The sequence below is a fragment of the Vanessa atalanta genome, chromosome Z (genome assembly GCF_905147765.1).
Source record: "Vanessa atalanta chromosome Z, ilVanAtal1.2, whole genome shotgun sequence".
NCBI lineage: Eukaryota > Metazoa > Arthropoda > Insecta > Lepidoptera > Nymphalidae > Vanessa > Vanessa atalanta.
In genome coordinates this window covers 8,436,754-8,508,842 of record NC_061902.1, presented here as the reverse complement: position 1 = coordinate 8,508,842, position 72,089 = coordinate 8,436,754, and the positions used below count along the sequence as shown (strand labels likewise).

General features: G+C 31.2%; 2 protein-coding genes and 1 long non-coding RNA gene across 3 annotated transcripts; 1 reads left to right on the top strand and 2 right to left on the bottom strand.

Moving 5' to 3' along the window:
* Positions 1–22,121: 22,121 nt before the first annotated feature.
* On the top strand, positions 22,122–44,598 carry LOC125075914 (probable cytochrome P450 303a1). The gene is made up of 4 exons (XM_047687761.1): positions 22,122–22,211; positions 41,927–42,981; positions 43,248–43,365; positions 43,650–44,598. The coding sequence occupies exons 2-4, from the start codon at positions 41,927–41,929 to the stop codon at positions 43,974–43,976; spliced, it is 1,500 nt and encodes a 499-aa protein (XP_047543717.1). The 5' UTR covers positions 22,122–22,211; the 3' UTR covers positions 43,977–44,598.
* Positions 44,599–52,748: 8,150 nt separating this feature from the next.
* On the bottom strand, positions 52,749–54,407 carry LOC125076133. The gene is made up of 4 exons (XR_007120289.1): positions 54,288–54,407; positions 54,057–54,204; positions 53,713–53,796; positions 52,749–52,928 (listed from the first exon to the last, which is right to left on the bottom strand). It is a non-coding gene; the product is annotated as an uncharacterized LOC125076133 (long non-coding RNA).
* Positions 54,408–56,438: 2,031 nt separating this feature from the next.
* On the bottom strand, positions 56,439–69,290 carry LOC125076312 (alpha-1,3-mannosyl-glycoprotein 4-beta-N-acetylglucosaminyltransferase A-like). The gene is given in 11 exon segments (XM_047688410.1): positions 56,439–56,638; positions 60,026–60,242; positions 60,584–60,780; positions 61,287–61,394; positions 61,523–61,735; positions 63,001–63,229; positions 66,464–66,576; positions 67,432–67,640; positions 68,489–68,594; positions 68,669–68,781; positions 69,155–69,290. Coding segments are annotated over 11 exon segments (1,764 nt in total). The 3' UTR covers positions 56,439–56,515.
* Between the last annotated feature and the right edge of the window lie 2,799 nt (positions 69,291–72,089).

Below are 72,089 nucleotides of genomic sequence, written 5' to 3'. Positions count from 1 at the left end.
CTTTGAGCGTATCTCACCCTACGTCGACGATAGTCTTTTCTGCGACCGTGTACACCATTTAAACATGTCCTAGACTCGTATGTGAATAATATGAAGCCCATTGCTCTTCAGTCCAATTAAGATGTTCACGCGCAAATCTTAAACCAGCTTGTCTGTGAGCTGCAGTCCGCTTTGGACCATTTGCTGGCCTAAAGGTGATTGCCGCTTCCTTATTGTTTGTACACTCACGTTGTGCTCCACACACTTAATTAAGCTCTGTTTTGATGTTTACTGACGTGAGGAAGCAATTTCGTAGGGAAGTTGAAACAATAAGTCGGTCAGTTCGGAAGTTCAAACAATAAGCTACAACGGGTGGATGCACGCATTCTGCCGGTACCGGGTCTCCTTTTGTAACAACCTGTTTCTACAAACCTTTTGGTATTATCTAGAAACCGTACACCGGTGTAAATTTGAATTTCTAGCAATCGTCTGTTGTTCCAAACCATCCCGCACCAGTGCCACAATTTGAGTGGATTGTTCAGACGAATTATTCATATTTATGGTTACGAAACTATTTTGAGTTTAAAAGACTAAGACTATTTAAAATACTAAGCGACCAATAATATAATATTACTAATAATAACAATTTAAATCGCAAATGAAAAAAAAAAAAACAATAAGAATTACATTTAAACTTTACTCAAATAACAGACGAATTTGAGCCTATGCATAAATTCACTGCTATAATTTTATTTTTTACTGCAGTTCTATTATTTTTTTTTTACTATCTATGGTCAGTCTCCGACATTTTAATTTTGTTTAATCTAAAATCTTGCATACTTATCAAAAATATGAATTTGAAAGTAATTCTAAGCTGTGATGCAGCATTACATTGCGGTTATTTTAATATGTATACATATATTTTTATATAATAATAGCAAGGCCTTTTATAAGGATTTAAAATTATTCCTATTTACCCCTCCAATTAAGCTCATAGCTTGTGTTAGGACCTACGCCATTTCACAACCCTAGGCGACCCTTAAACCATTGCGCTATTAACGCATTGGTTAAAGGGTCACTACATAAGTATGGTATATGATTTTACATGTATTTTGTTATGTTTAAAAAGACTAACTACTGACTTTCTCTCGGTGGTATATATCCGAACCACTAATGGAAAAAAAACATTTTGATCTTATTTTTGATTTTGAAAGAATTTTCTGAAGTACTCGAGATTTTGCATCCTTATAACTGTTATACAGAAATCTGGTTGAATTATTTTTATAATTCAAACAAATAGTTAATTGTTCTAATAAACCAAAAAAGATTAAAGATATTTAATGTCCATTATATTTTGAGATTAGGAAGGTAAAAATTGTTTTAAATGGTTCACGTAGAATTTGAACTTACTCACGTTTGTGTTTCTTAATAATTAATAGATGTAGTTGAGAGGGAGTTGCGTCTTCCTGGAATCTCTCTCCCCTGTTCTGATACTAAAATAAATACCCGTAGTAGTAAAATCCTTCTTCAATGATGGTTAGTAAAAAAACCGCAATATTTCCGCTTCCAATGACAAAGCTTTGAGGCACTCATAATAGATTTTAAGGGCTTAGTATTATACTAATGGCATCGGTATTAATATTTTCAATTAGTGCTAATTAATAAGCTTCAACGAACTGAAAACAATTTTTCAAAGATAGTTTTTTTTTAAACCAGGTATTTAACGAGAAACTGGTTTATCGCAACGTACGTTTTCATTTTAATTTCAATATGATTTCTTAGAATAGTTTTCAAAGTATTTATTTTGTGCAATAGATTAAGAGATCTGTCTATGAAATAACCGTTTTAGAAGCTCTACCACTCATCTATCAAAGGAATAGATTTTCTTCGTGAATAACACATTCCTGCAGCTTTCTCATTCCATTTAAGTGCCCTGCAAAATCTACACTGTTTATTTATGCTCTCAATTTTTATAACCCTGTGACTCGTGTAGTCTAAAATTGAATCATACTCAAAGGCTTCTTAATCAAATACGGACCAAATTCTTGCACACGTTTCCCGTCGCTGTACCGTCCGCTCAGCAATGTCTCGTCACCGATTTTCTATCTCTTCAAAGGATGCATTAGCGATGCGATGCAAAATATTTTGCATTCTGCAGCCGTCTCATTAATGGTTGCTCGGGACTTTCAGCAACACGTTGAGATACCAAATATTTGTGTTGTTGTCTTCGTTGTTAAAGTTTTCCTCTGGGAAATCTTTGTGGTTTTTGTTTAAGCAGCACATTGAGTTACCGAATATTCAGTGTACTGGATTCACCTGATTCCTGAGTGCTCGTTCCAGATAATATAGAAACAGCCTGTCACTCCACTTGATCAATTCATCTATGCTCTGCTTGATTAACCGCCTCTTGACGCCCAGCTACTGTCCTAGCCCACTTTATTAGTTCGCTGCGAAAGATTACATTTGCGTTCTTTTGGAAATTAGAAAATTTATCAAAATATAACAAATCACACAAATTATGACTTATTTCAGAAAAATATATTTAAACCTAAAGCCAAACAAAAATATAACTAAACTAACTAAAATTTAATTAAAACGATATTTTAAGAATTTGAACATACAATAACAACTAAAATAAAATAACACGAATCAAAGTCTTACAGTTTTTATCGATCGAGGTTGATATTTAAAAAAAATGAGCGAAGCAAAGGGTCACAAATTGGTTCTTAAATGTTATTTGTTCATATGTACAAAAATTGCTGGCAATTCTTGGCAAGAAAACCTTAATTTCACAATTAATATGTTTTTGAAACTATTTTGTGAAATTTTTATTTTTTTATTTATTTATTTAATCCATTAACAGCCTTACTTAGTGCTAATATTTACAATAAATAAATATAACAATTATTTTACACAGAAAATGTAACTCTAAGTTATAAAAAATATAATGTAATTTAACTAAAGCAATGCTAAGCAACTCAAGTTCGATGGATATTACCCTCCGTACTAGGTGAACTGTATGACGGTAGGAGCACATTTCTCGATCGCGAGTCAATAGCTGCATAGTATATGCAAAAGTTACATGCTACTTCCATAATTGTTCTAATAATACAGGACACTTATTTTAATTTTATATTAATTTGAATATAATATTATATTGATAGTGCAATGTTGTATGTATATGTGTAAGCATTTATGTAAGTGCGTGAATTTTATGTCCGCGCGTGCGTGTGTGTGTGTATGTGTTTGTGTCTGTCTTTGTATGTAAGAAGAATTTTCTATTTTTTGATGAGTTTAGTAGTCAGGTTTATTCAATTTTTCAGTATCATCATATGATAACGTTTTAAGAAATTTATGAAGTGATATCTTGAGATTATATTTAGTAAGGTCCTTTATAACAATTTTCATAGATATTTTATTATTATTTGCTGCATAAGCCAAAGTAATGAGTAGAACATAAAATAATAAATCAGATTCTGATTGTTGTTCCTAGAATCGTTGGCATTTAATTATTTATTTATAGAGTTTGAAAATGGAAAATAGAATTAATTTACTTCTATTTTATATTAATACAAGTACAAAGTATTTATTCTCCGGCTCATGTTGACTTACTAGCCAAGCTGTACTGTGACCTGCCTTCACCTTATTTGTACAAATTGAAGATTCAATTCAATTCAGTTCAAGCAATGTCGAGAATGTATTGGATTTAAGATTATGAAAATGGCAGCAAACTCACGCAGGATAAATATTGAAAGAGTTAAAAAAATACCTTTATTACTTCCTAGTCCATTTTAAACTTGATTGATTATCCCGTTTAATATTTTAAGTACATTACGATAAACAAATATTATCACATATGTTTAAAAAAAAGTGACTTGTACTAGTGACAGAGCATTTAGTTAAGCATATTTTCATGTAATATTTCTTTAAGAACAAAAAAAAAGTATTGACATAAATTTAGGTGATTTTTTTGAACGTGAAAATATTAGTGTCCGGAGCAAAATCCTATACCTATGCTATCAGTCTCGTGAACAAGACATTCCAAATAAAAATAAAAAACATGGTCAATATCCCGTTTTAAATACTAATACTAATTAAAATAACCATGTTAATTTAAAATCTTAACTATACCTATTGTTAAAACGTCCTTTAATTTCGCGTAAGTATGAAACACTATAAATGAGTAATTTCGCTTAGTTATGCAAATACTAGTCGTCTAACCCAGTGAGAGCCGAGATGGCCCAGTGGCTAGAACGCGTGCATCTTAACCAATGATTTCGGGTTCAAGCCCAGGCAGGCACCACTGAAATTTCATGTGTTTAATTTGTGTTTATAATTCATCTCGTGCTCGGCGGTGAAGGAAAACATCGTGAGGAAACCTGCATGTGTCTAATTTCAACGAAATTCTGCCACATGTGTATTCCGCCAACCCGCATTGGAGCAGCGTGGTGGAATATGCTCCAAACCTTCTCCTCAAAGGGAGAGGAGGCCTTTATCCCAGCAGTGGGACATTTACGGGCTGCTAATGCTAACCCAGTGAAGGTTTAGCATTTTGTTTTGGCCTCTTTTTATGCACACTGTTCATGAGATGTATTGCTTAAGCTCGCTGATAATAGGGAGGGATTTTGCGAAAGAGACGCTACTGCCCATTGACTCAGACCCATAGTCACCCACGACACCCAAGGGAAGAGATATGAAAGTGATATCTTAACTCGGTACTCCACTCCAAATAACTTAGAAGAGTTTTTTTTTTTAAATATTCACAAGTACGTCCCGTGATAATACGGAGTTCTCGATGTCTGCCTCGTAGATGTTCATTGTTTCCAAGGTGATACTGACGAACAGCCTCAGCAGATTTTAAATTTTTAACAAATATGAAATGGATTCGCTGTGATCCAAGCTTTAATAATAACGCTCCCTAGTAAAGTATCTTTTATCAAAATTATAAACAAGTGGCACTATGCCACAAAATATGATGTCTATCATAGTTGCCTGTCGCTGATTTAACCTATTAAAATGTTTACGATAGTTATTTGAAATTTCATCAATGTAAACGACGGAGGTGAATAAAAAAAAACATAAATGTAACTACATTTAATTTCAATGTAAACATATATCTGATGATGATAAACAAAACTATTACTCCAATAGCATTCAATTCATAGCGAAACTGAATGCATTGAAAGTTCTAAATTAACTAACAATTTAATGTTATTTACTCGGTATTGCAACGTTCGTATACGAGTAAATAGAACTAACGAAGTATTCAATAATGTTGTCGATAATTGTTCTCTTCGTTTTCAAGAAGCATTTTTTTATACTACCCATGCTCCGCAAGCTTTATGACGAGAATTTGTTATATCTCTTGTGCCTTTAATGATACTCAATACTCCCTCTCTAACACTACAGCAACACTAGAAGAAGAGTCGGTGGTTAGTGGCAATCTTCGCAGTGGTACCTTCTTAGAATAAGTGGTAACTGTGGAAGACGAAGACCGATAATAAATATTATCTCCACAAATTATGACTCCCTTTTATATTTTCACATATAATTGTAATAAATTCCGTAAATATACGTAACTGTTGAACGTTTTACTACAGAATACAAACTTTAAATCGATTTTAAACAATTTGAGGTTACAAGCGAAACTTTCAACGAAATGTAGTTCTCGACTCGACGTTGCGGCTTACCTTATATAGAAATATTTTCGACTGTTATTTTTTAGTTCAGCACACCGTAGTATAAAACAATTATTTATTCTGTAAATTAAATACGTGTATATTTTTTGGTTCAAATTACATTCAGAGCGATAATTTTCAGGATTTTATCTTTATTATAATAAATCCATTTACGTAAAAGCACTATGTCGATTAATATGATATTATATTTTACTTTAATAATTAATTTCATGATGAACGAGAACTACAAGTATATGTTAACAATATATATATATTATTTTTTGAGACATAACTTAATATGCAGGTATAGTCGGAGAGGATATTGTCTGATCAGGCATTTTGGAAGCGAATGCTGCCACTACAACAGATACTTACGTACAACTTTCTACGAATGAATTGCATCTTTCCAAAATGTCTACAAAAAAAACACTGCAATAGATTTGCACCTTTCTTTTATAAAAGTCCATAACATTTTTTTTTATTATTAAAATAAAGTACATTATAATTAGTTTAAATGGAACTGATCTTTATAAATAATATTTAAATCAAGCAATTCTAACTAGTGATATTACTAAAACTACCGGTTTCTCCTACTAGATTAATGTACGAGATAAATTAAATAAACGCATGAAAAAATACACGGCCGTGTAGCACACTACGGATGAATAGGTCTGGTGCCGATTATTCGTTTCACATTTGTTAAAAAAATAGCGCTTGGCATAAATCCTTATTTTGCAGCCGCCTCTTTTATATATAGGTAGATATATTTATAAGTAGTTTTCGTCCGCTTCTTAGCAGAAGGCGATCGTAGGTTTTTGTTATTAAAAGTTGTCTATTTCATGTATCAAACCGATAGACAAAGTCACTATCATCAGTCACTAAATAATAATCTACACCAATAATATAAATGTGACTATATTTTTTGTGTAGATTATTATTTTACATTTTTAATATATTGGATGTATTAAGGGATCACATTATTCATTATCACGGGATGTTTTCTAATAATTATACATTATTAAGTATTTACGACTAGGATTGGCAGCCTAAATATTAATTAATTCCTGTTAAGTAGGTATTTTGCACAGCTTCGATATTATCCGCACGAAACATTCCATTTAATTCGTAATTAAATCCGTAATCAATAGTAGCATTAAAGACATTAGATAAAAACATAACCGTTAGTTTGTATGAGCATAACGTTAAAACTGCTGGACTGAATTTGATGGAACTCTTTGTTCCAAAGCTTGTAAAGTCGTAAAGATTGTTGTATATTTTATCGCAATATGATATCGGAAACCGTAGATATGAGGATTAAGATGCTTATGAAAAGGTACGTAATGTATTGCAATAAACCCCCCTGTATTTATATGTATAATAGGAAATTATGCGAGAGATTTTTGGTATATGCTAGTAAAATACATAAACACTGAGACTACAGACCATTTCATCCTTTTTCTTCTATGTATTTAAAAAAAATGGTAAATAACATATTGCGTAAAAGTGATTAGAACAACCATATGTTTGTTTGCGATGCGTACGTTAGCAAACATTATAATTAGATTATATTTTACATTATGAGTTATCCGTTTAAAACAGGTTTCAGGTTTATATCATAGGTAGCATATATCAATAGATTGTTGAGATATATATTGATCGAGGTTATTAAAATTGGAGATCGTTTTATTTGATTAATTTGCTTAAACAATTTATGTAGTTAATGTAAAACGTCTGAAGCAAGATAAGACATTTAGGAAGAATTCCTGAGACGTGTATAAATTCCAACTTGTAACGAAGGCGACAACTCTGCAGCAGGGTCACATTAAACTACGTTTGTCTTGCTCACACAAAGGAAAAGGAAATGAAATTCAGCGAGAAAAAAAGGAAAAAAAAACCTGCGGTGTAGCATGTCGATTTTTTAAGGACAGTTGTGCCGTTTTACCCTATTGATATTGTGACGTCAATACGACAAGATAATGGACGAATTCATGGCATTGAAAGTTTTGTATACATTTTTCTAGACCCCTTATTCTCGTAACGATCAATTTGTACTATGAAAACTAAACAAGAAACAGTTGCGTAATATATTTTTTTATAGTAATAAAAATCTAAAGATCTTTGCTCTGGATTTAACGATAGGAACATCACTAGTTTGCATGATTTATATAATACTATTAAGTAATTCCGGACATATGGACAAAAAATAAACAGACGTGTTATCGTACGGCAAAGATTTATTTAATACTGTGTGGGAGAAAGAATCCCAGTACCATAAGATTCATCATAATAAGATTGACGAATTAGGCTTAAGCTTAAGATACACGGATATTTTTTGTACCGTGATTGTACAAATATTAGTCAATTAGTGCAAAATACACATAAATTATTATAAATGTTTCATCTTTGTGCGATTAGTGCCAATACACAAACGTACACTAACGCATGTTACAGACAAACGTAACGCGCCAACTTAATTTTTAATGCTATGTGATTATTGGGTACAAATTTTCTTTGATATACTTTTTAAATAAATACTAGTGGGTCGCACGCGAAACTTCTTGTTTATTCAACAGTTTTTTTTTTAATTTAATTTCATTGTAAATTGACGACGTATATTCGCACGATTTACATTGGTTTTTTTTAAATAGCGATAGCGCCGCGCTCTCTACGTGGCCGGTAATTTTTTTTCCGATTTGGCCTCCAAAATAATTATTTGTTAAGTCATAACAATTTAATAAATTGCAATTAAGAATCCTTTTTATTTTTCTGCACATCTATGGCTGGAGCTCTTCAAAATGAGACTATAAATGATTTTTGTGTGCAGCTATTGTCCCATAATCACTGGGACAAAAATCGGCTTACGCTATTAATATATAAGATTTTCATCAAATAACCTTTATTGCACCCGTTCGATTATTATAAGTCAATGACTCGCGGGAAGACTTAAAATTGACCGACAAAAAACTTGTACAAAGTTTAAATTTAAAAGTTCGTTATTTTGACAAAAACCAAGGCCTTGGGAAACCGGTCGCGGTACCTATATTCATATTGTAATATCTACTCTTGCTGACATAAGGCAAACTATCGGCGGTTTCGACCGGAAAATATTTAAGGAGATTTTTGTGTTTGTTGATTTCGTAACGTTAAAATTTGTTTTAAGATAATTAATAAATAAAACAAACAATTGATCTAGTTAGTAAACACTAGATGAAAATGTATTAAATGGTTAATATAGTTTGTTTTTTTATATTATATATTATATCGGTATATTTTAATTATGCGAAAATAAAATTTTATAAAAATAATTTTATTTAGTATTTTTTATTCTTATTATTTTAGCTATTTTGACTAAATAAGTAAAATATAAATTTAGTTAATCGGTCTTGATCCCCAACAGTAAATCTAATAAGGCGAACCTTGCTAAGCCGAATATAAAATATTATTAAAAGTAAGAATATAATTTTCTTATACTTATTTGATAAAATATTTATTTATTTTATAAGATATATATTTCGTAATATATACAATAAATTATAGCACATTCAAAATTAAGTTAAGAATCCTGTTCATTTTGGTGTGGTATTAGTCATCGTTATGTTACATTCCAGAACATTCTATTTTTCGAAATTAAAAAGAACGTTACAAATAAAAAACTAATCATTGCTTCTCTATCAATCCAATAAATATTGTTTTCATTCATATATGCAAACGTATTTTTTGAATAGCCTCATATATATAACAAAGAGTTTTTATATCAATGTTAAATAATCGTCGAGTTACATTTACTCGTAAACTCAGTTCGTTCAAGTCTGAATATTTTATATAACTACCTTTATAGGTCAGAATCGGTCACAGTCCGTAATCAATACCCGGGAACATATAACTAGAAATATAAACTTTGTAGTTTATCTTATCGATCCATGAAACGATAGCGGTTACTATTCAAGTATTGAGGTTGCAAATACATTAAGCTTATTCCTTTAAGATTTATTAAACCTAACGATTATATTTTGATATATCCATTAATATAATATAGTTTTTATAATTGGTTCTATAATATATACAAATATGACAAATGCGAAAATAGCTTCACGTTTTAACCACTGAATCAATTTAGATGAAATTTGGTATTGACATAGTTTGATTCTTTAATTAAACCCGTCTAGGACATAAAAAGGGGGGGGGGGGTTAACGGTTTGTGTGCGATAGGTAATGTTTCATAAATTTCATAAGTTTCATAGTTTTCGGGTAAAGCGACAGGATCAGCTACTTATACACATATCTCTATTATGTACCTGTATTATTTAATGTGACAAACAGCATCACAATCTTAAAAATTACATTAAAACTACGCGTGTCTAATTACATTTCAGCACATAAGATAAACATGACCGTTGATACAGGATAGTAAATGTTTTCTCATAAATATATATAAATATATATGTAACCGTGTTATTACATAACCTGACAAATATATATATACCGACGTGTCGCGCCGCCCGTCGAGACAAATATGAAAAACAATAGCATACATTATACAATGCCAAGCAATGCCTTTAGTAAAACGATTACAATTACTTCATACAATTCGATCAAGTAACTTTGCATACAATGCCAAATAATTTAGGCAAATTTTTGTATCTGTACTTTATGTCGGTATACATAAAAAAAATAACATTATCTAATCCGATAAATTCAGTATAAAAGAAACAGAATACTTGTCATCAAAATTATGAAAAATAACGGACTGTATGTATTATATATATATCGTATACCTAGCTTTGCAAAGACCCGAACGCAAAATCATTCACGATTCGCGTGTTGTAACCACTGGATACGTAGTATTTTTTATAGGATAGATCAACGTTTATCTACGTAGTCAAATATAAAAATATTCCAGGACAACTTTATTTCATATAAAAAATTAAACGGGCTTGTAAAATTACATAATATTGTATTTCATATAATTTATCTTTATATTGTCTTTATTATTATTGACCATTAAATAGAAAAAGTGAAATTAATTGGCAGATATAAAAAGATTTGTATATATTTATAAACCGGTTATTTTTTACTAGCGGGATAGTAATAGGTATGATAAGTGAATGGAATAGAGGCAAGTTACTATGATGTCATACTATCGATAGCTAATATATGATATTATCAATGCTATATCGTTTCAAATATTAAGTACAAAAATTCAAAGAAAATAAAGATGAACCTCTCAACATATACGTAGAAGATTGAATTCGGACAACTCAGACGATCCTTTATCGCATTTTAGTAACGGTCCCGCCTCCGTCGATAGTCTTAAGCCTGAAAAAATATGAAGGAACATTTCTTATGTTTTAATAGTATAAAATAAACTTGTCTGTGCTTTTCAGTACTGTATTTTAAACTACATATTGAATTTTTGTCGGTATACATTCAAGTTTAGTTTGAGTACAGTAAAGGTTTTTATTTACGTATGAATTTATCTGTGATTTAAGGGTGTTTACATAGCTTACGCTGACTAAAAAATTTAAGCGATACATCAAATTTATATCATTCTAAATTGTACATATACATACGTTATGATTAAAATAAAATGAGATCTAATTTTATAATTCGGTGTTTAAGATATATTGTATGATATTTGAATAAACGTTAGAAAGCAGTCTTGATGCATGCGGTAAGATGTATGCACAAGTAGATCGCTTGGATCGATATCGAATTTATGATAATACTTGCCAGTATGCATTTATTTAAAGATTTAAAAGATAACCAGGTGAATTGTTTTCCTCTTTAAAACGAAGTCGCACAGCGAATGAAATAAATCCTGAAACAAAATCGAAAGCCGAATATTTACAAATAAAAAAACACAGCTGCCGGCTTATCTATTCTACTATATTTATAAATGCTTGTGGACACAAACTTAAAGATACTTTAGAAACACTCTAGCTTCTATTTAACGCGCATGCCTCACATTTTTTTGTCGACGATTACATATATGCGGATGCATATTAGTCGATCACTACTGACGTATATTTATACTCGTTTTAAATATAGACTATAAACTACAATATCATTGTACAAATATAAACTATTTACTGATTGTTAAATTGAACGTAAATCATGTTAATTAAGTATCTGGGTTATACTGAGACAACGTGAGCGTAATGTTATTGTTCAACCAAACGGTGGACATAGATGAGCTAGGGTTAGTACTCCATTGATTTACACATCCGACAACATTGGAGCGTAATATAGATACAAAATATACAACAAGTACATATAGACTATACTGAAGAGTATTGTTTCGTTTTTTAATCTTTAATCTATCGAAATAATTTACGCACATATTTTTCAGATGCGATTAACGTATTAGCTTAAAGGCAAGTTTTTTATATTTGTACGTATGTATAAGCTGCAAAAAAAAACTGTTAAGCAAATTAAATTCTCAGGTAAAAAGGTCAAGTTGAAAGTTGAGTTCTATAATATGAAACGATGACTTCAAAGATTTATATAACCCTTATGCTAACAGGCTACATTAATTGAACTAATTAACGGTAATAATATCTGATGACAATACATTTAAAACAAATTATTTGACATTAAATGGACGACGCATAAATTACTTAGCAACCTTTTTGTATATATTGCCCATGCTTGCACACATACTGAACTTATCGATTAACAAATTTATTAGAAAAAACAATTATATCGTAGGTACACGTGCTTTTCCATTTTATTACAAAATACGCCAGAAAAAAAAATGTTTATTGTGTTACATATAAAAGGATTAATATAACTGGTAAGGAACCAGTAATTAGTAAATTACAAGTAAGGACTAGATATAAAAAAAATATGTACAATCTATTCTAAGTTTAAAAATAGTACATATAAATTAGATTAAAACTAAGAGTATATAATGACTGTGTGTAGGAGTGCAATCAGTTTTATTACAAGACTTCCCTTGGTTCTAAATGTATCTACAGTATATTTATAGGAAGCAACTGACCAAATGAATTAGCATGATTACAATGTGCAGTATTGATTGGTGTTTGATTCAGAGTGGCAATCAGATCTTGCGGGGTGAAATACCTGAGATTAACCATTAGAGTAACCATTTAGTCAGCGAACAATCCAATGTTAATGGTGTATAATTAGTTAGAATGTCGGCTAATGGTATCTAATGGTAGTTTTTATCTAACTTGCACTTAAAATAATTTTAATCAACTTCACTTTACCATCATTCTCCTGCCCTTATCCTAATTTTACTTGGGGTCGGCGCAGCAAGTCCTCTTCTTCCATACTTCTCTGTCGGACGTCATCTCACTAGTAACATTATTTCTAACCATATCGTCCTTCACACAATCCATCCATCGTTTCTTTGGTCGACTTCACTCTGTATTTAATAAAAAAAGCATGCGTCCGATTGTAAAGAAACTTTCCTGAGTTATTCTGTAAACACTTACCCGCAAGGGTCCCTGGCTCAAATTTAGCCAGCCCCACATATTACTCGACCGTGTGAAACCGCGTCAGGTAGCTAGTGAATAATAGAAATGACTACAAAAATGTATCCGCATTTACAATTAAAAAATACAAAGAGCTGTTTTGGCTGAAGGAAAACAGATATTTTTTCTATCATTTCCTTACGATGCAATATCTCCCAACCCATATATGATCAGCGTCAATAAAACAATTTTTTTTAAACGATAAATAAATGTAATAAATTGTATATTATTGAATATGAATTCGCCTTTCTAAGCGTACTGTTTATTTCTTAATATTGCCGTTTAGACAAACAAGTAATGGTTCCTTGGTTATGTACACTTCCATTTACCTTTATCCTAAAAAAAATTAAAAATAAAACAAAATTTACAAATATATATTAAGAATAGTTACCGTACAAATGCTGACCGCGTGGAATGGTGACAAAAATGCTAGCAGCATTTCCCCGTTGAATCGTAATTCCGATCCTCTGGGCAAAAAACAAACCAGCCCTCCTATCACCAGTAGAGGCAAAAGGCGAGGTGTTATACTTTTAGTGAAGCTTTTTGCACCACTACTCCAAGGGCCAAGTGTTTCGACAAGAAGAGGACAAAAAAGTAATATGACATAAGACACGAATATTTAGATCGTTTTTTTGCTTCAGCTTTTTCCGCAGCGGCACCGGCTCTCACCGGTCAACGCATGTAGTGTCCCACACAAAGGCCCGTCCTCCTTCCCAGGGAACCAATGTCAGTCCATCAGGTCTCTTACCATCATCACGACTAATTCCACGAGGCTCAGTAAGTGGCAAGAGCCCTTTTTATTGTGTCATTAAGAGAACCGGGGCGAAAAAGCCTACCTGAACTCCTTGGACAAGAGAATAAGTAGACCGAAGGAGTCCACCTCCTTTCAACTCAGGCATCTGTGCTCAAAGCACAGCGGTGTTCCCAATCGAAGACCAATTGATATGCGGAAACATTCATTATCTAAAAGTGTCCCAAGATTATTAATGAATTCAAACAGTGGCTTGACTCTTTAGTTGATAACGCTAGAAGCCTGGCATGGTTTTGGGCACTTGTTAAATTTTGTGTCAAGCTGTGTAGTGTAACGTGGACCAATGGCGAATCCCAAATGTTTGTTTTGTAACTTCCTTAGGGATATCATCATTTGGGCACTTTACCTTTCAGGTCTCTATCGCCTTACTAACAATTGTGATTTTGACTGATTTTGAATTTAAAATTTGTGAACAAAGGCCTGAAACGCTATTTACAGAAGAAAGAAAGGCCGGAAGGGCAATACTTGAAATTTTCCTCACGCCGATGCCACCAAAAGAAGCATTGTGAGAATTTAAAAAGCCCAAAAGCTAAAAAGATCGGTTCTCCTTGCTGAACGTCTACATTAGAATTAATTGTATCTTCAGCAAAAAATATTTCGAAGGTGAACTATAAACATTGCCAAACGTAAGGGTAAATTTCAAGGCAGATCAGAGAAGGCTTCGTTGAGCAAGGTTGTCCTATCTAAGGAATTAAATTCTTCTCTACATCAACTTTTAGAAGCACATCGACCTCGTTTTTTTTTTAATTTAAATAGATTTAATCGGCGAAAATATCAAGTTAATATAAAACAAGTGTGCCAATTCCAGTGATTTTCCATTTTTATAACAATCTTAATTCTTGCACATATTCTTTAAATGTTAATAGGACCGTCTGCGAGGTAAATATAAACCATTCCAACAAAATAATAAACTTCGAAATCAGGTCATAGTCGATGACATCGTGTACCAAACACCCACAGAGACTTTTTTTCTAATTTATAGGATAGTGTATATAATAAGAATTTACAACAGAATATTACATGAAGTAAATACTCCCTCTGTGGTATAAAAAAATTCGTAAAGAAAACTTTGCGTGCAAAAGATAATTATTTAAAGATGAGAGTACCTTAGGAAAACTGTACTGCCTCCAGGCTATTTCTTAGATGAAAAGAACTAGACAACCTTGCCTTGCCTTCGCACTGTTAAACTGAATGAACCATTTTATATATTTTTAATAATAAGATATAAAAATGCATAATACATAATCACTCGATCGATTAGCGATATAATATCATAGCTCTGTCATAATAAATACAAAACTTTAAAATTTGCCGTCATACAACTGTATGCAATACTGTTACGCCTTGAATATTTTAGTACTTTGTTTCCATAGTTTGATTGAAAACGATTCACAGTAATCATGTTATGTTAACTCGAATGTTACGTAATTTCAGATATTACTGTTACCATTAAGATACGAACGACTCGATTCGGACACGACACGAAACGACAAGACACGATACGAGACGAGTTATACGCCGTAATTACGATAAGTAAACGAATGAATGTTCATTTGCCGTCACGTTTTCATTATTGTAGAGCTATTCTGTAACAAGAAACTGTAATCTCACAGCAGAAAACGAGCGGGAAGTGCCGGAATGTTATATAATATGACATTATTTATAACAATTATAGTAAAATATATATGCGAAGGTTCGTTATCCCATATACTGTTTTCTTACCCCCAACTCCTCCATCCCATATACGACGTTCTCACGCCTAAAGTTCCTCGCCCTAATAATGTTGAATGTTTGTGTTTAGTCCACTTTGTAAATTTTTAGGTAAATACATTGAACAAAATTAAATTAAATTGTTAGTATTTTTGTGATGGTTCTTATATATATCTTAATAATAATAATTTATGTTTATCTAATTATTGTGTTGTTTTAGGTTATGGCTTAACAAAGAGTGTACTACTTACTGTTCCTTCAAAATTAAATTAAGCCTGTAATCTCGACCGTACCGTTCAATTTCCATCGTGTTTTCTCCATCGCACGTGACATCGGCACAAATAAAAGCCAAAAAATATATATAGGGTACACATATCAAAATGGTGTATCGCCGTAAGTTGGATGTCAATTTCACCGAGTGAGATACGAAGTGAAATCTTACAAAATCGCACGGCTGATCTATGAAATTGATGGTTTTATGGAGATATAATATGTGTATACGGTTTCAGTGTGTCACTCTTAACGTTATTTTTTACTTATTACATAATGCAGATCGCATTGCATAAACTACAACTACAATACTCTCTTTATTAAATAAAAACTAGTAGGTCTCCCGCGAAACTTCGCTTTTATTCAACAGAATTTTAAAAGTTTTAAAACCTATGACAGGTTTTGTTTTGATTTAATTTCATTGAAAGCTGACAACGTCTGTTCGTTTTACATTAATTGTTTTTTTTATATACACCCATAGCGCCGCTCCCTACCCGGCCAATAAATTTCATCCTCTCTAAAGTAAATTATTTGTTAAATTGTAACAATTTAGTAAATTGCAATCAAGAATATTCATTATTTTTCTGCATATTCAGGCTGGAGCTTATCAAAACAAGACCATAACCGATCTTCTACGTGCAGCTATCGTATAGGCCATTAATATATAAGATGCTCAGGTCTAGAAAGTTAATGCAAAAGGAAATGAAAAATGTACAGAATGAGTTAAAACCAATATGGATTAAATTGACTGATTCGTTGTATCATCATTATCATTAAGCCTAATATTTATGGAATTATCAGCACTCCATTCCAAATTCGCGTTTACAAATTGAAGGTTTTATAATAAGTCATGATAATTAAAAACAAAATAGTTAAAAAATAAATAAATATAATTATGTTGTCTATCTATTTGTTGTGTTAAATGCTAATACACCTTAACGCATTCCGTATATAAGTTCGTCCCATTTGTTTTCATTTAAAATATCTTGTAAAACATAAGAACGTAACGCTCCGGATATCAAAATTCTAACGATATTTTATTATGTAATAAAATATTTTGTTATTTATATATTTAAATCAGAAACTAATACTCTGACATAAATAAAATAAAAGATAATTTAAATATATAATAATTTGTTGATTTGTAGTTCAAGTTGAATGTTTCTATGTGTGATGTATCCATTAGTAGAACGTATAAAATGATGACATCATTCATGTTAAACACCAATACTAACATTATTATTAATCTCCAAAATGATTATTGGATTAAACGTTATGTAACAGATGTTTATTGTTTAGTTAAGCAAAGATTTATCTCTTTCTCTCATCATCGATTTAACATATAAAAGATAAAGACGGAATTGTTTATTTGGTCTTACGTGTACAACCCGCACAGTCATACATAAGCTTACTTCGGGAATAACGGAACCAGTAAAACACTTCACTATTCACACTGTTATTTTATTCTTCACGTATACGTTACTATTTTTGAACTGCATATACAAAAAAATCTTGATCATTATACTTACAAGAATACCAAATGATAGCGCGTTTTCTTTTTCAATAATTAAACATATTAGAAATGACTTTTAACTAAATATTTTTTGCTCAGCTCAAAAACTCACACCTAATGACACTGATTGCACTATACCGATTATACAGTACGGTTTTGTGAAAGGCTGTCTGGGTAGGAACCACCCACTCATCGGTAGTATGTATTCTTCCGCCGAACAGAAATATTTAGTTTTGTTATGATACGGTTTGAAGGGTGAGTGAACCCGTGTAACTATGGGCAAAATCTTGGTTCTCCGGGCTGGTGGTGCATTGGTGATATGAGAAATGGTCGGTGTTTATATTAATTTCAACGCATATACATCTTTTTTTTAATTCAATAATGTGTATATTTCTCCTATATTTAATATTTTCATTTATTAAACTTACTTAACTTCAAAAGCTTGATATTTACTTGGCTTTTTTATAAGGTGAAATAAAATTATAATAAAATAAATACCTAAATATATTAACGTTACAAGCTTTTTCACTCTCGGGATTTAAAATTGCATGTATGGGATTTACCGCGGAATATCCACCATTTATGTCGAAGTCTGATGGATATATCAATATACCTAACTTAGCTGCACCGCCTACATCTATTCACATCGCCCATTCATAGGGGATGTTTATACTTTATAATGCAAAGCATGTGGAAATTTATTAAACTAAATAAATTTTACTCCTAGCATTTCACTAGGTTTCCATTAAACCCTTATTACAAGTTTTTTTTTTTTTTTATATATTTAATTTGAACATATATTGACTGTGAAGTATTATGGATTAAAACCTCGGTGATGGTTTATCTGAGATTCATTTAGAAGTTTAGAATATATAGAAGAAGAAGAAGGCACGGCGCCTTGTCAATTCTGCCTTATGTATAATTAAGTACCTACTAGATTTTTTTACACGAATGTTTCGTAAACCTACGTAGATTTAATATTTGTTCAAATCACTATTTGAATTAAAGACTGTGATACCTTAAGAAATATGTCCGTACTCGCTGACGTTCGCGACGTAATAGTGGTCGGTCTTTGGTGAGAATCATTTGGATATGATAAACCCACGGGGATATGCGAGATATGTGTAGCCTTAGATTAAATTTCCTTGAAAATGAATTTACATGTTATCGGAACGAACAAACGAACCTGTGTTTACGCTCACGATCACGTTTGTGCACTAACTCGGCTGCAAGACCAAAATCGTTCAAACGGACTTCATCCACATCAACGACAACGACATTACGTTAAGTCAGGGTTTATCGGAAGGAAAAGATGAATCATGTTATCTCAATATTTCTCAGAAACATCGATAACATGAATGCGAACTTTTATTATACGTGTTCGATTAAAAGCCTTAAGCAAATATTACTGAATAAAGTCAGGAAAATATTTTTTGTAATTCTATTCATACTTTTGGAATAAAACCTGTAAATCAAAATAAAATCAAGTCTCGCGTTTATTGGTATTAAGACTCAGGCTCTTAGCTCAGTAAAGAATTACTCTTACGGTAAAGGAAGAGATTGCAGACGAAATGATTAAATCTATTATTGACTTCAGAACTGTCCTGCCAGCGTCAGCATTTATTCCATAAAGTCTTTGGAACAGTGACAGTCATCCAAATCGCTGGTAAAATGGTTTCTACAAACCATAGCCTCAAGCAAGTTGACAGCAGTAGGTCGAAAAAAGTAATCAGAACTTTAAGGAGATCCGGAAAGCAAATGTTTTTATTAGGGGGGAATGTTTCGCTTTAAGTCTGTTCAAAGTCTCTGGAACGTCAGGGGCTGTTTATTGTTGGACTTTAGAATTTACTCACTTCGAAATCCTTCTAGTTTCAATTGCAATTTAAATTAAGTTGAATATGGTGATGAAGATCTCCATTCTTGATTTAAATTATATATTATAATGATAAATAACTATATATATATAGACTTACTATTTTTTGCAAAATAGTTACTAATATATGTATTTGTGACGACGGTAAGATGCTCGTAAATTGTGAGTATGTAATATAATATAATACAATATAAAAGAAACGCCGGGAAAAACACTTTTTTAAAGAAATCTTTACTATTCTTTATATAATGCATAAATCACGCAATCGACATAAAAGATTCATTTTATTGGATTATAAAGGGTTGCGAAGTGACAATCAATAAACCCGCTTTTCCATGTCATTGCAAACGAGGCCAGTGTATTGTGGAAAAAATATTATAATGGCCTATTGTTTAGAAGAAATAAATATAATATCGAATGTTTAAGTAATTAAACGTTATACAGTGTATTTAATATCATCAATCATCTATAATGTGATTTTTTCTTTTGTTTTTAATTTTACAACATCTACGGGCTCACAGTTGCCTGTGCCTTTTTTACATTTTACTTTAATACATTTTGGCGTTTTAAAGTTTTATTTTATTGCTGAACGTCAGCAGATCTTTGCTGGACTTCGAGTTAGTCGTCTCCTTGGAAGATTTGGCTCTGACTTTAATTTGTTATAAATTCTATATGATATAAATTACGACAAGTGTTTTATATATATGCATTTGGTCGCACATTTTAAAAACTTTACTACAATCCAGCGGGCCCTGCTTCGCGCTCTATCAGAGGAAAAACAGCCTCGGCGACTCTGTTGTCGCGTTTGTGTATATGTAGATGTCTTGAGGCTGTGCTCTAGGAAGGTTCTTTCTTAGTCATCTATAGTGTGTTAATTCTCCACCGACGTGACTCAGTGTCAACAACGCGTGAATCTTATCCGAAGATTGTGGGTTCCAAATTTGGCAATTAGATTTGAGTTCTATGTGCTTAATTGGTGTTTATAATTCTTTTCTGCCGTGATGAAAAACATCATATGATCATGTCTGACAAAATTTTGTTGTCATACATATAGGAAAAAAACGAAAGACGTTGTAGGTTGTAGAGTCTATAGTTGCATGTCTATACTAATATTTGAAATGCGAAAGTAACTCTGTCTGTTTGTCGGTTTGTTGCTCTTTCACAGCCAAACCACTGAAACGATTATGTTGAAATTTTGTAAGTAGCATAGCTTTAACTACAAGGAAAGACATACGATACTTTTTTACCACCTACCGACCAACCGAAATAGAAACCCCGCCAACATATGTTACAATACCAATAATACGTTCTAAATACGAAACTATTAAGTTCATTTTCGGTGTATATTTTGTATACTTCCTAATACTCTCTCAACTAGATGAGTTGACATTCCGACATTATTAATCCTGAAAGGAAATTCCTGTTTATTATAGAATATTTGGATGTAGACTTCAATGCTTTCATAACGTTATTTAATAGCTGTATTCCAAATGTTACAAACATAGTATTCGTATACAAAGCAAAAATAGCGTTGATATTACATGAATGCTCCGTGCAGTTCTCGTTACTCAAAATTGATAATAAATATTGATGTAACGTAGAAATTGTATTCATTTATTTTGTAAAATTTCACTGTTATTAATAATAAATCATATTTTCATTAAAAAGCTAAATCGATGTACGATATTAAATATTTATTTTAATTAAAATAATACCTTGACAATATTTGACTTTGCATTAATATATCGAAGGAAAGTTTACCTTACATAATATATTATAAATTATAATGATATATAATATTACTATATACTACGAATATTCTCACTGTTTGAGTACTTTCCTAAAGTAAAAATATTGTTATGTTGGTATTTTGTTTATACAAAACAGAAGCCTAACTAACACTGATTTCTATCTTTTTAACTTTAAAAAACTTTATTTTAGACTTTATCCCCAATTTAACTCACTGGGTGATGAATTTTCAACACTGTAACAGCTTTTTTTAACTCATAAACATAAGCCTAAAATAACGATTTTCAACGTAAAACAGGATGTATTTAATACAAACTTACATCCCATTTAGCCCCATTTGGTGAATTTCGAAAAATCCTCTCTTACTGTTCATTTTCGTTCCATAGCAAATTTACGTGCAATTTCATTCATTCATCTTGTTAGACTTAGTGGTCCAGGTTTCGCGTCGTGTGTCAGTCAGTCATTTTAACTTTTTATTAAGTATATACCAAAGCTCCTGCAAGAAATAGCATAGCAAAAACTATTTAAAACAAATTGCCATAAGAAAGTGTTAAGTAAATAATGTTGAAAAGATGCCATAAAAATCACAGAGCTAGATTATGATTTCAGTTTCTAGGTACTAGATTTCATTATTGTTTTTGTAAAAATGGTAGTTAATATTCTAACCAGGTTTAGAATTTGATAGTTAATTTAATTAAAAATGAAAATAAAATATTATTTAAAATAGGATATAGGATGACATATTTAGGCAATAAAAATTTAATCCAATAATAAATTTTCTTCTCAAGTTTTTTTAAGCGTATCACTGAGTAGTTTAACTTTTACATATTATTATAATTTATTCAAATTAAGAATGAGTATACTCCTTCCTAATTGTCCCCACCATCGTTGTTGCGTGATCTTTCACATGGGGTTCCAATCCAGTGCACGCTTACCTTTGGTGTAGAAGGCAAGTCAAAGCAAGGCTGTGTAAAAAACATAAATAAAAGCGATCAAACACTTGACTTGTTTTAGGCTAACTTCACCGTTCATTCAACTAATATATTTGCGCTGTATTGGTTCTTACGTCGTTTACATTCCGAGAGCAGTTAGTCAGTGAAAGCTTGTTCACCATTTCTGACGTACGTTTAAGGTAAATCTTTTAAATTACTTTTAATTTTATGTTGGATATTTAGAAGTGATTATATTGTATTAAGTATTATTTTTAATTTATTAATATTATTTAATCCCCTTATCTAAATCGTAATATTGAAGGTATATTTTTGTGGTCGATGTTGATATAATATTATTTTTTTGCGCCTGCTTTGCGAAATTTAATATAAAGAACACTTTCTCCAAAAAAATGTTACGAAAATATTTCCTAATTCCTATTTTGCTGTGTATTATATAAGTGTGTATTAAATAACAATATTGTTATTGCTTAAATTAACTTTAAGTCATAATGGCACCGTGTTTGTTTGTTTTTAAATATGTTTGATAATTCTAATATACTTTTTTAAGACTGGCTCACTCTCTGTGCAATTTTTATGCGAAAACACTGAACAAATAAGTATGACACTCAATTTACAATTAAAGTTTCTATGAAAACATGTAATATACGACCGAATTTTGTTTTTCTAATTTTGCAAGCACGTTAGCTTAAATTTAATTTAATATTATAAAGATAAGCGACATAACAGCCCTTAAGTGAGATCTCTAAACAAAATTGCTTTAATAAAATCAAATTGTATTCCTGGTATATGAGTGCGTGGTGTCCCTAAACGTAGACGAGACAAGTGTTCTTGTGAGGAGATTTTTTTTTTTAAAAAGCAATACGCCTTATGAAAGAAAATTAAAAAAAAAAAATATTATCTATAATTGCAATTTTAATCTTTTCGTTACACTCAATTATCTGTTTCAATTGTTGCTTTGATCAAAAATTTTGATAATAGTTGCAAATAAATGGAAAAAATCATTAAAGAACCTTTTGAGATAATAGAAAAAAAAAAGTCCAAATGTCACCTTATGCTCGCTCTCTCGAAACCTCTAAGGAGTTCCTACTTCCCTGTATGTTATGGTTAAGACACATTCGAATTGGATAACCGTTCATTAGAATTTTTGTAGTTCATATATGTTTTGTAACGGATAGAACGAGAATGTCAGTATATATACAATAACATATAAATGATACGCTTTAAAAATATTTTATAAGCTACTCTCTGTACATTAATTATATAGTGTCATTGCATGGATTTTAACGAGTTCGGCAATAAGTGAAAAGCAATTAAATTAACTTCACGCGATCAAAGGAGAATCGCAAACGTTAATATTCGATAATGTTTTGCGAAAGATAAATTTATGTACACTCATATAATCTGCCTTTGTCTATATAAATGAGCAACACGGCTATACTAGCGAGTGAAGAGAAACTCTGAGGTTTGATTTTGACCCCTCGGGTATTGTCATCCCCACTTCGTTTTCTAAAATAGGTATTGCTATGATAACATACTTTTAAGAAACAAAAATCTATATTTATTGACTTATAAACACGCAACTTATGAAAATAAAATCAAACGCGTTATATAGATAACTCCCTAAATATCTATCATTATTTTACAACTAATGATAAATGTTTAATATGTTAATAGAAGTTGAAGTGCAAAATATAAAATTATTCGATATTTTTAAATTTTATTTTATTAATATGCATATGTAAATATGCAACGTAGAAATTTGTAGAAAAAGGTGCGTTTTGTCAGAGTCACTCGGGTGTCGCTCGCTTTAAAAATATATGTACTTACGCCTTTTTGAATCGTCCAGAAAAGCCAGACAACAGAAACAGACACATGTCTGTGTTTCTGGACAATTCCTGCCACCTTCGGCCATTCTCAAGGGACAATGCCAACTACACAGGACCTATCACACAGGAGCGCTCTCTATAGCTTCACTGTTATTATCCAATGTGACAATGACAGTCAATGGCCTTTGGGCTGCTATTTAGAACTTTTAAATTGGGTAGCCACTAGACCAACCAAACGGTTATGAAATACATACAGACTGTTAATTATTTCACCGTCACGTAGTCTGGTTCGAATCTTAAGTACAAGATAATATCATCGTTCAGTAATTTCAATTCGGTTATCAATACACACAATAATCAATACGCAATCGAAAAGAAAACTAGGCATACGTTATTGTCAGAAATCGTACTAAAATTTACTAATTTTGAAAAGTGAATTGCTTTAAAATTTATATCAATACAAACATACATTCAGGTCTTAATCTAAATATTTATATACATATGTATATACATATGTTACTTAAACACTTAATAAAAACTTTAAATTTGTTCCAATAGATATATATTTTTCAATATTTGGCGACAGATATCTTTTTAATTTTAGCGCGTGCATGCTCCGTTATTGAGTTTTAATGGACGAGCAAACATTTGGGTCTGTTACGGATGGATATACGAGATGTTCGCGTAAATCCGATCACACTTAGATACTCAGTGTTCGGAAATGTTGTCAACTTTGTCGATTTTCGGTGAATATATTTGTATACAAGATGATAGTCCTGTTTTTGACACAAATTCGAAACCAAACGAATTCGTCATTATTTCAAAAACAGAAATTTTTGAAATCGTCTATACATATATTATTTGTTTTATGTTAGAATTTAATTTTTTTTTAATGAAAATATTAATGATTCGTTTTGCAGTCGATTCAGTATTTAACTTCTTTGTCCATTTAAAATTCATTGGTAAAGTAAAAATATGATATTTAAAATTATAAGCGTACATTAAAACAATTAATTTGTAATCTGATTGTCTTAGAAAAATATATTTCACGTATCTTCTGAGTGATCTTTTAAACGATATAATAATTGCTTTAAATCTTTTTCTAAAATAAAGATATATATAAAATAAAATAGCCTTTATTTTAATCCCAATTTGAAAACTACATATTGTTTGCCTTTCTTCGTTGAATAATATAATACTAATAAAATTAAATTTATTAGATTAATCAAGAGTCAATATATTTAATGTCAGATATTCTAAAAATAAACACAAATTAAGCAAATGAAAATTCAGTGGTGCTTGCCTGAGTTTGAACCCGCAATCATCGGGTCATCTCAGCTACACATTATAAACAGTTAGCTTAGTAGATATATTTTACAAAATATTAGACAACATTAAAGCAATGTGTATGTTTTACACATTCTAGTAGTTGTTATTAGCATAAAATGTCCAGCGGGTATTGCTTTGAGTTATGAAACTCCATTTAAATTTTAACCAAACTTTGTATCCAAACACAAACGGAAATCCTTACTAAAATATAAATAAATCTTTTACGGGAAATAACTCGATCATTATTCGTTTCTCAATTAAATATTGGCTTGAATTTTAATTTCCTCGCTTGTTAACTGTCGCGGCTTTGCGAATTTCATTGAAAAATCTTTTAACAGTAATATAATTTATCTTCTTTTTCAGTGAACAATAATGACATTATGTATTTAAATCATCCTTCCTTGTTAATATAAAATAGTCAATAATAATTTGTATAAATTATTAATAGTTTATAGTATTATATATTTTAAGAGTTAAGAGCTAAAGAGTTCGATGACAATTATTAATGTTAATAATCATTTAATTAGCTTTCACATTTATTATATTTATTGTCATAAATCAATGTTGAGTATCAATAGAAAAAAGAAATTTATATATACATATATCTTTCACTTAAGTAGAGTTAGAGTCAAGAGACGAGATGGCCCAGTGGTTAGAACGCGTGCATCTTAACCGATGATTTCGGGTTCAAATCCAGGCAGGCACCACTGAAATTTCATGTGCTTAATTTGTGTTTATAATTCATCTCGTGCTCGGCGGTGAAGGAAAACATCGTGAGGAAACCTGCATGTGTCTAATTTCAACGAAATCCTGCCACATGTGTATTCCGCCAACCCGCATTGGAGCAGCGTGGTGGAATATGCTCCAAGCCTTCTCCTCAAAGGGAGAGGAGGCCTTTATCCCAGCAGTGGGACATTTACGGGCTGCTAATGGAAGTAGAGTTTGTCATTAAGCCGGCTCATCCACAAAACACATAATAACGAAACGTCGATGTTGTGTAGGTTGCCCAGAAGGGCCTCCAAATCCACCACCAGAACCAATGTATCTGTATGTAAAATAAATACTTTGCCAATTAAATAATTACTGCAAATTGCACAATTAAATAAACATAATTCCCTTTTCAATATACTGTTGGGTACAGTAATTATATGTTATTAAATATCATTATCTTTGTATTCAATAGACAGAGTAAATATTATTTGGAATTATTAACTAACATGTATAGCTTATTCTGTAACAAAATCGAAACTCGCCGAAGAACACCAACGTAATACGATTGTGTCAATAAGTGATATGCGACTTTGGCTATAACGCTCGACATCGTATCACTGTAAGTCGATTTTCAATATTCCATAAGTGAAAAACGAAATACTTTCTTACAGAATAGCACGACTGTGGCCTAACTAAGCCAAACAGCAACAGCCAATGCTTGCTATTATTGTGTTCTGATTTAAAGGGTGAGCCAGTGTATGTACACACATAAGGGACATAACATGTTAATTTTCAAGATTGGTAATATGAGGAAAGATTAATATTTCTTACCGTATCAATCTGGGCAGTGGTGACCACTAGCCATCAAGTGCCCTATTTGTCAGATTACGTAAAATACACAAGAAACATAAAAAAATCTCAATAATCGGTTTCTTCTGCTATATGACAAATCCAATAGTATTTGCTTCATAACCACAATAGTGACGTCAGCAACACTATTCATTCGACAGTCTCTAATAACCTTGTCGTCTGTGTCGGCTGTGGTTCCTTTGGAAGTTCATTTTCGGTCTTCGATCTCGATTAAGAAAACTGATTAGGATACAGCCGGTAATAACCTGGACGTTCCTTAGATAAATCTCACTTTACATAGCCCTGCTTACTGGATAATTTATTCTAAAGGGTATTTTATTGTAGAGACTAAAATATAAAATGCGCAGTTACCGTCAATTAGACATGTACTCAAATCAGGTAAAATAGAAAAAAAATCCTTTGTATTGTTTCTTTCCTCGGGCTTATTCTAATCACTATTCTGTACTGAATTCACTACACTATTATTTAAGTAATATTATTTTGCTATATAAATATTTAATTTATGTTTCGTTAAATACTCTACATGAGATATTGTTTTCAAACTTTTTGTGGTATTAAAATGCGCTCTACATTATAGTTATTAAATTTATTTTATTTAAAAAACGAAAACAATTTCTGAATATTAGTTATTAAATAATATATCTAAACGGACACCATGTATATAATTTGAAGGTCATCCGGATTATATTTTCTCGTATCAGATTTGCGAAAAAATATTTAATATATTTTTTCTTTTCTTTATTTATTATATTATTTATTATATCGTAAGTATATTATTATAATTTATGGTATCTATATTTTAATTATTATTTAGTAGTTAGTAGACTGGACGAGATACGCGGATAAGTTGAATTATAAAATAAGTTCTTAAAAAAAAAATCTAAATAAAAAAATATATATTATTACTTAATAATAAGATTTTCTTTTATTCAATTAAATGATTTTAAAAATATAGTTAACGGATGTTTTATATTGGATGTTTATTAAACAATCTATCTATTTGTTCGTCGATTAAAAAAAGAATAAGATAATGTATGATTATGATACTTATAGAATGTACTGTGATGTAGTCTTTATTGTGGAGAATTCTTGGTGGTAGGCTTTGTGTCTGGGTAGGTACCACCCACTCATCAGATATTATACCGGCAAATAGCAGTCGTTTATTCACCCGTCAACCAGAACACAACAATGTTGTGTTCCTGTTTCAAGGATGAGTGAGCCATTGGTTTAGCGATTTAAGGAATGGTTCATATTTCTTACAGTAACATTGTCAAGGGGCGGTGGTAACCACCTACCATCAAGTGGCCCATTTGTTGCTTTATATTACATACATTAATTTAAAGAAGTGGTGTGGTTTGCAATCCGAGTAATAGGTATATGTCATAGACATATAAGTTACCGTTAAAGTAAGAACTATTTAGAGAAATTGTAAACTGACGAAAAATTGTGATCAGACCATACAATTTTATGAAACACGTATAACATTACTATGTTTTACTTTTTAGACGTTTAAACGTCAGTTATAATAAAAAGATCAATCATTATGATATATCTCTATTAAAGATATTAAAACATTTTATGACGATCATTACATCTAGAGGAGTTTTGACGAAATTTTTGCCAGTACATAATACATGTGGTATGGATGACTGTGAATTCAATGACGCTCGTGGCAGACTTAAAGTAATGAAATTTGTCACAGCATCGGTTATTATGGAATACGACATTGAAAAAATAATTTAAGTTTAAAGTATCTTTGCTTCAAACATACTTGTATATAAAATAAATAAACCAAGTATATTCATTTTAATTTATTTATGGATAGACCAAAATTTTTTTGTCGAGCACGTGAAAATCCAATATTTGATTCAAATTTAAAAAAGTAATTGATATAAGTTTCACATTTTTTAACATATTCTGTGACGCTTACGGCTTTCCCGATGAAACCGGTTTCGGACCGTAACCATGTCTGAGTGCGAATTCTTGCATTATACAATATACTCAATATTTATATAATCAACGAGTTTGTCCGTGTTGCGCAAAGAACTCTACCTGACCGGCGTGTATTCAAGCGTGGCTGAAACTGTGCTAAAACTAAAAAAGCCTATGTGCACTAAATAACAGTATAAGATACTCTCAGTGACGACCTCTATGATACTAGTAACACACTTGCAGTCTTATGTTACGATATTGCGCTTACATTTTAATATATTTACGCTTGTATACTTTTATCGGACATGCTAATCTAACAATATCACAACCGGTTTCTGAAAGGCTTTTCAATACAAACGCGTTGAACTATAAATCGTTAATTAAAATCAAATTGTTTCCAAATCAGTTCGTTCATTGGTTAAAATATTTAAAATTATTTTCGGTTTCTAATAATTTTGGTAGGTATGTCAAGTGTTGTCAAACACTTTGTCAATTTGTGTTAAACTAATTTTCTGTAATGAAAATTGCACTAATCTATGTATTATGCAATATGTACATGAAAAGCGGTTTTCATTGGGTTTACTGGTTTGCGTATTCAATAGTTAATACAATTGACAATTCATTGATACTCTTTATTGCACAGGTATAAAACATTTCGTGAACTAGGGTGTTAAAATTAGTAACAAATTATTTGTTATCAGGAAGCAAAAAAAGTTATAAATATTTTTTTAAAATTCACAGTATTAGTCGATGAAATCTTATCAAAAATGTAATATTATATTTTAGGTGTGAAGGATCGATTACCGCGTCTTGGGACCGACGGTATGACGCTCTCTAATGCCGTCATGCCCGTGCGTAGTTCTCCGCAGTTGGTTTATAATTTATTGATTTTAGTAGCCATCAATTACGAAAGGCAGACGAGCAAATGGTCCACCTATACGTGACCTGTGGTAAGTGGACACCACCGCCCATAGACAATGAAGCTGTAAGAAATATTAACTATTCCTTACATCGCCAATGCGCCACCAACCTTGGGAATTAAGACGTTACTTCCCTTCTCCATCCTTCGGACCGGAACACAACAATACTGAGCGCTGTTCGACAGTAGAATATTTGACGAGTGGTTGATACCTACGCAGACGGGTTTGCACAAAGTCATACCAAGAAAAACACCTGCTTGCAAGCACTTTTAGCTTTTATTAATAACCTAGGTTAGGGTACAATATTACGAGAGTTGTCAGAACTATTTTAATCACGATCACTATTACCTCGTATATAAGTCCTGCCATACTCACTACACTCGTTTGACTGTTTCGCTTTACTCGTTTTATAACGGTTATTTTTATTCAGCTGGTTAAACATTTTTATGAAGCTTTACTTTGGACGTTTTCAATTTATTTGTCGCAAAAAAATGCTGCCCTTTTATTTTATGAAATACCGCCATTAGTCGCCGTTTTAGTTTTCAGTCGCTCGCACACTAATTTCCCAATGAAAATTGACAAAAAAGACACACAAAAGCAGGCAACTCGAGCGACGGTCCTATCGATTAGTTGTGATTTTAATAACATTAAACCTCTCTATGGTATGGATTGTTGAAATTATTTATAGCTTCGGATGTATGTAATGTTGTTACTGATAGCATGTGTCTTATTGACAGTGTGCCAATGGCTGTACTTTGTATAGTCTTGTTTGTTCTTCACATGCATCATCCTCATCCTCATGCCCTTACTTTGCCCTTATTCACTTGGGGTCGGCGCAGCGTGTCTTCTTCTTCCATACTTCTCTATCTGACGTCATCATTATTGTTCTCCACAGTATTCAATAGAAAAAAAAACATGTGTAAACTTATTCTCAAATGTTACTGACTCAAACTTTCAGTTAACGAGCTCAAGGTCATTTAAACTATAGATACTTTATGATTTTCATGAAACACATTCACGCAATAATAATCTGTTTTTATAATAGACATTACATTTTATAATATTAAATAATATATAGTATTTCTAAGCTGTGAGGTATTTCGAGCAACTTTTATGTTATAAATGTAACTTTGATTTATATTAATAGTAGTATTAGATAATCGGCTTTCTAAGAGGTTTCTCGTTCATTTAGCTTAATATACCGGAATGATATAAAATGAAAACTATGATTATTATATTTATTATGTAACTTGTGTTTATAATTGATCTCGTGCTCGGCTGTGAAGGAAAACATCGTTAGGATACCTGCATGTGTCTAATTTTAACGAAATTCTGCAACATTTCTATCCCCCAACCCGTTTTGGAGCAGCGTGGTGGAGTATGCTCCAAGTGCTCACCTTTCAGGGAAAAGGCGCCTTAGCCAATCAGTGGGAAATTTACAGGCAGTTAAGGTTATGTATTACTCAGTCAAAAAGTGTAAATTAATTGATGTAAGAGAGGGTTTGTTTCGAGCCAAAACTTTCGAAAAATCTCATTTCTGTTCCAGCACAAAGTTATATATTCCATTGATCAGATGTGGATGCCTAGTCTCATTATTAGTTGTTAGGAAGGAAAAAAGGAAGTTCACCGCTGTTCGCTGTGAGCACCAGATAACATTTCTGAAGACCCGATATCTATAATCAGTTTTTAAACCCTTGGTTAGTCAGTCCCATTAATCTATCTAAGAATTATTTGAAAACCGCTTATCATATTATGCATCAAAGCAAGCTATCTATAAAGCTATTTACGAAGTTACGTAAGAAAGATCAACTAACGGTCCGAATTTCAGAAGCGTCATGTTCCCAAGCCTTTAAGAAACCTGGAAATGTTGCTTAGAAGATAATTGGTTAAACAACGTTGTGTCCTCTTCTTTCCTATATCAAATAAAAGATGATAGAAAGAGAGAAATGTTTGCTATTTTTTCCTATGAGGTAAACCCATTTATCATCTACGACATATACCACACATTCTATAAAAAATAACTTATTTTCGTTGGTACTGAAAACACTGATAGTTCGTTTGTATTTTCTTCCTATAAATAAACAAGATCAAACATGTATCGACAAACGAACGGTCAGAGGTAAGGCTTTAAAAATACAAAATAAGCAGCGAGTAAACATTTCAACTGAAAATAGAGAATTAATATCCAGAGCTGAAGCTATATTTGATTAAACATATCCCGGCGCGTGTTTAACTTTTCTTTTCTACTATTTACATTAGTAAATAAACGAACACACGAACCCATAGTGATCATGATGCGGATTTAATCGATTCACCAATTAATATTCTTGAGAACAGTGATCAAGATGATCTTTTCCCGTTTTAGGTGTAGGCATATTGTTATTTCTAATAATAAAAATAAAAAAAACGACTCATTAAAATGGATTAATTTAAGTAAGTAAAATATAGACTTTTCAGAACCTTGATGTAAAAATAATTACTAACAAACTTTTTTATATGTGGTTCAATCTCTGAATGTCAAAGAGGTCATCCAATGGTGAAATGTAAATATTTCTTTAAGTGCTTCTTCACTTACACCGCTGACACTTGTATAATCACTGATAACGATATCATTGATATGGACCGGAATTTTACAATATACAAAAAAACATTAAGACAAATTTTAAATAAATAGCAAATGTGAATGATTACTAATACCCTGTAACTGTCCCATGGGTTAAGGCCTCCTCTCCCTTTCTGAGGAGAAAGTAGCGAGCCTACTTCACCACGCTGCTCCAATGCGGGTTGGTGGATACACATGTGGCACAATTTAATTGAAATTAGACAGCATACGGGTTACCCACGATGCTTTCCTTCACCGCTGAGCACGAGATGAATTATAAACACAAATTAAGCACATGAAAATTCAGCGGTGCTTGCCTGGATTTGAACCCGCATTAATCGCTGGGCCATCTCGGCTCAATGGGAATCATTGAAGTAATATAAATAATAGCTGCTGACAGAATAGTATTCCATTAAAGGAATCTTGTTAAATATATTTAAATTTACATAAAAGATGAAATCACATCATTTCATCAATGATGGTTAATGATGGTTAATCTCCACTAGATAGGATTGTCTATCTAGTCAAGATTAACTAAGATTTATTTTTTGTATGAAAGGATTAGAATTTATTTTTCTTCGTAATTTATAAGATTTTTAAAAAATGTGTTTTAAACGCTAAATGCGAGCAATATTTAAGTCCGAATTTAAAATATTGTGAAGAAACAAGCTTACTGGATTAAATCCAGAGAGTAAATAAATACTTGTTTTATTATTATCGCAAGAATGTTAGCTATTTTTTCATTATATCTAATTTATTCATTGAAATATTTCAATAATATTCATCTGTTATACTTGAAAACAAAAAGGTCGATATTTCCCTTCCATACAATTTGTAGCTGTCTTCGTTCTTACACAGCTCAAAGTCGATTATTATTTCGAGAAAGACTCTCGAGAGTTCTTAATCGCATATTTTATATAAATATTTTTTAGTTACAATTTTAATAATATAAATAGGTATATAATAATATATATATATATATAAAGAGTGTCCTTTTTATTATTTACATATGCCCCAAACTTTCAATTCAATGTGACATTTTATTTGACGTATAATACATTTACTGCTTTTAAATGTAAATAATAAGGTATCAAGTATCACTTGAAATATAAATAATTATTTCGTTATCATTCTTGACCTTTAAATTGACCTTCTAATTGTCTCTAGTGTAAAATCTTTGTTCGTTTAGGTATTATTATTATTATTACTAGGTTCATGGTATATTAGGGGGACAGAAAAATGAACCAACTATTGATGGTTGTCAGCATTGCCTATAAACATTTACGCCGAAAAAAATATAAGCCATCGTACATTACGGTGTGATCCTTGGTATCTAAGATGTGGTAATTACACTAGCTGAGTTAAACATTTACGCTGAAAAATGTACAAGTCATCGTACATCGACATTACGCTGTAATCCTTGGTAACTAAGATGTGGTAATTACACTAGCTGGGTTACCCTACAATTATGAACACAACAGTAGCGAAGGTTAGGTTAGGTTAGATAGAATATATACTAAGTGTTGGTACCAACAGGCTCCTAACAAGAGAATTGCAAGGAATTATAATTTAGCTTGTACATATTATGGCATTTTACTGCGAATCTAAACTAATATTATTTATTAGATTTGAAAGATTTTTGTTATGCATGCCTTGATAAAGCACTGTACCGAATTTGATGAAATTTGGTTCATAAAAAAATCATAATATACTTTATTTAAGTAGGCATTTTTCTTTTCACAAGCATTTTTAAATCGTCATTTAACAAACTATATTAAGTAAAGCTTCCACCGGTTCGGGATGTAGATTCGACCGAGAAGAAATCACATAGGCCACGCGGTCGACGCCGCGGGCGTAAACTAGTAAATAATAAAATTTAAATTAGGATCCGATGCGTATAATGCTGAATACGAGTAGGAATAATCATAGAGTCCAGAAGTACGTTGAATACAATTTGAATAATTACCATACGGCGTACAGTTAGTGTGTGATAATGTCTGAATTTTTGAGTATAATATGACCATATTCTCGGTTTGTTTAAAATTATCACATTTCCCTAGTTTATCGTTTTGCTTTCCTTAGTACTTTTGTTTTGATTCCATACATAATTTTAATGATAAGGTGTGGAAGATACTTGCTTTATAAATTACTGGAATGGAATATTATATAGTTTATCCCCTGTATTATGACTTGAAATCTAGAGAACTTTGTTTTGGCATATATATGTAATAAGAAATAATTTTGCGATGATTTGCATTTCATTTACTTTAACTTCATCCGATTGATCCATTCAAAGCATTGTAAGTACTTTTCAGTGTACTCAACAAAATATTGGATCCACTAACCCGCATTAGAGCAACCTAATGGAATAAACTCCAAGCCTAGGAAGGATGGAAGTGTCCTTTGCTTATCTGTCTAACAGATAGCGTATAAAATTAATACTCTTGACTACAATTTTCAATTTGTACACAAATCATCTACTAACGGTGTTTTATTTAAATTGAAAATAATATTACATTTCTTTTGTCTTATGCTATAGGTTGGTGGAAGAACAAATGGGCCACCTGATGGTGGGTCAGCACCAACAGTAGACTTTGCGCTGAAAAAAATATTAACCATTCCTTACATTGACAAAGCGCCACCAACCTTGGGACTAAGATGTAATCCCATGTGTCTGTAATTACGAACACACATCAGAGGTTACTTTAATAACTAAATATTCATAAGAATGTTACTGTTCTTAGAGAAATCTGACTTAGCGACTAAAGCGACAAAATTTCAATATATATTATTTAACAATAACTGGAATGCAAATATATCTAACAGCAAGAGTCTGTGAATTATGAATACGTTTCGAATACGAGGCCAAAGGAAAATGGCTAGAGTGGAGTTATTGTATCCGTTATCCTTTTATAGATATACGGAATATTTTAGATAACATTGTTAACAAGCAACTCTGCTTTCATAAGAAATACTGTTAGTGCTAAGAAGAAGTGTCAGAATCTGGTTTTCTATATCTTTGGATGTGGGTGTATTTGTGCGAGTGAATATAGGTATTTCATATTTTAAAAATAAAACCATGGTTGACTATAAAAGCATTTTAACCCGTAATTACATAATAAACACTTGATTTAATATAAATTAATTCGAAATTAAGTAACTAACTCGAAGTGTAAAACAACGACCCTATGGCATTGAGGTAACATTCCATTGTAATACATTTTTTACCGAAATAAAAAATAAAAAAACGTATCAACCAAACAAGCGATAACGAAGCGTTTTTTTAATATTCTAATATCCTTTATTATACCCGTACATGAATAATTCGAATAGTGAATCAAATTACATTTTTAATTTAAAAAGAAATTAAATTCGAGTTTCGAATTTTGATAAGGATGGATAACTATTAATATATCGCATAAAAGATAGTAATAAAACACATGTGTTTGGTGTGTACTTTGTCTTTCCATGTATACTCGCCGGTTAATCATAGTAAACGGCTCAACGAAGTTTAACGTAATTGAATTTAAGCTTATTCTATTAATATTGTAACTCCCAAATGGTCCCATTATTTATTTGACGAATACCTAGTGTACCGTTTACTAGAAATCCAAGATTATAATCTATTTATTAAGATTGTGCTTCGGCTTATTTTTGCAGTATATCCTTTTTATATGTTTTTTTACCGACTTTTTTAAGATATCGATGCGCGCAAATCGCTTTGCAACGATCCTGTCTACTTCTGTCTGTCAACTAATAAATCAGTTGAGAACGGATCACTCCTCTCCCCAAATACAGAATAGGGAGTGTGAGGTTTTCGTGCAATATATAAATCGTTGTCGACCGATCGAGTAAGGTCGATGTATATATGTTACAGTCAAAGTAATAAATCCAACCATGACACATAATATCTACTAAATTCAGACAAAATGATAATTGACGCTGAATTTATCACATTAACTAGTTATTCTGTATAATATCTTGGAGGGCTTGAGTGAAGTAATAAAACAACAGGTGAACATTATAAAGTTTTATTACAATTTGCTAAAAGCATAACTACGCATGTAACAATGTTATGTTGCTATTTTAAATACAAATAATTATATATATTTTTAGTTCTATACGAATATTTGGTATCACTCTTGAACGTATAATAATAAAATATTTATAAACAACAGACATGATAAATAATACTAGAAATCTTTCAAGATAACTTATAGGTGCACTTGGGATGGTAGTTTAAAATAAAATAATTCACTAGCTCACATCTTGGTGAGGCTGTCTTAGTTCATTTTTCTAGTAGTAGTTTAAAAATTAATAACGATAACATTGTAAAATCTCAGGTTTCTTTCTTTAAAATATTTTTCTTAATACGCAAATTATATGAATAAACACGAATAACGAATCAAACTTCTACGTGCATTGTCAATGTGTTTTATTTATGAGAAATATATTATATGTTTTTTAGGTTACTTAATATCTGACCATTATTGCAAGAAAATCACATTTATACTCAAACAAGCCAGCCCCATCTAAGTGTGTATTTATTATTGTGACGGACTTAGATATAAATAAAATGCGGATGAAAAGGTTAATTTATCACATTATCTAAACAATTTAGTAATTATATATAATGACCAATCATAACACATAATAGTTTTTAATCACAATGACTGTAAAATAGACACCAATCAGAAGGTAAAATATGTTTCTTAGTGCACACTTTGATTCGTTTCTATGTTGATACAATAATGTTTTATTTTTGAAACACCAACTAGCCGATTTTATGAAAATAAATATTTGCTTGAATTGAAACGCCTAAAACTTGTATTACGTCAAATTAAATACTTTTGTATAATAAAAAAAAAAAAACAATGTGATAAAATTTCATTCCTGGCAAAATACGATACTTGTTAAATAGTCTATCATAGAAATAATATTTTTAAATAAATACTTCAGATAGTTAACGGCCAGTAGATCGTAACTATCTACTAGCCGTTAACTATCTGAAATATTCATTAAAATCGTTAATTGGAATGTATTGAAAATTTGAAACATGTCGGAACTTGTACATTCAATATTTGATATCTACATGTTTTTAGCTAAAAATAATTAATGAAACGAGGATTGTTACGAAATACGAATTAAAACAGTACTTGAATAGTATTTCGAGTGCTTTTCGAATTTTACTCGTAAATTTTGTTCATAATCGAATACTCGTATATCAGTTTTGTTACGTTTGTAGAAATATAGTAAGCCCGACTTAATTAAAATAAATAAAATATAAATATCAATAAAATTGTTTTCTTAATGATTTTGTTATTGTGTAAGTATAAAATATATGGTTACCTTTTTTCTCACTGAGAAGAGAATTACGCGTTTCCCCCACGGGAAGTGGGGGTATGTCGGACTCATCAGTGCCCATGACGCCTATTGCGCCCTAGTACACCGGAATATCCATTAAAAACCAGCGGTACCCTCTTCGTTTTCGCATGCTACCGTGATAAAAATACAGATGCTTACCTAGCCGCTCCCGCGGCGATGCAAAAAGTGATGCCCTAATAATCCTGTCCGATCACATTAATTAAACGTATTGATTACGATCCCTGCCAACCAAATTCCTTTCTTAAATATATATATATATATATATATTAAAAATAGCTCCCGTATCTCTTATGTACACTATGTAGCTATTACATTTAATAATATATATTCCCGAGAAGTAAAGGATATATCATGCATTATTAAAATGGAATATTTGTCAAATATACTCGTTTTAGTTTAATATATACATTATGTTTAAAAATAAAGTACTATTTTGCTAAAAGAAATTCACCGATATTAAAGACTAACACGATACGATGTTAAAGAATAAGAGCCGAGATGGCCTAGTGGTTAGAACGCGTGCATCTTAACCGATGATTTCAGGTTCAAACCCAGGCAGGCACCACTGAATTTTCATGTGCTTAATTTGTGTTTATAATTCATCTCGTGCTCGGCGGTGAAGGAAAACATCGTGAGGAAACCTGCATGTGTCTAATTTCAACGAGATTCTGCCACATGTGTATTCCGCCAACTCGCATTGGAGCAGCGTGGTGGGATATACTCCAAATCTTCTCCTCAAAGGGAGAGGAGGCCTTTAGCTCAGCAGTCGGAAAATTTACAGGCTGCTAATGCCAATGCTAAAAAAAAACTAAAATGGATCTCCAAAACGAGATGATAACTGTCGATGTGAATTCAGCGGGATATTTGTTTAGAAAAATATGATCGAGTACAATTTTCAATTACTCATAGTTATGCCGGCAGTTTTTTTCATGTATACTCGAAAAAATAAGCCGCCGGCAATTGTTAGATTTAGTGGTTTTTGTAAACATTGGCTAGTTCTGTTTATTTGCTTTTAACAAAATCCACGGCGATATGAATTGGAAATATGAATGAATAGGTATTACCTAACACGAGTAAGTTGGTATAAACTGTTAGATACATATTAGGTAAGGAATCTCTATTTACAATGCAATACGTATTGTAAGTAAGAAAGTAAAAAAAAACTAGGCAAAAAGACGAAAATTAACGATGGTTAAATTATGATCTCATTAAAAATATGTATACATATTAAAATTATCACAAAACAAAGCAAATTGAAGGACACGCCGTTTATTTTCCATAAATCGTTGAGATTAATAATTATCATTAAAGCTATGGGACTCGCACACAATGACGAAATTATGATTGATATACTTATGAGCAAAATAGTTATTGCCTCACGATAGCATGTTCCACTCAAACAGGTAATCTTGGAATATCTCGTCACAAAGACAGCTAATTTATTTTGTAGACTCCTATGATGATGCATCCCTCCCCTGTTAACCACGTCAAGTAGACGGACAAGGATGAGACTGTTCCAAAAAAATACGGGATCAGAACACATTGGCATAAGTCCTCTTCAAAAATAATGTAATTGTAATCGCGTGTGTGGTAGGATATTTTTTGCAGACTTTTTAACACTACCGTAAGAAACCTTCGCACATAAGTTTTGAAATAATATAATCTTTTGTGACTTGCTAGACTCAGGCCCTTGAATCGGGCCCCGTGCAACCGCATTGAATTGCATTAACAGAGCGCTCTCATAACATAAAAGTGAACCAATTAAAATATACACTACAATGTTTGGTGAACGGAATGACTGAATGTTGTGACTTTTAATTCCATCTTCTCCAAGCATAAGTATTATTTTTATCAGTGACTACATCGCAATAACTTAAATGAATATTTAAATTATATAATTAGCATTTTTAATACAAACTTAACGAGATCATAAAAAGTCAAATGAACTTTAAATAAACGCAAACGCAAATGGAGAAATAAAAATATTTATAAAATAAACAAAGTTCTTAAGTCTAGTCTAGAAATAAATCCCTGGTACATTTTTTACTCGATATTTCCTTTAATGCTTTGTTCGAAAGATGGACTTAATTTATTTACTATTCGAGAAATTAAATACATAGTTTTTCTCTCACTTTAATTATTTGAATTAAGAAAAATACTCCTATTTTTCTGTTATTCTTTCGCCGTGTTTGAGTGTTTTGAAATATTACTTTCTGGTATTTTTATCGATAATTCGTTCTTTTTTTTAATATGGTAAGCAGCTTACAATATTTACAAAATTTGATTTCACATAATACGGTACATTTTTTATTTCGGGGTAAGTTTTAAAAGCTCTCTAAGCCCGATAATAATTGAATCAGTGTCGGTACTAACAACCCACGTTTTTTCCCCTTTTCAAACAAGCTTTTATAAAAACTTCTTTAGACTCTTTAGATAATGAATAAAAGTAATTAACGCTCGACATAAATATAGGTTTTCACCACTGTACAATGACTTTGGCGCTGTAAGAAATATTGACAATTCCTCAAATCACCAATGCGCCACAAACCTTGGGTAACAAAATGTTATGTCCTTTGTGCCTGATCTCTATTATTCCTCCACTATACTCACCATTTAATAAAAAAAAAAAAAAAAATACGATTTTATATAAATAATCATCACTTTCACTTGGCCACTGCTATTTTTATTCAAACAAACAACATTTGGGACGAGTGGAACGCGTGCAGAATAGAGATTCAGTAGAGATAGAGATATTTAAGACTAGTTTCCGCACGCAGTTTTGCCCCTGTCCGAGGGAGCGTTGTGTATACTTTTCCAGACTATAGTCAGTTAATACAAGAATATACTATACTCGCTTGATTGACTAACATTCATCCATATAAACATTCGCATTTATAATAATAGTAAGATAAGAGTAACTAGTGCTCTCGTGTGACATCCGCATTTTTGTTCTTCGCTTGAAATAAAGCGAAAAGAGAACTATTAACATGTAAAATATATATTTTTACATGGATAAAATAACGGTCTAGAATTCTTGATGTCTTGGGAACTCTTTTGGGAATACGTAAAAGTAAATTTTCATCGTAATCGCATAAATAGATTAGGAACGCAACGCAAGCAATATAAAATGATTATTTATACCATTTAGTTTTTACCGTTAAACCACTATATTTGTATATCATTAAGTAGAAGAAACGAAAAACAGTCAAATGCAAGTCATACTTGCGCGGAGGACGTTTCGTAACATTATGATAAAAAATAAGTACAGAAAAAAATATTGTAATCTTCAGTAACTAATATTACAAATAATTTCAAATAACAATATAAAATGTTTTAATATACCTTCCTTTTACTTCTTCAATTTAACGCTCGACATAAAAGCGTAACTTTTTAAGCGAATTTCATCATTTTTACAAACAAGTTTTATTTGTTCCATGAAGTAAAACTGTACTGGTAAATCAGGTTTCGATTTACATCCCTTTTTTCTTACTGGAAAAACCCATTACGCGTTTCTCCCAGTAAAGTGGGGTATGTGGGACTCGCCGGTGCCCAGGACCAAGCCAAGTACACCGGAATACCCACAAAAAAGCCCAGCGGTACTCTCTCAGTCTTTTCAGCGGGCGCCACAAGACCGCTTTCGCATGCTACTGTGATGAAATTCGATTTACATCCCTGACTAAGGAACGGAAGTGTATTAGAACAGTCTTCTTCCAGTTAATTCTGAAAGATAGACTAAAATAAATAAGTTGATATCCCCTGAGGATATCGGACTTTTATCTGGTGTACGAAAACTTAAAATCCAATTTCATTTCCAAAATCCAAAACTGATATCTTTGAATTTGTCACTTATTTCTATAATTATAATAAAAACAATTCACATAATAATACAATATTATTATACAATATTTATTATAAGAAAAAAAAAAACATGTTGTCTCTAGGGGGACTCCCTACTACTACTTTGTTATTAACTTCATCTACAAGCACCTCATTTCTGCGACTCGGTAGAGCCTTCGATAAACAGTATTGAATGAAAAGTATTATTTAGCTGAACATCTTAATTGATTGTTGTTGGTTGAGTATCGAGAAATAATTTCTCGATACTCAACCAACAATGTTGCACAAACGAAAACAATGTATTTTCTATTCTATACTATTAAGTCCCTTTTTATTAAATTGTTCTATAATTTATTGCTATTACTACGTATCGTGGAAGTACTATTATTACGACATCCTTGCAATTTTCTGTTATGTTAATGTATTTCAAAATCAGTCTTAAGCTCAATTCTGAATTTTAATATTTCGTTATTTTTTTGCAGATGTGGTTAACAGTACTCGTGGTAATATTGATTATCGTTATTTTACTGTACTTGGACACACTAAAGCCTAAAAAATTTCCTCCTGGTCCAAAATGGTTACCGATTGTTGGAAGCGCTCTAGAAGTTAACAAAATTCGAGAAAAGACCAAATATCTTTATAAAAGTTTTAAGGAGCTATCCAAGCTTTACAGTAAAGATGGACACTTGCTTGGTCTGAAAATTGGAAAAGATCGTATAGTAATGGTAAACACCGTGGAAGCTAATAAAGAAATGCTTTATAATGAAGACATTGATGGACGGCCAAAAGGGATATTCTATCAAACCAGAACGTGGGGTGAAAGAAAAGGCGTTCTATTGACCGATGGTGAACTTTGGAAAGAACAAAGAAAATTTCTTATTAAGCATCTCAAGGAATTTGGCTTTGGAAGAAAAGGTATGAGTGAAATAGCATTTTCTGAAGCTGGTCATATGGTTAACGATATTTTGGAAATTTTGGACAATAAAGACAGTGCCATACTTCCAATGCACAATTTCTTTAGCACTTATATTTTGAACACCTTATGGACAATGATGGCTGGCATTAGGTACAAGCCAAGTGATCCTCGGATGGTACTGTTACAAGCTATTTTATTTGAACTATTCTCAGCAATCGATATGGTTGGGTGTCCTTTCAGTCATTTTCCTGTACTGTCCATCATAGCCCCGAAGTCGTCGGGGTACACGGACTTTGTGAGAATACATAAAAGAATTTGGCAATTTCTACGTGATGAGATAGCTGTGCATAAAATGAGATTTGACCCTAATAAAGAAGACAAAGATTTTATGGATGTTTATGTGAGGGCACTGAGGGAATACGGCGAGGTTAACACGTATTCTGAAGGACAATTAGTTGCGACCTGCCTCGACATGTTTATGGCCGGGACGGAAACGACAAATAAAAGTATGAGTTTTGCTTTTAGCTACCTAGTAAGAGAACAAGAAGTTCAGAAAAAAGCACAAGAAGAAATAGATAGAGTTGTTGGGAATCGACAGCCTTGCCTTGATGATCGACCAAAGTGAGTTCGCACTTTATATGATCGCATTTATATTTATATAGGACATAGACATGTACAAAGCACTGGGATGAGTCCTATCTTTGGCTCTCATTTTCATTTGACCCACTGACAACGTGCTAATTATTTGGACTACATAGAATATTCTCTGTCGAATAGCATAATAACGATCCTTTAGAAAGTCGCATTAGTTAAAAACTTTAATTTTTATGGCTTGTAATATTTTTTAATTAAAAATGATTCTAATATATTTATAAATACATTTTTAGCATGCCCTACAACGAAGCATTGGTACATGAATGCATCCGTCATTTTATGGGCAGGACGTTTGGAGTACCGCATCGAGCTTTACGAAATACGACCTTAGCAGGATACAACATACCTCAAGTAAGTTTGTTATTGTAGAATCTTTAAAAATAAATTTGCCTTTAAAAACAAACAATGAGATATTAGAAAAACATAACAACCTATTAAAACTATTTTTAAAAAGCTAAACGATATTACCTCAAACTTGATATTATCATCTGAATTTATTAAACTATAATTACAAATATATAATTTAAATAAATTAACACTTATATGATAATTATTAGAAGGAATTCTCCTCTTTCTTCCCTTTTAATGATGACTTTATATGTTCAAAATATTTTGAATATTTAATTTATTTTCAGGACACGATGGTTGTTAGCAATTTTCCAAATATACTAATGGACGAAGTTCTTTTTCCCGAACCTTATAGTTTTAATCCAGACCGGTTTATTAGTAATGGCAAGCTTTGTCTTCCTGACTACTTCTTTCCCTTTGGCCTATCGAAGCATCGGTGCATGGGCGATGTTCTAGCAAAATGCAATATATTCATGCTGACAACGACTATTTTGCAAAGTTTCTCATTATTACCTGCACCAGGGGAACCTTTGCCATCTCTGGAACATGTGGATGGAGCTACAGCATCAGCCGCGCCATTTAACGCTCTTGTGGTACGCAGAAAAACTGAGTGAATTTGTGATACTTCTAATACTTTTAACATAAAGAAATAACGACATATGTACTGTTACATAAAGAAATATGTACTGTTTTCTTTTTAAATATATGTTTTTATCTAAAGCATGATTCAAACAATACAAAGAAATTCAAATAATGTCAGCAAATCGAAAATTCTCGATAAAAAATTTGAAAACCGAATATACGATGAAGGTTAATGCCTGTTAATTTGCTTGAAACGATACATTGAAACGTAATTTAAATAGTCAAAAAACAAAGAAGAGAACTACGAGGCTAAATTATTATTTTACAAATTGTGTGTAACTAAAAAGAAAATTAAGATGAGGTTGTATAGCAAGACACATATGTAACTTTTTACCTAAACGAAATTTGTTAATAAATATATGGGCACCTAAATATGATTGTATCAAAAATGGAACTTCATAATTGTAACGCGATTGAAGTATAATCGGTATTACGAAAAATATTTTACAGTATTGTATGAATACCGAAAATAAAACGAGTATGTTGTCCATCCCTAATGCTGGTTACGTTGTATCTTACCTTTAATACGGTTTAATGTTATACTAAAAAGGCAATATTCATAAGATATCTTAAGATTATGTTTATAAGGTTACGTGGATGAAATAAAGTATAAGCTTCTTATATTGTTATTTATTGTTTTATTGACTTACCTGTTATATAATATTAAAATTATTTTGCTTAAAATATTAACCGTAAAATCCAATGATATCGATTTGCTAATGGATTTTGTTATATTTAATACGTATTAATTGGATTGAGACATATTTATTTATCACTAGTTATGCTCTTCCGTATAATAAGGATTCAGAATCTAAATTTATAAATATTGAAGGACAAACAATAAAATCGTGCGCTTAATGGGTTAGGTTTGTTTGCAGTACAATACTAAGAGTCATCAAAATCGGATGAATGGTTTTGCGAGACATAGAGATCAAACATACTTTTTTGTTTATTAACATTCATTTTTATTTATGAATATTGACTACAATTAAAGTAAATCTACTGGTAAGGAATCCATTGTAATGATTTATTTCACACCCGAGTATAAACTTAAAATCTACTAACTGGTGGTGCTTTTTTTTAATTTTAAATTCATTTTCAAAGGATTTTAAAAATAGTTTTTAAAATCCTTTTGAGTAACTATGTAATCCACACATTCCGACGGCGTCATAAACAAGCCGGGTTGGCCGCCCCACAATTTCGTAAAATCGTGTTTCATAGACATTAAAATATTTTATTACAAAGATCGTTGTTTTTTTTTCCTTAAAATGCTTAGAAGGTAATCTTTTACCTGCCTATGATCATAAAATAAAAACGACCAATCACAAAAAAATAAAACAGATACTGCGGTCTTCGAGGACTACAAACCGGGGTCTCTCGTATTCTTCAGCGTAATCATTGTGACCACTGAATTCACTGTTATTTCACAAAGAGACAAACGTGTATTATGGTAGGTAATTAACTAATGGTTATTTTAGTTGGGTAATTATGTAAATCTACAAATTAGTTTACTCTTCAAATGAAATGAATTCAAAAATAAATTGAAATAACCACGCACGCGACTTTCAAATAAAAGTATAGCTTTATCAACAACAATGTAATATAACACTTAGTAGGTACGAACAACATATTCTCCGGATTTTTGTTTGTGGATGTCATAATCTACAATTTATTTTCTAGATTCAAATAAACTTGCTCGTCGAAACAGACATTAACTTATACGGTAATTATTGTAATGATAAAAAAATACTCGTCGACAATGACACGTCACTGGTAAGTGGTAAAAGATAATGAGAGTACCTATTTAATATTGTCAGAGGCACATACAAAATCAATTTGAATGGCTTATTCAAAAAAAATAAAGGTACTGTAATATTACATCGTTTTTATTAAATAACACATAGCAATTCTGAGCAATGCTGCTCATATTTTCTGACCATTTACATATTTTAGCTGAAATTAAACTTTAAATAAAATATACTGAATATTCCCTTTTATTTTTACATGAGTGCCCAAAAAAGAAAAACATTACACTGTTTTTGAGGATCATGTATGTGAGTATTCACGCATTTTAAATATCTGTGTCACTCGCTTAATATAAAATTAATTTATTCGTTCAGGACAGTCGTTTTATTTTTTTATTAAGATAATAAATTGCCTAATATAATATAAGACAATTAATTACCTTTGATTGTTTCCTGCAATCTGCAAAACCGCCTTTATAATTGGAAGAAATAATATATGGACATATATGTTTGGACCTTTCACAAGAAAATTAATCCCTATGATAAACCAAGTAAGACGAAATTGAAATTTGGCTTTTCTAATTAGAAAAGCACTAATAGTTAGTACTATTACTAAGACGTGATCTTACAAAAGACTATACCTACTATTTATGAGTAGTAGGTACAGTCTTTTGTAAGAATATATTGTAGGCAAAAAAATACATAAAAATATTTATTTATCGCTGTAAAAAATATCATACTGCCCGAACCCTGAACTCCTATTAACCCCTTGTTACCTGATTTCAAAAAACGAGTGATTATAACTAGTGGTTTGCCCGAGTAACTTCGCGTTTGTTCAAAAGAAAAATTCGAAACCTATGACAGATTTTATATTGATATGTTTTCATTGCAAATTGTAAGTCTTAAAACAAAATCAAACCTTATTTAAATGAACTTTTTAATGCCAAATATTATACATTAGTTCAGTTAAAAATGGAGTTCGTCGATAGCAATTTACTTTATTTTGTTAACGTTAATCTTTTTTTTATTAATTTAATTTTCTTATATACAGACGGGGTACCGCTCTCTAGCCGGCCAGTAGTCCACTCTCTAAAATTAATTATTTGTTAGTAAATTGCAATAAAAAATCCTCTTTATTTATCTGCACATCTACGGCTGGAGCTCTTCAAAATGAGACCATGACCGAATTTTTATGGGCAGCTATCGTCCCATAACCGCTGGGACAAAAATCGGCTTACGCTATTAATATATAAAACTTAGGTATGTGCTTAATTTACACTGAGGTGTCTGAATGCCATCTAGTTTGGATTTCTAAACTACAACAGGACGTCATATGACAAATAATACATATACTGGAAGACAGATGGCGTTAGCAAAATAATCTAAAAAACATTAATTTTACCTTAAAATAATTCTTGTTAATCAATTATATTAACAGTTTAAACAAATATTCTTCTAATAATAACACAGAAACAATATAAAAAATTAGGAGAACACAATAAAGTCGTTACAGTTCAACGCCATCTAGTTTGGCACGTATATAATGTACGAGTAACGAATGCAAGTTCTTCTATTCATCCCTAGATGGATCTCGTAGTTTTTAAATAAAGAATTTTTAATTTGTCGAATAATATTGATGCAGATAATAATTTAAATTTCAATTATTTCGAATAATTGGTAAAATTTCAATTTATTTTATATAAAAAAACAATAGGAAGCCTCAGTTTTGATAATGTCAGAGTAAGTTCTTATAACTTTAGTCTACTAGAATTTATCACGGTCATTTTTTAGTGTTTTTGGAATAATAGCATATTATGAAGGCACTTCAGCGGCTAAGCCATACAAACATAAGAAAGACAATACATTTCTACATTGTTTTATTATAAATCACCCATTTTTTTATTATTAATATGATTTTATGATAATTATGATACCTACCATTTAAATTGTATGACGCAAAAAGTTATTAATGTGTACATAGAGTCCTTGAAAAACGTAACGCTGCGTATAATATACTCTTTTGCATAGTACAAACTTTCCTCGGAAGAAGACTTCGCTTTAATAGCGTCCTTGCTTTTACTTTCGACATTTCAAATGCTGATCAGTAATGGTCTCATTGCCATCTTACCCCAGGTGCAAAGGATGTAAAAACCCGAAAACCGCGCCAAGGTGGCTTCGCCGATGATGATTAAGTCTTGGACCATGTCCAACAGTTGGAACTTGTGGTACCCTAGAAGGTCTTTTAAAAATCTTTTTGTGACTAGCTATCGAATGAACTGTTTTTGCGATAATCGATCACGATTTATCCAGCAACAATGCTAATTCCATCGTACCATTCTGGATATGCGTAAGCCCATAATTATCGGTGTGTAATTTACAAAATTGAAGTAAAGTTAATAATTAAAGTAAATATTTTATTTTATTTTTTTAATTAATTTACAAACATTATTAAAAGATCGATACAAAGCTCTACAGCTAACATAACTAGCGAATATAACTTAGCCAAAGATTTCGAGCTCAAATTTTTGGGACAGTAAAACACGTAAAGTAATCTACAAATAAACTGAGATCCTGTGTTCGGCTGGGCTATAAAGGACTAAGCATTACTTTCGAAATGGCATCTATACTGATATAATAAATGAGAAAATAACTCTCTCTGTTACTTCATCCCGCTTAAACCGCTGAACCGATTTAGATGAAATTTGGTGTCGTGAAGGACATTGACGTTTTTTATTTCACTTTTCAAGTAGGTAAAGTCTTTAGAAATTTCGTTCAGGTAAAGCCGCAGATTCAGCTATTTATATGAAACGTCGTCTGTCATTGTCATTCAACAATTCTGATGCACGCGCATAGTGCACATAAATAAATAATGATCATATTGAATATGGTATAGTTTTGCATAAATCCGGAACAAACAAACGAAAGTCTAAAAAAGCATTTCTGTTTTATTAGCATGATCACTTAGTCTTACACTCAAATTTATTAAATGCGCCATCTATTTTCTATCTTTGCATTTTCTGTGTTTGTGTCATGGTTAACCCAGACTAGTTATCGCATGTTTCTGATGCAAGATGTCGTTACTTCAACAAACGCCATCTACTGTTTTATCTGCTAACTATAATGCTTTGAAACAATCGCAGTACACTCCAGAGTATATTATGAAGTTCCTACTCGTGGCGAATGCTTTTGATTAGCATCCGTCATTTGACAGCTTTCAGGTTATATTTTAAGTTTTCCGCTATATCTAATCAATATGAGCCTCGGGGTGCGATTTATTTATCGTTCACTGACCCCTATGCCATTTATCCCGGATCGGCGCAGTCTCTAACTATGATATGGACTATGTTTTTGTACCAACCACTTCAATTCAACTTTAAAATTATCTCAAGGATTTTCGGTTTGAAGATTTAGTAAACAGCAGTGCGACTCTGTAAGAAATCACTTCGCATCTCACTCTTGAAATATTGACAACCGACTTACAGTGATACGCCATTTGACACGTGTATCGTATCAATTTTTTAATTTTTATAGTCAATATCGTTTATCACATGCTGACATTTCACGCTCGTGTTCTGCGGTGACTTTCCAGTTTCTTGTTACAGAATAGCCTAACAGGTTTAATTTATAAGTAACATGACGTCATAATAATGTCATGGTTGGTTGCATCTCGGTGATGGAATGATTAATTAGTGTCTATCTGGCAAATGGTCATCGAGCTATGTCTGTTTCAACTGCCTTTAGTTTCACTGCCTCATTAAGTCTTCAAACCGTAACAAAAAATACTACAGAGGATCAATAATAAATCTAAATTCAATGAGATTATTAATAATATTATAATTATTTAGTAGAACTTTTGAAACTATTGCAAAACCTAACTTTAAAATTATTAAAAATTGCATGAAGTTACCTTGATGTAAAGGTATATTTATTTTATTCCAATATCGATTTTTAAAATACAAATAAAACAATATTATAATTACGTGCTTATTGATGATTGTGTATGTATTAAGGCCGCAGCCGCCGCGGATAAAGCTGAAGCGAAAAAACGATGCAAATAATCCTCTCATACTTCAAATGATGTCGTTGCGATCGCAGATAAAAGTCAAAGAAGGAATAGTCACGGTACAACACAGTACAAAATTTGTCCAGACTAATATAGTATAATATTTATTTAATACATAAACTTTATTATTGTTATTAAAATAACAATTTGAAATAAATAAATACTATTTACAAACTAGTTGTCGCCAGACGCTTCGCTTGCATTGCGTGGGTTGGTCGTCATGTTTTGTATGTCCTTCATTGGAGTTCAAGCTTACTTCATACCAAATATCATCAAGTTCGGTTCAGCAGTTTGAGTATATATCACCGTAGAATTATAAATATCGTTAGATTGATCTATCTCGCGAGATTGTATACTGACAAAAGCTGCCGAAATATTATGAACGTTTATTTAACTAAAAAAACCGTCAAATATTTCGGTTAGGTTAGAGTTTTTATAATTTAACTTTAATTAGCTTCGGTAGATTATAATCTACTGAAAAGTTAAATTGAAAGCAGTATGTTACGATTCACAATCTTCCGACAGTTCACTATCTCGCGAGATAGATTGTAATCTATCGGTATTTACGATTGTAAAATTTTACGGTGACATATACATACATTTATTTACCTTTACATAAGGAAATTTCGCGGTTCTTAAGCATTAGATTAGAGTATGAGAGAAATCAATTTTCATTAAAAAACTAATACTGATGTAGATGTAGATGGATGAGTAGATGGGCTAACTATACACCGTCTGATGTCTGCGGATAGACGTTAACATTGCATTGAGTTTAGTATTATTATTTGTTAATCGATTAATTTCGAAATGATTCCAATATTTTATTAAAAGACAAAAAATAAAACAACATACGTTTTAGTGTTTATTAATGATTACATACTTACAATTGGTTAAATTGACATCAATTACAATACAATAAAGATCTGTACTAAATGTACTTTAACATAGAAAATTAATTCATTATTAAAATATATAAAAGGTATAGGCAAAAATAACAAAGGAAGTTCGCAATTGATAAATAGGTATACACAAGCGATGTCCAGCTTAAGATGAATAGATTTATATCTGAGTACATTTCTCATTTTATAAGACATCAGACCGTAAGTTTCAATTAAACTTTTTTGGTCTTTTGTAATGTTAATTCTTATCAATATACCTAATATCTCGGTCGTCCCATCTAATTACCTTTACCTCTCATTATTAACTAACTAAACTACATACACTGACTTAAACTAAACGACAACTGTAGTCGAATCCTCATACCAAATAATAATCTTCTTACAAAGTACTTATAACTATTTTCTTACATACTAAATGTCAGACGTATGTGAATGGCTTATCGCGAGTTTAATCCCTCCAGCGATTTATTAATTTAAATTAATTCCAACAATAAAACAATAATATAATTTTATCCTAAAATTAACTATCCTATATATTATGTACAATGTGGCAGGCTGAAAAAGTAGGCAACTCGTCGTATCAGTGAAAAATAATAATTAACAAATGATGAGAGTAATCAATGAAATTACAAAATATACGCAATTAATAGTCGAAACCAGCAATTTGCGAGCGAAGTTCGTCGATATTCAGAATGTTTCAAAATATATTATGAAAAAAAGTACAAAAAAAAAATGAAATAAAAAAATAACAAAAAATCGAAAGTGGGACGAAACATAAATGAGGTATGTAATAAAATAATAATATTAAAAAAAAATCAATACAAATGAGAATAGAGGGAAGGTCAAAAAAAATATTTTGGCTAACTTATAAAGATAAATAAATTAATAAGATAAGAATATTAAATAAATTAAAAAAACGCGAAAAAGAAAATGGGTTCACTGACGACAAGTTGCCTATTTTCAAACACACAGGCGATGTAAGGAGTGTACTACAGTCCTATCAAAGCCAATGTGTTGCCTGCCACGGGATTTAAGGTGTTATATCCCATGTGCCCTGTAAAATCTGGCTCACTCCCCTTCTAGCCGGAATACACCAATACTAAGTATTACGAAGTATTGCTGCTTTCCGGCGGAATTAACAGGGAGTGGGTGGTACCTACCCAGTCGGGTTTTGCACAGAACCCTCCCACCAGTCCTAACGTGTGTAGGTTTTAAAGTTTTTTAAGGATTTATGGTAAAGTTATAGTACAAAAAAAGCTCTGATTTTTATAATAAGCTATTGGAGATTAATAATGCATTAGTATGTCTAAGGACTACCTTACGCATACTAACGCATCAGGGTAAAGTTTGTGATCTTTTATAAAATTACTCCCCAATCGGATTGTATTTACAATTCGATTTATACTAAAAATATATTTAATTAATTAAAATAATGTTATTGTAGTTTCGGCGCTCCGCTCTACGTTAAAATATCGCCTTGCATTCACAGGAATATAATCTTTTATCTAACATTAGTCGCCTCATCCACACTAAGACATCTAGTCCGCACGAGCATCACGCACACATATGCACGCAAATAATTTAGCGTAGAAGGGCGCGTCTTTAGAGTGAATAGATCTTTAATTTTCTTATAACAAGTCGGTGGTCGGATGTAATTCTGCAGGTATAGGAAGAGTATTGTTTGAAACAAAACTAATTTCTATGTAATAGTTAATTTACGAAATATAATAAATAATTTAGTATGTATATATGTACGTACGATTACTAGTATTACTAATAAATAATTGCTTATGTATACACATTTTTTGCTTAATATGATATAATAAAACCACAGTTAATCACATATATTTATATCGACATTTTTTTTTAAATCTATCAATGTATATTTGAAATCTATCAAACGATTTTAATATAAAAAGGTATAATATAGCGCAATCAAACTTCGTTCTAATAATATTGTTAAATTAAATAAACATAATATTAAAATAATCTAAAATTATTAATAATAATTAAATTAAATCAGAGATCAATTTGAGTAGCATGATTAAAAGTTTTCTTAGAACTAACACGTTAATTTACTCCTCTGGAGTAATTATTTAACTATTTAATTAATTTATTATTTAGATTCTTATTTTGAAATTATTCATATCATACTGAGTCCTTTCTATTCCTGTTGTCTATTTTATGTGCGTGATCATAAAAGGTCTCCCATTTGGCCTAAAATTAAAACAAATTTATTTATTTTAATTTCATACAGAAGCGGACAGACAAATTAATCAACGATTATTAATCTGGCTCACTCACAATTCAAACCTTCAACTTTCAAATACAACAATATTAAATATTGCTGTTTGGGCTATTGCCTGGGTGGTACTAACCCAGATGGGATTGTACCAGCAAGTAATGTTTTCAAATTTATCGTGAAACGTATTTAGGTCAATAAACTGAGTAACACAAAATTATTGTAAAATATTTACATTAAGACATACAGCAAAACAAAACTTCTATATCGAATAAATTGCTCGCTTTAAAATTTCACGTTTCACATTTCAAGTTGAAAGTTTATGTGAATTTTGAAGTTGAAAAGCTTTTATAACTTGAGAGAGTATTGCGACTTGTGATCATTGGGAAATTGACGTACACGGAAGTTTTGAAATGTCAAAATACGGTATTGAAAATAAACTCAACACTACATTTTCAATAATGATTACAATAAATGTTAGCGACTTGACCCGTTGAGTAGTGATAGAAGATAAAACGTCAATGGGTTCAAATTCAGTAGCCTGCAGGCGTTTGGAAGTTTACAGTGTTACACTTCCTTGTCTAAAAAGTAAGACTTGTCTTCTTCTTGTTCTGCCTCGCACAATCACTCTGGTTGGTTCCACAGAGTGATTTGTTCCGGCGAATGCTGATGCATTCACCGGCAATTTTTCCGGACCGATACGACTTGGGAACCTTCTAGATAAGAACGTATACATTACTTAAAGTCTGGCGAACGCACCTGTAAGACCCCCGTTGATACATATGTCCATGGGCGGTCATAGTCCCTGTCCATCAGGTGTCAGGCCTTCTGTACGTTTCCCACCTATATCATAAAAAAACCACGTGAAGCCGTTGGTCAGTGATGAACTCTTTCCGGCCGTGAAGAAAAAGAGTGGACTTATGTTTGAGCACACAAAATTAGCCGGTATGTCAAGAAATTTGTGTATATAATTCAGATTTTTTGATTTTAATCAATTTACTTATGAACGCTTTAATCATTAATTTTAAAAACAAATTAAACTTAGCATTTTATATTTTATTTATTACTCATAGAAACTTTAACATTACATGAGTTTTACTTACCTGACGAAGTTTGGTCGAAATACGTAGCCATCATCCATAATTGCTGTTAAAATTTTCATCAGCTGAACCGATTTCACCAAAAAACCAACACGTAGGTTTAAACTAATCCGTAACCACACTTGACCTTTTAGATCACGTACTGCATTCCCTGTTGGTAATTTATATATTAAATGTTAATATTTTGACCACAATACATTTTAATTTTTAATTTAACTGATTTAAGTTACTTACATGCTTAGGGTTCTGTTTGGCGTTTGTTATTTGGATAAAATTTTCATAGTCTCCAATATAGGCCATTAAATCGTTTTCAAAGTTTGCTATTTTCTTAATATCATTATATGGATTTTTTAGTATTTTAATCTCCAAAAAATTAGTATTACTTTTTTACATTAATATTAAATATATAATATATATATATAAATGTTAGCATATTATAATACTATAAATGTGAGCATGTTCAGTCATCGTTGTGTCATGGTTATTAATATTTTCCGTATAGAGTAAGACCGTGAGAAGGCAAGCTTTAATCGTTTCAGTTACGTAAAAAATGATTGTGTTTGTTTTCGTTCTTAGTGGACGCTGTAAATCGCGAGCATCGAACACCTCACCAAGTTGTTCCCCCTGGTCACGCTCACGCGATCGGTGCCGCTAGTCAATTAAACCATGAATACTGATTCTTAGATATTTTATAGGAGAAAAGCTTAATTTGAAATTTTTTAAGCAAGTTTTCCTATGAACTCTCACCACCCTCTTGAAAAAAGGCATAATTATTTTTTGTGTTTTTCGGCTCTTTACTGTAAATCAGAAAATTGTTGATGTTTATACATTTTTTCTTCGGGTAATCGTTATTAAGATATTAAATGAAAATGATAATGATCGATTTTATTCCTGGTTTCATTTCCGTGAATTAACGTCGAAAAAATATGCTTGTTAATACGTTACAACGTTTTATGTATACAACCATGCTAGCTATGCAATTAAATATTTTTGTCGTAAAAATGTACAATAAAGACATTTAAAAAAAACATTTTTCATGTTTCGAGCTCATATTAAATCTTTCTCAAAATAAAGTACTTTGATCGTAATAGGGAAATGCACTTCTATTGTTTATTAAGTGCCAATATATTTTATAATTTTCAGCGATGGTACTTCTCGAAAACCCAAGTCGAACATCAAACGATGCACTCGGTTTGATGTCGGACAGGTATTAATAGCTCTCGGTCGTTAAAGGTCACTGAATGGAATCCAAATACATAAAATAACTTGATTACTTGAAGTTACACGGAGAGTTCCAATATACTAAAAACGGATTCTCCTTATTTATGTTACATTAGACGTAAAAAATACTTTGACGTTATATACTTACGTATTATGTATTTATGCATAAATATCAATGTGATTTAAACTGTACGTTTTTTTTATCAAATACAATAGATGGACAAAATCAATAAAACGTTTCTGCTAAAGCTAAAATAAATAATGAAATTATATTATCTTATATAATTATTACCATAACTAACAAATTTTAAACGTTGAGTTACTACTACAATGTAAGCAGAGGAGAGAGTCGATGCAACGGAGATATATATATATTTTTATGAATTAATTGTGACCTACATAACTTGTTACCGACTAGTCCGATTATGTTTTTTGCCTAATGATGTTTTAAAGCGCACCTTCTCACGGTTAAAGTTACTCTTTATTTTGAGCAATGTTAGATATTATATATTTTTTGTAAAATTCAATCCAATTTTAAATTTACATAGTTTTTTTTACATAATTTTTAAAAATTATAAAGGATATATTTATCCAATTATTAAGAATACCCTAGGCATTATCAATATATTAAATAGACAAAATGACAAAACATGCGGTGGTCCTTTCAGTTATTATTCATTAAATATTTTTTAAGTTAACAATTAGCCTTATACAATGGCAGCCCTTATCTAGTTCCTTATAAAATAAGATTACATAAATTTCTTAATTTAAAAATTAATATGTTTCCTCTAAACATGAATAAATCCTAGTCTAGTATATTATATACATAGACATATATATAGACACTTATTGTAAATCACAATTATTTTTGGTCGTGAATTTTTCACTTTTTTTTTTTTAATTTATGAATGTGTAATTTTAAATGCTTAGAGTTTTTTCGATTACGATAAATTGTTGCGCTTAACATGATTCGTTTCATTTTTTATTAAATAGTTAATTAATAAAAAAAAAACGTAATGAACATTTTAAAGCAATAAAATATATAAAAATAACTAATACTTTAACTTTTTAAATATCATAGAATAGTGTCTTTTAATCGTCCTTAATTCTAACAACAAATCATGTTTTTGTATATTTATTTTTGTTTATATTGAAAGTAAAACTTTAGCCAGTTCAGATCGCTAGGGTACAAGTTCAAGCTTAAAGGGCATACGATACAGCGAAATTCTCAGCCGACATATTTATGCCAAAGCCTTATACGGCTTTGGAAACTTTTGATCCGGCAAATAATTCTTAGCCATTCCATCCCAAGTCGACTCCATCAGATCCTGCTTTTGTTTATTGTAATAAGTTTTCAGCTCGATCTATAAATTAACATTTATTGTAAATTAACTAAGCTATAATTATATTTTTTTAATTATAATTACGTCAATAAAACGAAAGGTACAAACTCTGACATTAATTATTTCTTAAAGCGATAATATAACGTAGACAACTTAAATAAAAGTTCCTTCAGACCGGAACGCAGCAATACCGAGTGCTTCTATTAGACGGTGAAGAACCAATGTATGAGGGAGACAGCTTCCTCTGAGTCGCTCTTTCAACGACTTATTATGCTAATTATTATGGCTTTAATTAATTAGCTGTCTACGAAAGGAACTAAGAAGAACATTCAACGATTACTTAACAAACATATTTAGCTTATTAGTTATTGAGGTTTTGGTTAAATTATTACTAATTTTTATTTCATTCAAAACAATATCAAACGTATTTATTGTAAAAAATATTTTTTTAATAATTGAAATAAATAATAGTCATTTTTCAGTTTAAAGGCATTGAATTGTGGTAAAAGCTTTAATCATGTGCTTATAATTATTTTTTATAAAACCCTAGAGCCCCGTCCCGGCTTTGCACGGGTGGACATAAGATTTTTTATATATTTTTGCCTTTTATTTATATGTTTTTTTGTTATTTTCATATTTTTAAACGCAGTACCATATTATCTATTTATACTTACAATCCGAATTTGTTCATCGTTTATTCATTTAAAAAGCGTATTTAATCTTAAGGGAGCGAGATTATTTATTTTCTATTTTTATGACTTATTAAACTCGTATCTATCTATCTATCGAATGTAATAGCCGATTTGAATTCAAAAAGTAATCTATATGAATTGAAACAGTCGTGAAAACAATATGACTTATTTCGATGAGGATTTAGACAGAGATGAATAACATGGTCTAATTTTGGTCGATATTTCTATTAAAATTTAAAATGTAAATTTGGCTATTGTGACATTACGATAATAGGCTTGTTTCCACTAATCATAAATCGGATGGCTTTGAGTTTCTAATGATAAATCATGATAATTAGTAAATAAAAAAACAACTTTTCTACAAAAATAATAAAAGATTAATTATATTTTTGGAAAATAAAATCGACAAAATGAGGCATTTAATCACGTGACATTAAACACCAATCAGAGTCGCGTGACGTCACACCTCGCGAAACAAGCGCGGAACGCTACGTTGTTGCTATCAATTATCATTATGGCAGATAAACTGGGGGTACTACTTGGTTCTGGATCTTTCAAACACTCTGCGATTATTGACAAAATTTGTTTTTTCAACATATATCTTCTTGGCATTCGAACTTCGTTGGTATACAACCTGGTTTCATACGCACTTGTGTCTTTACCCATAATATGATACTCTGTATAATTAGTCATATCATTTGGCAACTAAAAAAGTAAAAAGAGTTTGAATTATTACATTTTATAAAACAAAATAATATTTTAACTCAAACAAATCATAAAATCCTATTCTAGTCCTAACATTTTATAGGTTATGTGTGATATATTATATTTGCTAAATTCATTTCTTTTACTATACATTTATAAATAGATATATCAAGTTGTATTTAATACTTACATCGAAATGATCTTCACAGAAATAAATTGTGGAATTAGTTGACAAAATAAGAGCATCTTGCCTCCATGCCATTTAACCACTTTATTCGTATTTATTTATTGTTTGGTACGTATATGAATAATTTGTCTGGCGTTTTTATCGTTGTACTTTCACATTGGGGCACCATACAGTATTTATAATACGAGGAATTCATTATTTATTAAAAAACACAATTGACTGTCATACACAAACACGGCTGTTTCGCGAGGTGTGACGTCATTCAAGACGCCATGACAATCTTGGCCTTTTTCGCGATCAATTTCAAGTTCATTTCTAAAAACTCAAAATACTAACATAAAAAACCTATTTTTCTTAAAATAGTATATTTTTGGGGTGAAATAGATGCTAAGCTATAGTTTTAAACTAATTTCCAAATTTTGTCAACTAGCCTATTGTTGGTTATATGGTATCCAGAAGTTTTTATAGATATTGATACGTTCTTTAATATTGTAGAACTTTTGTTCTATCATCATTAGTTTCCGCAGCGCATGCGACGAAAGACGTTTGGGTTACGTTACTGCAATTTTAGTAAGGATCTCTGATCTTTTCGAGCAATAAATATAAACTATGTTACTCAGGATAAATGTAGCTTCCAATTGTGAAAGAATGTTTGAAATCGGTGCAGTAGTTTTTGAGTTTATTCATTACGAACATACACACACAAAAATACAAATTTTTCCTCTTTATAATAGTATTGTAGACATGATGATTTTTAATCGAAACTTTCAATTATGTGAAACTAGTTAATATATCAAATAAATTTAAGTTTGCTTAAAAAAAATTTTATTGCGTAGATTTTAATGTATTTGAAATACCTTAATATGTAACGCAGGGAAGCACCAAGAATGGTTTTTAATTAAATTCATCTCCTAAGGGGCTTAAGGAAGGGGGATGAAAGTTGGTATGAAAATTCGTCAATTCTGATATAAGAATATGGAAATTGGTGTTTGGCTTCTGTTTATGAGGTAAAGCCAGCTGTTCAGCATTTTTTAAAAATTCATCACCCAAGAGGATGAAATTTGGGATAAAAATTTGTAATATAGAAAGCGGGAGTCAGGCTGTTCATAAGGATAAGATGTTCTTATAGAATTTTTGAAAAGAAAAATCAAATAAGATATGGGATGAAAGTTTGTATAGGAGTTTGTCTTTCTCAATGTTTACATTGGGAAATATGTGTTTATATTTATTTAAGGGTTAAAAAAATCAGCACTGCATTAAATATTTCCCATATAAGAGGGTAAAATTGTGCATGAAAGTTCGTATGGCAGTACGTCATTATATACCTATGTTAAGTTAGATATATTGTAATTTATGTTTAAGCTTCTGATTATAATAATAGGATTAATAAAAATGCAATAACAGATGTCTTTAACCCCTAAATCTGAACCTCAAAATGAGATATATTTGAAATCTTATAGAAGATTAATTTCAGATATTTTTCATATCATAGAGATAGTGTGTCTTCACTGAGTTAAAATGAGAATGAGCTATGTAGAATACCGAAACTCTTGACTTCTTAAATTGAAGTACGTTTACTACAAGCAACATAAACATAGCAGAATTACTCACGAAGCATAAATCAGAAGCTAAAATTTGATACACAATTCAATTAGACAATTCTGCGGAAAGTAGTTAAGGGTTATTATTTTTTTTTTTTTATGTTGTAGATAAATCGGGCGTTATATGTTTTCCGTTCTTATATGAACAATTAAAATAAATTGGTTGGTGTCCTTGAAAAAATACAATCAGTGAATATCACCTATTTGCGCAATTAACACTTACTTCGGAAAGGACTACCCAGTAAAGGCTGTCCTTGTTGACTCGCAGTCGAATAGCCAATATAGGTCCGATATTATAGTCGAGTTTTCCGTCGGCCAATCCGAACTCATCAAAGTGATCGACTACGAAAAAGTTTTTAGTCTTCATCGTGTAGACTTCCACGACGGTGTCGTAAAATTTGTCACTTTGGTGTTGGACGTTGCCGCTTCTAAACGTATAGCTAATGAAAAAAAAAATCGAATTAAATCAACGAATTATATCTTCAATGATAATTTAAAATATGAATTATTAGTTTACACCAAGTTCATTTTTATAGATAATTGACGGTAGTCGAAGCCGAGACTTTCACTTCACTAAGCGTTCAATAAGTGCGTTTTATTTAGAACTTGAACTGAACACTCAATTTTACACACTTGAATATGTACTATATTGATACTGTACGAAATGCAAGCCATTTCTATTTTGTCAGTGTGATTCTAAGCATATGAAATGTTATGTCAAATCACGTATTAAAGACTGGCTTGGTTTATATATATATAAAATATTCGAATAAATATTTACCTTGAAATTCGTGTTGGCTTTGCAAACCAGAACTCGATAACTTCACCCCTTTTAGGGTGAAGGCCCCAGAAGAAAGATTTGCCTTCATATGCATTCTGTACCGTGTATTCGCCTTTTTCTTTGATCGTTACTCGGACGTATTTGAGAATTGGATTGTCATGAGGATAAAACAATGGCAAGGTCCCATATTTGGGGTCCTAAAATATTTCCGAATAAAATAACAAATATTTAATCTTATTTACCTAGAAGCATTGTATCGGGCCATTGTTTTCAAACCAATCCCTAAATATTATTTAACAAAACAAAGGTTGTTTGTTGAAAATATCTGTCTGTTATAGTAGCTTTAACTTTATTTATCTGTACTAATATTATAAATGCGAAAGTAACTCCGACTGCTTGTCTGTCTTTTCTTTCACGACCAAACCACTGAACGGAATTTTATGAAATTTGGTATGAAGCAAACTTCAAGGAAAGACCCATCTGTATACTTTTTTTATGACTAACCCCTAAAGCGCAAGCGAGGCCACGAGCGACAACTAGTATTAAATTAATTCATCTAAAATAATCCACAAACCCGCATTGGAGCAGCGTGGTGGAATATGCTCCAAACCTTCTCCTCAAAAGGGAGAGGAGGCCGTAGCCCAGATGTGGGAAATTTACAGGCAGTTAATGTAATGTAATCTATAATAAACGCAATTTTTACCTTCACTTTTTGTATTTTTCCTTTAAGAGATGAGTACAAGCCAATATGTTGGAACAAGGACGATTTGTATTTGGGTCAGATCTGCATCTTATTCTTCCCACAAGCGTTCTACAATATAAATATATCTAAATTATTACTATAAAAAACTTTTCGAATAAGAAAATGTAATGTGCCAAGGCATTGAATAACATGAATTTGCTTTTATTATTTTTATTAAACGTTCAAATATTACTGACCGAGTATTTGTCAATGGTGCAAACCCGATCAGCGAGGTAGCTCTCGACTAACCAATCAATTGGCATATTTTTGTAAAATAGTTGCACGTATACTATAAAGTTTATCAGGTCCGACGATTTAAATAGCTTTCCAATACCGCCAACGTGGCAAAACTCCAGAATAAACCAATCCGGTGTGGTTATCGTAGTGGCGCTCACGAACTGTTTGATTTCCTGAAACAATCTTTTCCTTTTCGGCCAATATTTGGATACTTTACAAGCTAAGCTGGATGGAAAAGGTTCATGGCATAATTAACACAGAAAAATATCAAGGTGCCTTGATATGTGATATTGAAAAGCCGTATTCTTATAAACAATGAAGTCGGTAGCTCTTTAGAAACTGTAGGTCATTAACCCTATCCAGCAAGCAAAGCTTCATATTAAACAATTTAAATGAATGTAATAAATTCGCTACAAGTAGTATTCAGATGTTTTACTGAAGAATTACTAAATAATATATCTTAAGTATAGTTACTTTTCACTTCGCTAATTTGATTTTTGATAAAATGTTTATTGCATTTGAATGAGAAGAACGCTAAAAGGCTAAAGTTTTCGCTTTGCAAGTTACATTGCATAAATGTGCAGTTCAATTCGCTATATTAATAGGATTTATATTCGTTGGAACATGTTTCCTAATATTAATTGCATTGAGTAAATCAACTCACACAAAGCAAATCAACAATAATACATTTCGCATTTTAATTGCATTCACGATTAAACATGTATTTAAGCACGAATCATTATTAACTATAGGGTTTTCTCCTATGTTTGAAAAAGTACATTAATGTTGATTTCCTAAAAGAAAGCCACAAAAAAAATATATTTCGGCAAAATAAACACGCTCTCTAGCAGTAAAAATATAACAAAATTTTAAATCTTTTTTATTCCCGCAAAAACGTTGTCAGACATTTTTGACACGTCATATTGGGTGTTTGGAAAATACTGAATTACAATCACTATCGAGTTGTACAAAAACTAGCATTAAAACTTCAAAAATTTGTTTATCAAAGTGCCAGGTGATATTGAAATGTTTGGCTGAAACTCGAAAACGAGATTCGTACTATCTTCTTTTACAAAACTGGTTTGCATTTTTATAAATAAATTACACTGATGAATGAAATGAATACAATTATTTCTGTACCCCCCTATTTGTTTTATGGTAGAACAATACAAATTAACAGATTTGATTTGATATTAATTTTGTGTATTAAAAGAAAAGTAGAGTACTGAATCTGTAAAATGAAAATCTGTATTAAAACATTAAAAATACGACAGTTTTAAAATTAGTTTTAATGTAATGGAATTAACAATGAACTTAATATACACTCGTACCACCCTACAACATCACACACGCGTAAAGTCATATATATACGCAAAAAGAAAAAAGTAATTTAGATTTTATCACGTTAATCACAAAATTTAATTTTCAATCGTCTTACCTGCACGTAGTTCTCTTTGGCGATGACATCGTCCTCAAGCATAAGATAGTAGGTACCTCTTGTTTGAGCGTACGCCATCAAGTAAATGGTATCCAAATTTTGCTTAGTACGCCATTTCACACGCTTCAACGAGTCACCAAGAGTAAGCGGTAAGTCGTCCAGGTCCGGGTAGTAAGTCGCAGACGGAGATATAACTTCAATCATGCCAGTTTCCACTTCTTTTTCAAATCTAGACGAAAAATTAACAAATACAACATATTCTATTGATATTAAACATGATCGTTCTTTGTTTTTACTGTCAAAAGCACTACGCTTTTGACAGTTTCATTTCATAGGGTAAAATGTAATTGATTTATTTTAAGCTTGCGTTTAAGTATTTTAATAGTTCAAATAATTTATAAATACATGCACACATGCGACTTTATTGGCGTTTTATATACCTATGTACAAGGGATGAGTTTAATATATAAAATGCAATGTATTCCAATCAATTGATAGGTAGGTAGATTTATACTATAATGAGAGAACTACCTACTGATACTAATTAAAACACAATTATAATAATTTGACTAAACTGCTAGTGGTGTTTAATGTGGCGCGTGGCAATCTACTGGTCTAATACGTACTAAGTACAAATTAGTGTGTTGATTTAATTATCGACCTTACATCTAAACTCTGGTCTTATAAGCCGATGATTAGTTAAACTTTGATTTTAGATCTTCATTGATTTGGTCAATTTATTATGTAATAGCTTCCGCCCTCGGATTCGTTCGCGCCATAAGGGTGTATTTTGTAATTGGGTAATTTCTTCTGGGATAAAAGTAACTTATGCAGTCCGATGTGCCTGCATGATTTAATTTCCAGGTATCTCAATAAAATTTTAAATCGAAGTTATAATTTGTCTTCTGAATGTTATGGGTCTTGGTTATAAATAACTTGACCAAACCTTATGTTTTCCATGTTTTCCGAACGAGATTAATTTAAAAAATATGAATTATATATCTCTATTGTATTTAAAAACAAAAATACGTTGGCGCGGTTGTACGTTGCCGTTCAATAAAACCAATGAGTTTTTTGCAGTCGTATCTAAATTTCGGCTTTTGTATGTAGATTTGGTGGTAGACTCGAGTCGTGCACTTATCCTACATAACACTAAAATAAACTAAATAAATTTATACCATGCTATAACTATACTTATACTTGGTCAAAAAATTATGTAAGCATCACAAAAATAATTGAACAGCCCGTTAATATCCTATTTGACTCGATGTTTTCATCCCAAATGAATTATTAAAAAGAAATAAACATTTGATAATTCAGTGGGTTTGATCCCAGTATCTTTGGTTAAGATTATGAGCCACTGAGCTATTAGGGCTAACGCATCGTATGGTTTGCTTTATTCCTTTAAACTAAGTTTATTCACTTATTACTTATAAATAACATTAGTTTAGCTTATGTTAAGGTATCTTCGCTAAGATTTCTTTTGTTTTTACGTCCCTTGCACTTGTTTTAACACTGGCTCACTCACCATTGAAACCGGAGCACAAGAGTATACCGTTATGATGCAATACTTAATTAGTAGAATATCCATTCAATAATTGAAATTGCGTAAAAGCGCCTTTATATTTAATATACCATTATATTATAATCTGAACGACCTGCATTATAAAATATCAAATCGATAGAATATTTATTAATAATGAAACTATGACATATTACAATTTTTTTATTTTCAATATAAGAAGCATTCAAGCGGAAATTTACCGAACAGGAAACTATATAAATTGCATTAAAGAATTTCCGATGGACCTAACGATGAACGGTAAAAATAAAATGAGATTTAAAAATCGTCTGCCGTATTAATTGATATTGAGCCGTAATGTACCAGTGGCTAGGACGTTACATTAACCTTAACCGACGATTGAGGGTTCAAACCCAGGCAAGTACCACTGAATTTTCATGTGCATAATTTGTGTTTATAATTCATCTCGTGCTCGGCGGTGAAGGAAAACTTCCTGAGGAAACCTGCATATGACTAATTTCAACGGAATTCTGCCACATTGTGCGTGTGTAGGCTCCTAACATTCTGCATAAAAATGGGAGAGGAGGCCTTAGTCCAGCAGTGGGAAATCTACAAGGTGTTACTATTATTAATTGAGATTATTTCTAGTTCATTGATCATTTAATTTCTTGTTTGAGTTTATGTAAAAGCAATGTTTATGTAATGTTATGTTTACGTAAATTCAATGTCAATGTTAAAAAAAAAATATAGAAACCTTTTAAATTATCTTCTGCTTTATTGTATTGTAACAGATGTTTATATTTTGTTGTAGTGTTTTCTTAACAATCTCTTTCAAATAAACATTTATACATAGTTTTGTTAAGTTCACTGTTATTTCACTATTTCACGAGAAGTGAAGCGAAGAAATAAATCTTGCTTACATATATCTATTAGAATTCTAACTTGTGAACTTAACAGGATGTGTCTTAAGATTAAGATAAGATTCAAAGGATGAATTATATGACACCTACTATCAAAGTTTATAACTGCATCTAATTTATTTTTTTATGTTTTAAAAATTTTGTTTATACTGTGTGCCGGGATAACTTAGTGGTATAAAATTTGTAAGAATTTGAGAAATAATGTTTATATTTCTATTGGTTCATTGATTTTTAGTTTAGCATTATTTTTTCTTTTAGACAAAATACGAATTGGAATTTTAGGCATGTCATGCTATATAAATGATTTCGACCCAGTAAATAGCCTTCTTAGATATACCAGTTTCCAACGTGTATGTTGTAGGAATATTCTTATCTAACTTTTTCTAGAACGTTCTTTCAAATATAAATACATGAAATGATATTGAAAACGTTTCTGAACATATTTATTCATATGAATTGATAGTCAATTCTGTTGTCGTGTCCTTGAAATTTGTGCTTGAAATATATAGTCAACGCATAATGCATTTTTATTCTTCCATTGTAAACGTATATTTTACACGGGTAATACTTGAGGGTTTTCTGTAAAGTGAACGCAATAGTTTCACTTAGAAAATAATAAAGATTTTATTGAATGTCAACTCTTAGTAATTGTTTTTGTAGAAGTAGATTGTTTGTTCTCAATATTATATAAGATTTCTGATTTCATAATAAATGTTTGTCGACAATCAACTGTATTGTTTAAAGTTAGTCTGTAACGGCAGTACTTACTTTTTTAAAAGCATATTATGATGATTGGATACAATTATTATGTTATCTAGTCAATTGTGGCACCCGCATAAAGATTCCAGGCTTAGTACCTACTGTCAAAAACTGTAGATGGCGTTCCAGTCGTAAGTATTTTTTTTTTTCTTAAATGAGGCATTGCATCGTTTCCGGATATCAGCTAGTACTTACATATTTGAATAAATCTTCGGCTTAAAATGAGTTGAGATTTAAATAACAAAGATATACATATACTTACTCAATCTCGATGTCCCTGGCGAGGGTTAGGACGTACTCTAAATCGGTTTCGCCGACTAAAACGACGATGAGCGTGTCATTTTTGTCCTTTTCTTGTAAGCCGCTGATCAAATGCTACAAATAAACGTATAAGAACACAATGCAACTGCTCTAGAACTTAAAAAATCCGATTAGAAACACTAATAGAAGCTCTTTAGTAAAAAACACTTTCAACGAGGTAAGCTCTGCAAGCAATAATCATTTCCCATACTCTTTGAATGCGGTGTACGTAATAATGTACTTGATTAACTCTGTAAGAAAATTCTAGTTGATTGTTGGTGGCTTATAATATTTAATAATTATAAAATTATTTCGGTTGCTACAAAGGAAAATATTTTTAAAACTGAATACAAAGGTACATTTAAATTGAATAATAATAAATGGTTCAACTACACGCAAAGACTTACAGCGGTTAGTTTTTACGTCGTTGCAGAAAAATTGTTTTAAAAGTTAAACTAAAATTAAAATGAAGCTATATATTCATAGTGCGAATACGCAATGTTCTGTAAAATGTAATAAACACCATTCATTTTTATATTTATAATTTCCGAATATGAACGCAAACATACGCTCAAAAAATGTAGGTAGTCCCGGTATCCGTCACTCCGAACATCCAAACAAATGGAAACGAATGAATTTCGCAATAAAAACAGAAACTTCTAAAATAAAAAAAAAAAAAAACAATATGAAACCAGAGCTGCAATCTATTTTTAACATTTCATCGAAGTATTCGATGACAATATTTTATAACCGAAAACTAATAAATATTTCTACTAGCCATCTGCTATCGGGTGCTATCTGGTGTTGAATACGTTGGTGTGCTACGTTATATTTACAATCGAGAAGTTATAATAATCTTCTATCAAATGTGAAATAAAAAAAAAATAGTATTAGTATATACAGAAAAAAATAGTAAGTAAAACGACTTACCTCTAAGGTTATCATGAGATAACTCTGTTTATCTCTTTTCACAGTCGGTATTGCTATAACGATATCTGAACTGTGGCGATTTGATTTCAAGTGATAAGATGGCCGCAAGGTGCCAGGGTTGTTCGCGAGGTGGGGTAGCAACTTTAATATAAACGAATTTTGCATCGCTGGTACATTCTTCGTATGCACACCCGCGCTCGACTTCATACCTGTGTACAATATTATTGAAATTTGTAATAGGACAATTCGAATTTTAATTCATAATTAGTAAATATCTTTCAAAGGTATGTTTTCAATGCACAACACTCGCCAGTTAATTTCGCAAATTCGCCTTTGTTCATTACAATCGTGTGGGGCCAGTGTAGCATATTAGATGATTTGCCATATATTTATATTGCGATAAAAATTCACAAAGACTTGCATGGATTAATTTTATTCAATAATGTGACATGAGATACCTATTACTTATGCGTATTAACAATCAGAACTTTAAAATAGAATTCGCTGAACTAAAAGGAAAAATATTCCTGACATACTATAAAGTGTTGCCCAGAATATTTTTATATAATTTTATAATATAAGGAAATAATCTCATACTTTCGCTGAGCATCGAACATCAATTACAAATTAACACGATGTTAATTACAAAACCTAAACAATTGAATTCGATTGTAAAGGCACACAATGATTCGTTCAATACTGGGCGCTAGACGTAATTCAAACAATATAATAATAATAATTATCGCATTTTGTCTTTAAAAATTCACTCTAGCAGAAAAAATAATAAGAAATAATAACGGGAGTAAAAATAATAATTCGTATTTCAAATATATATTTTTTGACTGAAACTAAACTCACAGTCCATAAAATATATTCTTAATATATTACTGAGAATTTTGTAAAATAAATTTTATAAAACGGAAACATACTAGGTAATGTAAATCTGCTAAAGCAAATTCTCTGTATTTTTAAAGCGCAAAAGCATTTTTAATATCAATAACATATTTCGAAGTTCCTACATATATATACAAACACAAAAGAAATCATAAATTCATACCAGTCATATTTTTCAAGATCATCACAATTTCGGCCGTGATTTGATCATGTCTTTCAGTTGGCTTTACTGCTGTATAGGTGCGGTTGTTTCTCGGGAAGACCTTGTTCTAGAAATAAGAAGAATTGTTATTATATTTAATATTTGGATAATATGATTTTCAAATTTGTTACGTTTCTTCACCTGAATTTTGAGAATGTCTTCGCTCCGTGCTAAGTACAACGATTCAAGGAACTGGAGACGGGTCTGTAGTTTAACAATATTTTGTTCCATTTTTTCCTCCCTGGGAAATTGGGCTGAAAAACAAATCTTATATATTACACCGTCACATGCCGAACTATACATTAAATGTACCTCACGTCATCTTGCTACGTCACGGTTATAAAATATTATGTACGTATTAAGTATTGAGTTCTAAATCACGATTTGCCAAAATAAAATTTTAATTGTTTGTACTCATAAATATATGTTTTATCCATGTTAATTAAATTAAAATGATCAATTTTATGTAATTAATTTTATTAACGTGAACGTTACTATGAAACCTTAACTTGGCTTTAAGAATACTACTAGTGATCAAAAAGACAACATAAAATTTCTTAGAATGTAAACGAGACAACTCATGAAATTTAAACACTTAATAATTCTACTAAAATAATATATTATTACCCAAAAATATATTAGGTCTCACACGTAAGACGAACAGGACATGCAATAGATATAACCAATTGCTGCCAAAGCAATGACTGCAATTGGGTGCGACCCGCAAGTCCTCCTTTCTAACAATAGGACCGACTACGTCCATGTTGACTTCACGCTAAATAAATAAATTGCACTCAATGATTTACATCCGATCATATTATGACGTGCTAATTTGTGTGTGAAAGGTCATTTCAATAACTTTACGATGTTATTGCCATACAAGTTTAGTTGGTTTACAGATATCGGTCCAATCATGAAACAATATCGGTGTAACCGTCGAATGCAGCTTGGATTCACTGTTAATTATTTCGAATTGAATTTATATGATGAAAACATCTGTCAGTTGTTCGCACTCGGAATATTCATAGTCCGGTAAAAGGTTGAAATTTATTCATATGCATATATTAAACGTCATGATCTGAAGCATTGAATTTCAATGTTTGATTTATTTCAGTTTCAAAGGTACCTACGAAACGACAGAGTTGAACGAAAGAACGTTGACACTAACGCTTAATACGCATTATTTCTAATCTGAATAAAGATATTTTGTATGACTCCTCAGTGGTAATAAAATAGTATGGTGTTTTATAACAATAAAAATTGAGTTTTTATACGAGTTAAAAAAAATTATACATTTAATTAAAAAAAATATGTGGGTATCAGTTGTCATTTACATTATGATATTTATTTTAATTAAAATTTTATAAATTAAAATATTAAACAATAAGAGACGAGAAAAACAAAAAGTTATATATTTTGTTAGTGTAAAAGCTACGCACTTTTTTGTACGCTCTTTTCATCAAAACAACACTACACAATTTTATTGTCGAAAAACTTTAAGTATAAATTACGGACGTATTAATTAATGATAATTTACCGTTTAGCACAGCCACACATGCGTGAATGCAAAGCAAAGCAAAAAATATTCTTTTTTTATTTAGGAGTCTTGTTTAATTCCACAGGTGTGTTATTAGCTTTAGATGATTTTGCATCGTGAGAGCTTTCGCTTGATCTCATCCATGTTTGATCCCTTAACCCCACACCTAAGTCTATAAATAAAAAACATGAATAATGCACAGCATGCAGTTAGTATCGTGCACTGCAAAGGCTTCATTCTCTCTGATGAATTGAAAATATGGACGTGCAATTAATTTTCAGTCAGTCAAATATAGTGCATGTATTTTCGGTTTTCGTTTAATGAAATTTACGGCGACCGTTAATTATTACCAAGCCTGATGGATTTTAACCAAATAAACCATACCTATACCGTACCGTACCTTTAATGTTATTAACAATTGCATAAATCTATTTATTACCTACCTAAGGTTAATCTCATGAATGTCTGGACCGATTTTGACGGGACTTTCACTGGAAGATAGCTGATATAGTAAGGAGTTAATTTTATTTTATAATTATATACTTGTGGGACACAGGTGAAATGTTGACAGCCGACTCAAAACAAAACAGTACGTACCCTATCAATTATTGTCAATGTCATATGTCACATTTTGTCATTTCACACTCGTGTTCTGCGGTGAGATTTGAGTTTCTTGTTACAGAATTATAGTGTAATTTGACGTTCGACAGAAGAAGACCAAATTATTACAAAAACACCACAAACCGCTATATTCATATAAACTTCCAAAAGTTACATAACGTGTCAGGCTAAATTATTAGTTTTAGTTCATAATATATCATTCTTTACCTGATATATATAGATATATATTATACGATGAAATTTATTAAAACTTAAATATATATATCCAATGTCGAAACGAATATACGAATACGAAACAAAACTAAAAAATATTTTATTATATTAATGTGCACACAGCACAGTGTATGTCAGAATAATTAAATACGAACATACATAAATACACATTACACACTCTCACTCACACTGATGTAATTCTTATTAACTTATGTGAATTATTAATTAATATGAAAAAACTCCATGAATTAAGATTGCGCCTAACAAGGGCTTTGACTACTAATGAAAGAACTCTGACTCCCGAGATACGGGCTTGTCGCCTAATTTGAGGGTCAGCAACGAGCAGAATCAAATTTGTATAATATTATAATTAGCTTAGTAAATATAACGTAGTTGTTAAGTTCTTATCTTGTTAAAAATTATTAATATCATGGGTATGTGACGTGTGACCCGTGGTTTTATATTAAATTTCATTACATTTATACAACATATAAGAATTGTCTTCAAAACTTAGTGACATAAATTATGTAACTACATGATACCTATGCACGTGTCGTTATTCGTATGACACGTGTTTAACTTCATATGAAAATTAACTGATGTAATAGCTCGTGAACTGTAGCTACTAATTAGCACTCGTAATAAATAACTACACAGTACAATTGTAACTTCTATATTGAATATTTTATAATCGTTTATATTCCACAGTCGTCATAGACATGTTTTTATAAAATGTTCCAGATAAGGTTTAACATTTTGCCAAGCTGATGAACAATATAACCCGGGTTTTCAGTAATCCTGATCCTTATCAGCCAAACGATTTGAGTTGTTTAGTTTTATATATATGGCCTACCTAATAGTTAATGTTAACCACTGCCCATAGACATTTTAAAATGAATACGTCACCAACCCTGGGAATTAAGATGTTTAGGTTGTTATTAATTTATTTGCTAAAATAATAACAAGATTATTTAAAAGGATAATCTTTCCACCTAGATAAAAAGTAATAAACTTTAATTTAAAAAAAAATGTTTTATCTGTTTCATTTTTCAAATGTGTTTACAGACGCCGATGACTTGTAACAATTAACATCATGTACATTCATCGAACAGTCTCTTGGGAGTTATAGCACATTCAATTTACTCATTCGTGAAATTATTACACTTACAAATATATAAATATATGAATAAC

Coding starts and splice junctions, on each gene's coding strand:
- LOC125075914 (XM_047687761.1), top strand. CDS start 41,927: ATGTGGTTAACAGTACTCGTGGTAATATTGATTATCGTTATTTTACTG. Junction 42,982..43,247: donor TGCCTTGATGATCGACCAAA/GTGAGTTCGCAC, acceptor ATACATTTTTAG/CATGCCCTACAACGAAGCAT. Junction 43,366..43,649: donor CAGGATACAACATACCTCAA/GTAAGTTTGTTA, acceptor ATTTATTTTCAG/GACACGATGGTTGTTAGCAA.